Source organism: Manis pentadactyla, chromosome X, assembly GCF_030020395.1.
Source record: "Manis pentadactyla isolate mManPen7 chromosome X, mManPen7.hap1, whole genome shotgun sequence".
Taxonomy (NCBI): domain Eukaryota; kingdom Metazoa; phylum Chordata; class Mammalia; order Pholidota; family Manidae; genus Manis; species Manis pentadactyla.
The window spans coordinates 18493550-18565638 of record NC_080038.1 but is presented as its reverse complement, the minus strand read 5'-3'; the positions used below and the strand labels follow the sequence as shown (position 1 = coordinate 18565638).

The 72089-nt window shown below is 37.2% G+C and overlaps 2 protein-coding genes across 4 annotated transcripts; one reads left to right on the top strand and one right to left on the bottom strand.

Annotated features, from left to right (window-relative positions):
• Positions 1 to 5448: 5448 nt before the first annotated feature.
• Positions 5449 to 19451, bottom strand: EIF2S3 (eukaryotic translation initiation factor 2 subunit gamma). The gene is made up of 12 exons (XM_036912801.2): positions 19312 to 19451; positions 18776 to 18839; positions 17701 to 17828; positions 17495 to 17616; positions 15736 to 15830; positions 14321 to 14479; positions 13167 to 13301; positions 11810 to 11904; positions 11261 to 11405; positions 9845 to 10014; positions 9294 to 9466; positions 5449 to 5884 (listed from the first exon to the last, which is right to left on the bottom strand). Exons 1-12 carry the CDS (start codon positions 19378 to 19380, stop codon positions 5821 to 5823), a joined length of 1419 nt encoding a protein of 472 aa, XP_036768696.1. The 5' UTR covers positions 19381 to 19451; the 3' UTR covers positions 5449 to 5820.
• A 9167-nt stretch (positions 19452 to 28618) lies between these two features.
• Positions 28619 to 69752, top strand: KLHL15 (kelch like family member 15). Of its 3 annotated transcripts, none has more exons than XM_036912806.2 (4): positions 28619 to 29079; positions 42572 to 43280; positions 64486 to 65577; positions 65880 to 69752. In XM_036912806.2, exons 2-4 carry the CDS (start codon positions 42576 to 42578, stop codon positions 65889 to 65891), a joined length of 1809 nt encoding a protein of 602 aa, XP_036768701.1. In that variant the 5' UTR covers positions 28619 to 29079; positions 42572 to 42575; the 3' UTR covers positions 65892 to 69752. The 3 variants fall into 3 exon arrangements, with proteins under 3 accessions (XP_036768701.1, XP_036768699.1, XP_057351249.1); XM_036912804.2 differs by adding an exon at positions 29256 to 29311 and having other exon boundaries at positions 64486 to 69752; XM_057495266.1 differs by having other exon boundaries at positions 28941 to 29079; positions 64486 to 69752.
• The last annotated feature ends 2337 nt before the right edge of the window (positions 69753 to 72089 follow it).

Genomic DNA, 72089 nt, shown 5'->3' with positions numbered 1-72089 from the left:
AATGCTGGAATAGAATAAACAAGCTATATAGATCTTTGTGAACACAAGCAAATATTTCTCTATGATACATTCCCAGATATGGAATTCTGGGTCAAAAGGTAAGATATTTTAAGTCTTAATAGATATAATCAAACTGTCCTCTTTAAATAATGTACTAGTTTATACTTCTCACCAACAGTATATCCTCACCAACAATGACTGCTATAAATCTTTTTAATTTTTGCCTATTTTAGAAGTGAACTAAATCAAATTGTTTGCTTTCATGTTTCATATTATCAGACTTACAAATGTGTATTGGGTACTTGTATTTCTTCTATAAATAGCCTATACATTATTTGTGAGATATACATATTGTGAGATTTTCCCTGCTGCCAAAATGCTGGTCAGACATATTATTCAATAGTGGTGCTTTACCCCCCCAGAATAGTGTGATTTCCCTGATGCTCAGTGTCTGTAAATGTTTCCTTAAATGAAAGCATCAAAGAGAGTATTCGTCTAAGTTCTTCCCGAACAGTGATATGAGCTCTGAGTAAAAGTAGAATGGGCCAGCCAAACTCATTTTCTATGATCCAGCAAGACTGTACCTTACCAGAAAGTCACTGGCAGTAGCACAGTCCCTCCCTGCTGTGATCTGAGGAATAAAAAAACTCCATGCAGGTAAGATGCTACATCTGCTCCTGCCTGTGGTATCACTTCTCTGCCACTAACTTCTCTTTGCCCAAATCAAATCAGTGGCATTCAGGGTGCTCATGAGCCCGAGTTCTCTTTCTGCCAGTCTTTAGCTTACCTACACTGAAGCAATATATATTTTGTCCCATTTCTAGTTTTTATCTTACTACCAATACATTAATCTTTCATGTCATGTAAGTTTCAAGTACTTTCAATCTGTCATCTTTCAAATCTGTCATAACTTTGGCTGTAAGTTTTGAACTTTTATAACTGTCAACTTTTCCTGTATGGCTTTTGGGCTTGTTTTGCCTTCCTCATCTGAATTATTAAAATAACCTATTTTCTGTGTTCATAATTTTGTCTCAGTATAAGATTTTTTACCTGAAATGGCTAGCCACTTGGACTAAAGAAACCTATCCTTCTCACTCACATAAAATGATGCCTATAGCATGTATTACTAAAATTTATATTTGGCTATAAAGTTTGTTCCAGTGATTGATCTATTTCTGCATGAATATCACACTTCCTATATTGTAGTTTTATATGTTCTAAAATGTAAGTCAACTCTCCCATCATAATTCTTTTTCAAAAGTTTACTATTCTTGAGAATTTGCTTTTCCAAATCTTTAATATCAGCTGGACAAGTTCTTTAAAAAGTTTTAGTAAAATTTTTATCTGGATTGCACTGAATTTATAGAAAAAAGACAAGCAGTCATCCGTATTGAGTATTCTCATCCAAGAATACTTTTTCTCATTATTCATTACCTTTTTTGTCCTTCAGCAAATGTTAGTTCTATTCAAATGTATCTTTCATATTCTTGTTAAATTTATACCTGGATAGTTTATACTCATTTCTTTTTCTGATTTGAGTGTGTGTTGTATAAACCAATTAGTAAACTAACTTTAAGTAAACTCATTTTTGCATGTTTATCTTGAAATGTCACCTCACTGAACTCTCTTAGCAGTTCAAGTTTTTCAGTTTCTGGGTTGTATTTTCTAAGTAGACAATTTTATACCTTGTAATGTTCTGTTGCTTCCATTCCTAATATTTCTCATTTGCTAAACCCCAGAGAACAATGCTGTAGACTGAAGTGGCAGCTGACATTCTTGACTTGTTCCAGACCTTAAACAGATAAATCAAACAATAACATTAATTCTGATACAATGCAACTGACTGCTTCCCATCCTCTGAAGTTCACCCTAGTTATTTATTCATTAATCTCACAACCCTACATTTTACCCAACTGAAACTTTTTACTCCAACTATGGCATTATGGAAGTAAGTTACTGTATGCCAATGTTTCATAATTAAAAACGATGATTCTGATAGTTCTCTGCTAAGTACACTACATCAAATTATTTCTTCTTTACATCACCTCAGTCTTAAAAATTATTTTGAATTGTACCAAATATATCCTTAGGGTACGCTTTTTTCTTTCAACCTAGAAAACATGTGTTTATACAAGAATACATTATCCTTTTGTATATTGCTGGACTTAACTTTGTGAAATATCCCCTAGCAGTTTGTTTTTGGTAGTAGTCTCTCCATGCTTGGGCAGCAGGAATATAGTAATTTTCAACAAAGAGTTAGGATGTCTCTTTTTTTGGTCCCCTTTCCATTCTCCATGTTCTAGAACAAATTAAGGGAAATTACCTATTCCTTGAAATTTGGCAGAATGTATATTGCAAGTTTACAGAAACTTTTGCAGAGACAATTTAATAACCTTCTCCATCACTTGATTAAAAATTTTACAAAATTTATGAATTTCCAGAACAGCACCCACTTCATTGGAAGTTTCATGATAGTTTCTAGAAATAGGATTTCAAAAGTTTTACAAGAGTGCAGCTATTTGCACACTTTTACTAGAAACACACACACACCATCTTTGGAGGTTACATACAAAGAGTGAAATAGTGAGGAGAGTTTTCTAGATCAGTTTGGAAATCATTTGGATGACATCCCAGCTAGACTGTCCTCATGCTCCTCACTTCTGTGAGACTAACCTTACAACTTCTCACAGAGTTGTACATAGCACTCTCTTACAAAAAGGGTAACTGGCTGTGTTGAAAACAGACTGCAGTAGGGCAAGAGTGGAAGCAGGGAGGAGTTACAAGGCTATGCTAAGGCAAGAGCCACTGGTAGCTTCAACTAGGATGATAGCAAGGGAAGTGGTGAGAAATGGTTAGATTCTGAAAATATGATGACAGGACAGCCAACAGAATTTACATATGCAATGTACTTCTGTCAGTAACATCACATTACAGGCAGATTCTCAACCAGGTATATTTTTGCTGAGAATCACTGCACTGACTTCGAGTTCTTTGAAAATAAACCCCCCTGTTTTCATATTTGTGTATACCCATTTACACTAAGCACAGTGCTTTGCAAATCTGTTGAAGTCTATGTGGATGTTTGAAACAGACTTTGATTTCAGTTTTGACATAAGATTACCGACGATAAATTAGTCAACTATTGCAAAGCTTTGAGTCTTTTGTTATTCTAGAACTTCTCGTAGAAGGTGCTTACAACACACATGGGGACATGTTAGATGTAAAATTTATGTTTGGATTAGAAACTTCCTTTATTTAAATGTGTTCTTCAGGCTACAACACAATCCTTCAAAGCCAATCAAGCATTTAACATTAATATGCTTCCTAGAAACTTGTAAATTTAAATAACTCACAGCCACACCTTCTCAACTTCTACAAGGCAGCGTCAATGCCCAAAAGAACACCATTATTATAAATGCGGCACCAAGTCTCACATTAAATGCAAACTTAAGAAAAGCAAACTGGAGAGTATCACCAAGACTACCAAAACTCACTGATTCTGTGTTATTTGATACACCTACTTCTCCACTCTCTAAACTTTTTTCTCAATAAAAATATCAACACCTGGGCCCCACCCCAAGCCAATGAAATCTGAATCTCTGCAGGGCATTTTTTTATTTTGGTATCCTTAATCTACAATTACATGAGGAACATTATGTTTACTAAACTCACCCCATCACCAAGTTCCCCCCACATACCCCATTGCAGTCACTGTCCATCAGCGTAGTAAGATGCTGTAGAATCACTACTTGTCTTCTCTGTGTTGTACGGCCCTCCCCGTGCCCCCCCCATTATGCATGCTAATCGTAATGCCCCCTTTCCTCACCCCACCCCCTTATACCCCCCTTCCCACCCATGTTCCCTGGTCCCTTTCCCTTTGGTAACTGTTAGTCCATTCTTGGGTTCTGTGACTCTGCTGCTGTTTTGCTCCTTCAGTTTTTTTTGTTCTTATACTCCACAGATGAGTGAAATAATTTGATACTTGTCTTTCTCTGCCTGGATTATTTCACTGAGCATAATACCCTCTAGCTCCATCCATGTTGTTGCAAATGGTAGGATTTGTTTTCTACTTATGGCTGAATAATATTCCATTGTGTATATGTACCACCTCTTCTTTATCCATTCATCTACTGATAGACATTTAGGTTGCTTCCATTTCTTAGCTATTGTAAATAGTGCTGCGATAAACATAGGGGTGCATATGTCTTTTTGAAACTGGGCTGCTGCATTCTTAGGGTAAATTCCTAGAAGTGGAATTCCTGGGTCAAATGGTAAGTCTATTTTGAGCTTTTTGAGGAACCTCCATACTGCTTTCCACAATGGTTGTATTACATTACATTACCACCAGCAGTGTAGGAGGGTTCCCCTTTCTCCACATCCTCACCAACATTTGTTTTGTCTGTCTTTTGGATGATGGCAATGCTTACTGGTGTGAGGTGATATCTCATTGTGGTTTTAATTTGCATTTCTCTGATGACTAGTGATGTGGAGCATCTTTTCATGTGTCTGTTGGCCATCTGAATTTGTTCTTTGGAGAATTGTCCGTTCAGCTCCTCTGACCATTTTTTGATTGCATTATTTGCTTTTTGTTTGTTGAGGTGTGTGAGCTCTTTATATATTTTGGATGTCAACCCTTTATCGGATCTGTCATTTATGAATATATTCTCCCTTACTGTAGGATGTCTTTTTGTTCTATTGGTGGTGTCCTTTGCTGTACAGAAGCTTTTCAGCTTGATATAGTCCCACTTGTTCATTTTTGCTTTTGTTTCCCTTGCCTGGGGAGATATGTTCATGCAGGGCATTTTTTTTAAGTTTCTCCAGCAATTCTAAGGTCAGCCAGAGTTGGGAATCACTGCTCTAACACTCTTACGAAACAAAAAATATAGGTTAAAATGTGTAACACAAGTAAAGTACAGGAACATGGAGATTAAATTAAAAATCAAAGGGCTCACCCTTTGCTTTCTAATGTCATTTACCTCTTAAAAAGTCCAAAGTTTACTAATATTAGAACTTACAACATTTACTGTATCCATTAAGCAGTTAAGAAAAAACATAATACAAGGCCTACAAAGATCTGTTACTTATCTAGAATCATCTGGTGTAACAGTATTTTCCAATGAGGGAAGCCTGTTGGGTTTCACACATAAACCAATGCAGAAACAATCACAGGACCCCACAGGTAAAGAGTGAGAACTTCTGGGTCTAATTTCCTGCATTCTAGTCCAATAAATGAGAGGAAGGGAAGGGAAAGGTGTGTCCATGGGAATAAGCACTCTTGCTCTAAAGGATAGTGTTTATTAATCTACTTTTCACTCATAATTTCAAAGATAAAGCAATATAAAAATGTGAGGCCAAGGAAAGCTTATTTTTGAGAATTTGTGTCTTCAAATTTTTACTGGTATAACAGTTCTTCAAGCCTGGAGCTACTCAAAGACAATCATGAAAAAAAGGAAGAAAATTTTTATTTCAGACAGGTTCAGTGATATGCATACTATAGCAAAGGCTGGTTATAGCAGTTTCATTTCAAACCTGCTGTACATATTCCATTTCAAAACTGATATATAAATTAGACATTATTTGACAATGTTTAATTTCTGCTAAAATGTAGATTCAACCCAACATTATGACAATTTACATTTATTGTAGATCCTATTTTAATACTAAAGGTTAAATTTAATCACCAAAAAAATGAGAATAACCTTATAGCTACTACTAAGGTAATCAGCTGTGATATTAATTCCTCAATATTGCTATGAAAACATACCCCTAGGTTAAAAGAAATTCCAAATTTATCCAAATGTATTATTTAACAGGAATTCTTCAGTCATCATCTACTGTTGGCTTGATTGTCACTCCTCTTCTTATTTGACCCCAACCAATTAAACTGCAAAATGAAAATAAAAGAAATCATGAATTTTGCATCCTTTTCATTATCATTACCACACAATCATATGACAAAACTAGTTTTACTTGCCTGCTAAATTTGAATGTTTCTAAAACCTGTTCCTCCATAAAGAAAGCTCACACTATCTTCTTAGATTCTTAGACCCAGATGAGCTCTGCCCAGAATGAGTGACAGGAGAAGCAAACAAAAAGTTTCTACTATAAATATGTCTGTCTTCACTCTATCAGAATATACCTATCCCTTCAGAACTGCCAAGGACCCTTCCAGTCCACCTAAGGAACCATGCTGATACACAAACAACCTCAATCTGATTTTTTTTTTAAAATCTCATCCTTTTTCCTTTTCTCCTTGGAAAAATGCTTTTTTACCATTCACAGCACCTCAATAGATGACAACAGATTTAGCATGACCTTAGCAATAAAGGGAATTAAGAGAAGAAGCAGAGGAAGATATAATCTATAAGCAGATTACTCTCAACAGCAGAGGGACCTCTGCTCCCTCTTTCATGTGCTTTTATCAATAACCAGGCCAGATTGCTACCTTAACTGTAACTTTTAGAACAAAACCCTCTTGAGCATGGGTTAAAACCACAATTATAAAGAATGCAAGGATCATTCAGATGCTGTCATTTCTTTTAACAATTTTAACATTATTTGCTAATTTTTAAGCAAAGTCTAAATTTTCATTTGGATAGATTACTCTTTTAATATTAGTGGGCAGGCAGAAAAAGAACTTTTGTTTTAAAATCTGTTCTAATCATTCTAAGTGAGAATAATTCCATGTTGTTGTGAGTTTTTAAGAGTTTATTATTTAAGCTTATTTTATAATACAGTGGAAATCAGTATGTCTATAATATAGTAAATAGTAAACACACAAAAGAGTAAAGTCAAAAAACAAACACCACAAAGCAGGATTATTTACTTAAAAGACAACAGAAAGTTTAACTCTCTCTAAATTAGAGATTAGTATAATTCAGATTAATCTTCTGAGAAATGTGATCAAAGACGATTATGAGGCACAGTATCAGGGAAGCCTTAATAAGGGAAGCAGGTAGTGAGGAAAGAACACAGAACCAAGTGTGATTTGAAAAATTATGAGGACAATCTGGATACAGAATAGTCTAATTTAGAGAGTTTATATGAGACAAAGCAGAAGGAAATCTAAATTGCATTGAAGCAGTCTGACAGAAAGGTCCTGAATATCAGAGTAGTGAGAAGGTACTAGAACTTGAGCAAGGCATGAAAAATAGGTTTTAGGAAGATTAACTTTGAGGTCTTCAGTAACAAAGGAAGAGGCAAACTAGGAATCTTTTGCAATAACTTTTAAGTGGGAAATGATGGTGGTGTGAGCTACGATGAGTACGATGAGGTTACATGGAATAGAAACGTAAAAGGTAGATTCAGTAACTAACCAGGGAATGAGCAGGAGACAAAGACGTGTGTACACTTCCTAGCTCTACCCACTCAAAAAGTCTAGAAGCAATAGTATGCTAGGAGCAATAAGCACACATAGCACCCTGATCTTCATTTCTAAACACTATCTCCTACTAAAAGGAACCAGGGTTTCTTGGAGAAATGGCCAATTCTAAAACTGGAGCAGGGGAGGTACAAGATATGTCTGGAACATCTTGTGCCAGAAGTAAGGAACAACTGGGACATGTCAAAAGGACACAGGAGCCAACTTGAAGGGTCTCTACTGGATGAATCATGAACAATTTGGACATCAAAATAAGGACAGTAATGAACCATAACATACTGAGTAAAATAGGACTCCATGAGGCCATATTATACTAGATAAGTAAACAATGGGGAAGAAAGAATGTCAAATGATAAATGAGGAGTAGTGGAGTTGGGGTGGGGGGCATTCTGCAATCACTATAGTTAAGTTCACTTCAGACAAGACCCATCAGTGGATGCCAAATTGATGAGGGGGGGAAGTGGGGACGGAGTGTGGGGATTTGATGAGCAGAAAGCTACCTGCATAGTCTCAAAGAGTCTCCCCAACAGACTGCTTACTAGTTACGAGGATAAAAAAGAGTAACTATATAGTAGAGAGACTGGACAACACCTAAAGTGCATAATTAAAATTAACCTCAACAAAGAAGAGCAGTCAGATATCATGTGCCTCTGACTGATTTCTTAAGGAGACATTACCACCTATAAAAGTATTCTAGACATAAATACACAACCTGAATCTAATCTTAGGAAACATCAGATAAACTCAAACTGAGGAACCATCTATAAAGTAACTAACTTGTATTCTTCAAAACTGTCAATGTCAATAAGAAAAAGAAAGGCTAAGGAAGTTCTAGATTAGCGATCAAAGAGACATGAAAACTAAATGCAACACATGATCCTAGACTAAGGGATGTAGAGGACATTATTGGGACAAGCTATAAGACTGGAATATAGACTGTAGATTTCAATATTTTACCAATGTTAAACTTCATGAAGTGGCTATATAAGAGAATATCCTTGTTTTTTAGGAAATATACACCAAAGTATTAAGAAATCAAGGAGCACAGGCAGAGAAAGACAAGTACCAAATGATTCCACTCATTTGTAGAGTATAACAACAAAGCAAAACTGAGGGAACAAAACAGGAGCACACAAAACCTGGATAGAAAAAAAAAACAAAACAGGAGCAGACTCACAGACTACAAGAAGGGACTAGCGGTTACCAAAGGGAAAGGATGGGTGGGGAGGGAGGGAAAAGGGGATTATGGGGCATTATGATTAGCATACATAATGTAGGTGGGTCATGGGGAAGGCAATACAGCACAGAGAAGTAGTGACTCTATAGCACTTTACTGTGTTGATGGACAGTGACTGCAATGGGGTGAGTGGGGGGAACTTGATAATATGGGTGAATATAGTAACCATGATGTTGCTCATGTGAAACCTTTAAAAGATTGTATATCAATGATATCTTAATAAAAGAAAAAAGAATCAAGGGGCATGATATATACAACCTATTCCTCAAATAGTTCAGAAAAAAGTTTGTGTATATATATATATGTACACACACACATACAAATATAAGTATACACACAGACACATAAAAATAAATTGTGTATTTGGGAAAAGGGAAAACAGGAGTTTTGTGTGTAATTCTTGTAATTTTCCTGTTAAGTTTAAAATTAGATTTCCAAATAAAGCTTTAAAAAGCCAAAACAAGGAAAATACTAACTTAAATTCATTAGTTTTTGCACAGGCTGTCTCTCTCACAAATGAGGGCTGGAAATACACATTTCAAAGTCATCCAAATAAATACTTGAGATTTAAAGTCTCAATAAGTACTGAATTTAAGGGAAAAAGTGTGTGTGCATGCACACTAAGAACTTAATGAAACTGTGTCTTTTTTTAGTAACAAGGGCTAATAAACTTACCGCCAGTGTTTTTCAACTCTTCGGCTAAGGGCAATTTTTTCTCCCACTTCGGTGCACACAGGATTAGTCAATACGATTTTGCCCAAATCAGCCTTGACTGCACTAACTCTTCCTCCTGTCGACAGGGATCCTATGTTCACCATGAGCACTTCGTTCTTAGACAGCTTTTGCACCTAGGGAAATAAATTAGGGAAAAATAAACTCCAAAATCTAGAAAATGCTTTCCAAAAATGACTGCTTATTTTTCTGCATCCTTGCCAACAACAGAGAGCAGCAATTTTCCATCTCTGCCAACCTAATCTCACTGACACTTTTTTAAAAATCATATGGATTACAGGAATATCATGTCATTGCCCTATGTGACATACTTTTTCCCATTTTGTTTAATACTTTAAACTGATTACCACATAGAAGTTCTCAACTTTCAAGAAGCCAAAATTATCCACCTTTTCTTTTTTCTTAATCCCATGTTAGCTATAAAAGAACAAACCTCAAAACTGGTCTTAGTATCACTATCATTTTCTGGAACAGGAATTATAGAAAGCACTTACCTTTGCTGCTTTCTTATCTCCTTCAGTGCGTACACCTAGAAGGCGTCTAAGTAGGAAATAGGAGATTTCCAACTCAGTGAAGATCTCAGGTAAAGCTCCAACTGCACCAAGTACCTGCCCTACCATTCTGTCAGCCCGGCACAAAGTGGGGTCAATTTTTGTTCCAACTCCTGATATGAAATAAAGATATACAAAATCCAGCATACACTTATACATTTTATTACACATTTATATTCTCATACTTATGTAATAGCTACAAAGGCATGAAAAATACCTGTTTTAATCGAAGAAACAGAATTGTAAATTCATGGGTTAGTTGTGCATTTGAGAAAAGAAGATTCTCTTGATTTAAATTCTAAGCAAAGGGCAAAATGAGATAACAGCCTAACTCAAAAATGAGTGTGAATATGCTTAATGAAGGTTGAAAAGATAGAAAATTCATAATAAGCAGTTTATAGACTATTTGTCTGCCATTTCTCCCCTGAAAAGCTGACCAAAAAGACAGCTTAAAGGCTTTTTATATAATTCCTGGGATCTACTTAAAAATATTTTACCTATGTGACTTTTGGGGAGAGGGAAGAAGATATAAAAATGAAACAAGATTGGTAAAGTACTGCCAGTTGCTGCTGGGTGGTGGCTACATGAGGATTATCATTACACTATTCTTCTATCTTGAAAATTCCAGAAGGTAAATTTTACCAATTTTTCTGGAATTTCCTTGTTTATAAAGAACAAACAACAACAAAAACAGATAAAATCATACATAGTAAACTCTTAATTACAGGCTAGAACAGAAAAATATGTTATATAGCCTAAAACCAGAGAACCAAGAGATAAAACTCCTTCTTTACCAAATATTCTCTTCTTTAATCCAAAGGTACAGCACCTCTAATTTTCAATAAATCCTGCCTTTCTCTGGGTATCTGGTAGACAGTAAAGTGTAAGTGACCAGAAAACCCATAAATTAACTCAGTAATTCCTACAAAACGGAAGTTATCCTTTTATTCTCACCTCAGTGTAAATATGATATGACATGATTCAACTGACATTTATGAGTAACTTTCCATTTGCAAAACACACATAAAATACAAACACTCTCTACCCAAAAACTTGTGGACTTCAAAATAAAAGCATACTTAGGTATTTTAAATGTTAGGTCACAAAACTTATTTTATTATTGCTAAAAAGGAGTTACTTTATATCCTCAACCAAAATGGATTCTTTAAAAGTAATTTTTACAAACACATGAAATCATCTTATGACCTAAAATCAACAGCTTAACCACATAAATGCCCCCAACCCCATTCAATTATTAAAATATCCAATTAAAAATCTACAATATATCTTTTTGAGTAATCAATTTCCCATGAAAAATACGACAAATTAGAAGCATAGTGATGAGAAGAAAATCTTTACCAATAAGACCTCCTGGAGCAGCATACTGGAGATCATTATGCTCAGCAAAAAGGGACACAATTTTGGAAAAGATTGGTTTACACATGAGTTTTCCTTCACTATCTTTGGAAACAATGCCAGGTCTGACTTCAATCTCCTGGCCCACCTGTAAATATAAAAGTTATTAATTACTGCAGGACAACATGATTACCATTTTATACATCAAAAGTCCTAACAAGAAGACCACAAAACTGAAAAGACAACCCTTTCTCTATTTCAAAGATCACTATTAAAAAATGAAAAAAAGATATTGAAGAGAACTTCAAAACCAGAACCATCCAACCATAGCTAACTACCTACCACACAATCCATCACCATAAAAAATGTACTCCATACTCAAAACGAGCCTATAAAGTTAGAGGTCAGACACACTCAAGAAGTCTCTATCAAGTACTAGACACCATGAAAAAAATTTTATTTTTCAATTTGGAGTGTCCATACTATTCTCCTTATGATTGAGACAAGGAAAAAACAAACAAAACAAAAACACAATAACCAAAACCAGCTTACCTTTAAAACTCCTTTTAGAATACTACCACCAGCTACACCACCCTTAAGGTCATCAACTTCACAGCCAGGTTTATTGACATCAAAGGACCGGATAACTAAAAGCAAACAAATTAAAACCAGTTCTGTTTATTTTAACTTGAGAAGACATACTCTTTTCTAAGTTAACTTTTCTAAAATAGTTACCCCAGAAGATTTATACCATGGGGTGCTGTGCTACCTAATATTACCTAAAATCTATAACATAGGGGTGTTATATTACCTACTCTATTATTATTCCAACATTTACTGCAGCCCTGCTTTATAATGGAAAAAGTGGAAATAACTTGAAAGTTCATTTGATAGGTTTAGTATGATACATCCATACTGTGGAATATCATGCAGCTAACAAAAAAGAATGTTAGATCTGTATGTAATGATACATCCATACTATGGAATATCATGCAGCTAACAAAAAAGAACGTTAGATCTATACATAATGATCTGGAAGGATAACCCTCATATACTGTTAAGAAGAAAACTAGTTATGAAAATAACACATATAGTATGATCCCTCTTCCACAAAGAAAAACGAGAACAGGAAACATTATATACGATCATATGAACAAAGAGAAAGGTGTGGGAATAATACACACCAACTATTACGTCTGGATACTTCAGGGCTAAGAGGCTAGAAGTGGAAGGCAGGGAGTGGACTTTTTCTTTATAAACTTCTATATTATGTGACTTCGGAAATAAAAATTTAGTTTTAAAACTACAAAACAACTCTAGGACTATGTGAGCTACACTTATGTCCTAAGAGCTGTGACCCTTAACAAGGGGTATGCATCATAATCACACAAGAGAACACTTCCCACAACACACAGGAAGGTCTCAGGTGGAGGCCCAGAGGGACTCAAATGTGCGTTTTGAAAAGGCACCTACATCTTTGTGCTGAACTACAGGCTTGGAGACTTTACTAATATTGATACTATGAATTTAAATAAAAATAAAGGAACATGACAATCCTCATTAATAGTACAATTAAGTCATTTGCACAGAAGTTTTAATATTCTGTTCCTGACTAAACCTTTAAAATTCCATAGAGAATACTGAATTACTCCATCCTGATTACGTAACATACTGTATACAGAGTACAAGAAGGTTAAAAGTTCCTTCTGTATTCAGAAATTTGTCCCTCATCCAGCAGTGTAATCTAGCACTGCCAATACAATCTCAGAATTAATTTTTTAAAAAGTTTATGGAGATTGTAATTTATTACCACCTCTGCAGAAAAGGAAGTATTAGTAACGCCCTTAAAGGGGAATCACCAATGTGGAAAAACATCAATTAAGGGTTAAAGACAAATCCTATCACTTACCAATAAGTCGGGGCTCTGAAGTAAAGTCCCTTGGGGGTACTGGAATTTTCTTTACTATGTACTCACAGACAACTTCAATGTTGTATTTCAGCTGAGCAGAAATTGGAATGATAGGAGCCCCTTCTGCTACTGTACCTACATGACAATACCAGAAAGATCAAAATTCCTGTTTCATAGAATTTGTTCTATACATGTTACATGAACCAGTTAAGATTACTAAAATATATGCCTAAACATCCCCACACAAATGCCAGCAACAGGTAAAAAGTGATGATTCTGTTTAGAAAGGTAGCAGTATTCTATGTTTATTTTTACTTCTGAAAATGAGTACTACTCCCTTTAAGAAAAAATTTGTTAAACTATATTACCAGATATCTTTGATATATTAAACTGATAAAACTGTTCAAACAAACAGCATGCTAACACTCCTGGGACTTTTACTAGTTCAAAGATTTCTATTAACATGTAATTAACCTCCCAATAAACATCAAGGTAAAATTACAGGTTCTCTGCTACTCAAAGACTGCTGACACATACAATATCTGTTCCTTATTAATTATATGTTAAACAGGCTGGTCAAAGAAATGGACCAAACATAATTAGGTTTTAATCAAAATGACTTATTCTTTTTCATTATAGTAGAACTGGGTTCACAGGAAGTCAACTTTTCTAACAAGAAAAACAAGGCTAAGAAAAAATCAAATGTCAACAATGAGACACATCATGTCTTCCCTGAAATGAGAAACATTATACTCTTAGAGAGAGCAACACTATAAAGATTAAATAAATCACTGTCAGTTCTAATTCACAAAGTAACTACTCAGTAAGAATAGTGTAAGACTTAAGTTAAAAAAAATGCTTTTGTTCACTTTACTATCACTGAGGAGGATTTTTAAAAAATCGAATTTAGTTTTCAGAATATAACTTCAAGTCTAACTTCAGCTTTCAAAAATATACTTTAGTTTATCAAATTCAGAAACACAGATTTTACTAGTTTTATCAGTAGGCTAACAAGTAGTAGGTATAGAGAAATAAGGTTTAAGACCCACAAATTTACCCTGTTTTAGATAATCTATTAGAAATTAACATCTGGTATCTGGATTAAATGCCTCTCAAAATTATTCAAAGGCTTATTAGATATTATGGCTTCTTACCTTGTACAAACGCAAGAATCTGTTCATACTGTTCTTTAGCCTGACTTTCTTTTACCAAATCTATTTTATTTTGTAGAATCAAAATATGCTTCAGTTTCATGATTTCTATAGCAGCCAGGTGTTCAGAAGTCTGAGGCTGAGGACAAGACTCATTACCAGCTAGAAGAGAGAAAAATAAAAAGTGTGTGACAATTAGCTGGAAATGTCCAGAATAGGTAAATCCAGAGACAGAAAGCAGATTAAGGTTGCTAGAGGCTGGGGGAAAGCGGGGATAGAGTGACTGCTTAGTGGGCATGGGGTTTCCTTTTGCAGCAATAAAAATGGCAATGCTAATACAACACTGTGAATGTACTCAATGCTGCTGAATTGTACACTTTAAATGGCTATGATGGTAATTTCTATATTATGTGTATTTTACTACAAAACAAAAAAAATTAGCTGGCATCTAATAAAGGAAACTTTTGAATATCCTAGCCTTACTCAAGGCAAAAGTCCCAAATATCATTGACAAGTATCTGCTTTTTGTCTCTGCCTCACCCTCTGTGCCTGTGTTCACTGGAGCTTCCCAATCTTTTGGCTACCATTCCTGGTCCTAAGCAAGAAGCTTGGTATCAACAAATCTGGCATCTCAGGGTTTTCCCTCAGCTTATCCTCAGGCACAAGGTATAGTCCTCAGGCTCTATCCAGTTTTAGAGATGTTCGGGCTAGTCAAGCTCCTGAGAGGCAGACAGTAATTAAGAGGGGAAGATACTTAATACAGTCCATGTATTTCAACTACTATCAGAAGCTACTCCCTAACAAAGGGGAGGCCACTTAATGTGAAAATAACCAACAGAGCATTATAAAGAAAGAGCCATGTTTTGTTGGGCAGTCCAATGATCATCCTCCCCAAATGGTGATATTCAGGTGTCCTGTACTATTATCTTCTTGGCATGCTTTTAAAAATCATATCCCATAGCAACAGAGTCTCTTAACAGCTCACATAAGGAAGACTGTAGCCTTGAAAACCCCAATTCCAGTCTACATTTCAACACTTATTATGAATGAGACTTGCATTTAAATAAAACCATTATATGTCAGTGTTGCAGTGGATAGCTCAGAGACAAAAAACACATTTATGTTTACACATAAATTTAAAATTTAACAAATCATTTTGTATGATCTAAGTGGAAAAGCGCACTGACTTTTAAAAAATATATACTACCATGAGATTTCTCACATCATCAGCCTCAGGTCAATCTTGTTTGGAGTCTTGTGATAACTAGAGGCAAGCATGACATTCTGGATGACATGTTAGGTTCCATTTGTGTCAACAAATTTGGCATATGACCCTCAAAGGCATTAGTTCCCCATTAAATATTCCATCCTGGATGTGTTTTACATTGGTTTGTCCAAACAAATTCTGATAAATTTACCTATCAACAGAAGAGCTGCGTCCATCACAGCTGCACCGTTCAGCATAGTAGCCATCAAAATATCATGGCCAGGACAGTCAACAAAGGAAACATGTCTAACAATTGAGAAATAACAATCAGTTCTAAGATCAAGCCATACCTCAACATGGAAGTTATAGTTTTCCTAAAATTAAATCACTTTAAATATGGAATATGAATATTACATATGAATGTAGAATAAGAATATGGAAATAATTCTCATTGCCTTAAAGTCAAGTGGTTATAGGACCTGGTGTTTCTGGACCTTGGAAATAAGATTACCTACTGGCTAAGAGTAAAATCACTGCAGATCATTACAAAGCAAATGAAATTAGCTATGTGTAGAAATAACTGAAGAGACAGAAACTCACAAATGCAATCAAAGTGAATATGGTACAGAATATGGCATAGAGTATATATAGGGAATGTCATCGATTTGAAACCTAAGTAACATTGATAGCAGAATGGGCATTGTCATCTGAAAAATTAATCAGCCAAAAATTTCTCTAGACCTTGAAAGGCTGGAACCACCAATCTCAAGTGGAGATGGCAGCACTATCTTAACAAAACTATGCTACTCATTCAGAACCATTATTTTTAAAAAGTGTATGCTCTTACTGTTATGATAGAAAACAGGAGTTAGCAAACTCTCGCCCTTAGGCTAAATCTGGCCCTCTCCCATACCCACTCATGCACATATTGTTTATGTCTGCTTTCATATACAAGAACAAAGATGAGCAGCTACAGAAGAGAACTTATGGCCTGCAAAGCTGAAAATGCTTACTATCTGGTCCTTAGTAGAAAAAGTTTGCTGATTTCTGATCAGGGCCAGAACTAGCATGTGGCAAGTGAGGCACTCACCTCAGGTGCAAAACTGAAGGGGGTGCCAAAAAAACTCAGTAGTCAAGATAAATAATATTTAAATTTAATAGTTTAAAAAACCAAACTGCAAAAAAAAAATCCATGATGAACAAATATCAAAATTTTAAATGAAAACAAGATTAGGAATAATGCCATGCTGAGCCAAAAAGCAAAACACCAGTGATACTAAAAAAAAAAAAATTTGTAACTTTGAGACTGTTTTTATTTTTAAAAGTTGTTTTATTTATCACAATTTCTTTGCATTAATTAAAAAAAAACATTGTCTAAAAATACTAATTATCTTAATTATTGAGTTTCTCTTTTAGCATCCCTCCACCCCTTAAATTTTTGGCCCAAGAGCCTCACTCACCTTTCCCAAGTCCCAGCCCTGCCCAGATCTAAAATTTCCTAGTGGGGTATCCCCAACCCCTATAAACATCATTAGGTAGATGTTGGTATCCTCTGATAAAGAACCAGACTATATAGTCATATTCAGGAAATAACTGGGTAACAAGCTCATGTATTTAAGAGGGGTAATTAAAAATGGCTTTGTTCCTCCCCTAAAAAACAGAAACACTGTTTAAAATTAATTTGGGAAGCCTGGCAAAAAGAATCCCCCAAAGCCAATGAACTGTGTTTCCCCCCATTCCATTCTGCTTACACGATACTTTTCCTATGGAGAAATTGCATGTAAGTATCTAACTTAGGCTTAAATAGTTGACTTTTCAAATTACTGCCGTCATAGACAAATAAATAAATAAATAATGGGAAAATAAAACCATTAATTCATTGTTTAATGTTTGTTAAATATTTCAAAAAACATAAATCAGAAGACAATAGAATATGATGCATAAAGTGTTTTTAGCGTGAATGAAGTCACCTGACTAATTTGAAGTTCCCTTTGGTCCCTGGAATGTCTGTAGGAAACTCATCAGGTGTACTACTTCCACAGGATCTGTAACATTCTGGCCGAGGACAGCTTGGGTCGTCAAGTTTATAAATCTACAAGTTCCAATGAAAAAAAGACTTGGATTTGTTATCTGCACATTCAACAATTAGTTTCTAGTTTCACAGCACATAGCTCACCTTGGCATTAGCATATCCAAGCTTGATTGTAATATTTCTTTCTAGTTCATTTTTGAACCTGACAGTGTGAACTCCAGAAATAGCTTTTACAACTGTGGATTTCCCATGGGCTACATGACCAATTGTACCTATAGACAAAGAACAAAAAATTAATTCATATGCATTCAATTATAGCAAATATTTTTTTCAAATTGAGTAGAAACCCAAAGCTGTAACTCACTACAATATCAATGCAAAACCAACAGTAGCTTCAACAATTTTTCCTCCTATGCTTTCCTTCCTACTAAAAACTAACACAGGACTTAAGAGATCTTCCCATGTACAGACTATCTTGTTAAAAAAAAAATTGTGTACTAAAAGCTATTCATCTTATGTTTTTAACCACAGAAAAGACTGACTTCACTTAAAGTAAGCACTCAATAAAAAGCATATAAACTCTGGTGTATTGAGAAACTTCCCACCATATCCAGAGTGAAGAATATAGGTATGATGAATCCTGACACACCCAAAAGGAATCCCTGAAAACAGGAAAACCAAGGTTTAATTATGGTAATGCTGTCAAGGGTAGCATGTTATTTTACAGCTTTTTAATAGCCTGATAGTAGAGACTTACTTTTAACTAGGCCTTATTGTGCTGTTTGTACAGACTCCTAAATATCCAAAATTTACACTCCAACATAATTTCCCTACAGTTCTAGGTGCCAATTAAGAAAAGTAATATACCCTACTTAACAGTTTATATATCAAAATAAAACTTTCAAAAATTCTGCCCTTGCAATAACCTTGTATGGCAAATACAGCCGCATTTTCACCTCAACTACATGTGACTACATATTGCCTTATGCTATTAAACTTTTCATATATCTCCACCTTTCCTCTTCACCTACTCTATAAGCTACCTATGGACAACATGTGCTTCCCAAAAAACCTAGCAGGTGCTTTGCTCACAAAGGCTCAACGTCTATTTCTTGAATATCTGCATCCTCATATAATTCAGGTAATCACACAAAAGGAGAGATTAAAATTACTTGCTTGAGATCAAAGAGGTCAGGTTTCCAAGTTATTCTTATCTTACCTATATTAATTGTGGCTTGTCTGCTGATAACTTCGTGTGAAAGTGGAGTCAACTTGGTAACATCCTGCAATCAAACATTGTTTTTATTTTAAATCGCTATACATTAAACCACAACTTCGACTTTATATTTGCTACATACAGCTCACCACCATCTGAACAGTTCTCTTCCACTTCTAAAGGGTTTTTCCTGTATAAGCAATCTTAGACTCTGATGACTGGGAAACCCTGAGTCCTTCATCGTTACACAAGACTACATCTCCAACTCACTATGGGAGATATGGAGGCCCGAGGCCCCCTAACATTGACAGCATTAGTGCTGAGGACAGCGTAGACACTCCCTCGCCAGACCTGAAGACACGAAAGCCTTAATGACATTTAACACCATGACTTCCCGCTGCAGGCGGCGGCGCGAGGGGGCTCCCTCCTAACCCATGCTCGTGACAGCCCGGCAGTGCCTCGTCTCAAAGCCCCCCGGGGAGGCTCGGTCATCCTCTCCGGAGCTCACTCTCCCTCCGTCCACCAGAGCGAAACCTTACCAAGGTGGCGAGATCCTGGCGAGAAAGATGCGGCTGCCCCAGAGTCACTCCAGCCTCACCTCCCGCCATCTCGCTCACAGAGTAAGGAAGTGGCCCGGTCACTGCCTGTTCGCACTCAGGTCCCCTCGGGGGCAGGGAAGCGGAGGCGGGAAGGCCGACTAGGGCCTTAGCCCGGGAAAGAAGGATGACTGGTGCAGCAGGGGCCTCACTACTCGGACGGCTCTTCGCTTGGGTTTATTCGATGCTTGCAGGCAGGCTGACTAAAAAACACGAGGCAAACTTTGGGGATCCATTCGTCGCAGACCTATTGGGATACTGGTCAGGCAACGCTGAGGACAGCCCCAGAAAAGGCCCCTCACTAGGTGGGTGATGCAACCGCGGAGCGCGCTGATGAGAGAGAAGCATTTCCGCTTCCTTTGCTGATGGCCCAGAGAGTGTCCTGGAACCTGGGGATCTTTTCTAGTGTGAGGACAGAGTGGGAATGTCCTTTACCGATTGCCATAATTTAATAAGGCGAGATCGGTTCCGGGTCCGGCTCATCTGTGACGGAGCCCTTGACCCCGAGGAGGCTGCGCGCCGAACTAGCCGCACTCACTGCGCGGTGCGTCACCGGGTGCCGGCGGGGAGGGCGCCCTCCCGCGGAGGTTTGGTGAAGTTCTCAGCAGCCCAGGGATGGCAAAAGCGAAATCTACCTAACTTGTTCTAGAAGAGAGGTTTCTAGAGGCAGGAAGGTGGTCCGTGGTGGCGCTAGACTGCATTCACAGTGGATAGACGCGAGGTGTCGTATGAACGCCCAAAGAGCTTTTTCTAAAAAGTCAACCCGAGCAAACCCAATGCTTTAATGTAAAGATTACCACTAAATATAAACATAACTTCCTATTTTAGGTAAACTGTTGTACCTAAAATTTGTGTGATGGAAGACATGTTAATTTTAATCACACGAAACCACGAGTTTTGGTTACCTGTGTTCACTGTGTACTTAAGATTAATATGTTTTCTATCACACAAGTTTTAGGTACAACAGTTTACCTAAAACAAGAAGTTATGTTTCACTAAATGCATTCATTAGTTAAGTGAGAGTAGAAACTGTACAAAATATTGTATTTGGGTGGAGGCGCTAATCCTAAATTTAGGAACTTGTAAATTTGTAAGTTTATGAATTTAGAATTTATCTTTCATTCTAGTTATACCCACCAATTCAGAAAACCCATCGAGATGATAAAAATGTTGAATCGCTGTTGTACACCTAAGACTAATACATTGTCGACTCTACTTAAAAAATATTTAAAATGTGGAATTAGCGGTGATGATTGCACAACTTTGTGAATATACTAAAAACCAGTGAACTACAGTTTAAAAGGGTGATCCTTTGTGAATTATATCAATAAAAAATTCATTGATAACAAATGGAACATAACATGCTTCACTGTCAGAAACTTATTGGAAGTAGAAATGTCACAGGTAATGTTATAAATAATAGTAGTTAATAAATACTAGGACCAACTTAAGTATTAATCCTCACAACAATCTGATGAGGTATATACTTATTATTCCCATTTTACAAGTGATGTAAGTCCTAAAAAGATTAGGTAACATGCCCACAATTCCAGAGCTAGTAAGCAGCAGAGCTGGAATTCATAGACAATTACAAGCATATTTTTTGAAAAAAATCAGCTTCATTGAGGTAAATTTGCATACCATAAATGCATACCCATTTTTAGTATACAATGCAGTAATTTTTCATAAATTTACAGAGTTGTGCAGTCACCACCACAGTCCAAATTTTGAGTATTTCCATCACCCCAAAGAGATCCCTTGTGTCCATTTGTAGTCAAACCCCATTTCCATCTCTGGTCCCAGGCAACCAGTACTGGTCTTACTGTCTCTACAGATTCATCTTTTCTGGACATTTTATATAAATGGAATCATAAAATATGCAGTATTTTACATCTGGCTTCTTTCCCTTAGCATATGGTTTTGAAGTTCATCCATGTTGTAGCATCTATTAATAGGAGTTCATTCCTTTTTATTGCTGAATGTACTTCCATTGTATGGACATACCACATTTTGTTGATCCACTCACCAGTTGATGGATATTTGGATTGTTGCCACTTTTTGGCTCTTGTAAATAATGCTGCTGTGAACATTCATGTACAAGTTTTTATGAAAACATGTTTTCAGTACTCTTGGTAAATACCTAGTTGTACAATTGCTGAGTCCTATGGTAAATCTACATTTAACATTTTGGGGAACAGCCAGACTTTTCCAAAGTGGCTGCACCATTTTACATTCCCACCAGCAATGTATGAGGGCTCCAGTTTCTCCACAGCTTCACCAATTCTTGATATTGTCTCTTCTTTTTATTATAGACATTCTAGTAGATATGGTTTTAATTTGTATTTCTCTAATGGCTATGATATTGCTCATCTTTTCATGCACTTATTAGCCATTCATCTCTCTTCTTTGGTAAAAGAGCTATTCAAACCCATTTTTAAATAGAGTTGTTTATCTTTTTGTGAGTTGCAAAAGTTCTTTATATATTGTGGATACAAGTCTTGATCAGAAACATGATTTGCAGATGTTTTCTCCCAGTCTGTAGCTTGTCTTTTCATTTTCTTAATGGTGTCTTTGAAAAGCAAAAGTTTTAAATTTTGATGAAGTCCAGTTTATTTCTTTTTTATGAATCATGCTTTTGAGAATGCTTTGCCCAACCTAGGGTCACAAAGACTTACTCCTATGTTTTCTTTTTAAAGGTTCATCATTTTAGCTCTTATATTGAGGCTTATGATCTATTTTGAGTTAAGTTTTATGTATAGTAAGAGGTAAGGGTTTAACAACATCATGTTGCATGTGGATATCCAATTGTCCCAGCACTATTTGTTTAAAAAAAATTCTTTCCCTATTGAATTGCCTTGGCATCTTTGTAGAACATAAATTGACCATAAGAGGCTTTACTGCTAGACTCTCAGTTCTGTTTCATTTATCTGTATGTCTATCTTTATGCCAGTACTGTGCTGTCTTAATTTTTTGTTTTATAGTACATTTGGAAATTGAAAAATCTAAGTTCTTTAACTATGTTCTTTTTCAGAACTGTTTTGGATCTTCTAGAGTTTTTCATTTCCATATATTTTAGGATCAGCTAGCTTATGAATTTCTGCCCAAAAAAACCCTGTTTTTTTTAATAAGGATTGTTTTGAATTTGTAGTTCAATTTAGGGACAATCACCACCTTGACAATATTGAGACTTCCAATCCCAGAGGACCATCCTGCCTCAATTATGCTCTGCAGTCTAACGCCCCTCACCAAACAGTGCTGCTCTTCTCCAAGTCACTGGGCAGAGTGAAGCTCTGTCGTCCTTTCAGCCAGGCCTGCAGCCTGGTGTGCAAATGTGCTTCCCCTCCTTCCACTTCAGCTACTCTGCCCCAAGCTGAGGCGGCCAGAACTGACTTACCTACAGACCCTCTTTGCCCTGTATCAACAAAGACATTTTGTCCCGAGAAAGCTATGCGATCACTGTTTTTCTAAGGACTTAGTTTTAGAACTAATAAATAACCTCAGAGCCCAGATTCAATCCCATCTCTATCCTTAACCACAGTCCCCAAACCCTAAGGCTGTGCTTCTGGCAACAGTAATTACTGGAGGCTTTTTTTGACTTCTTTCACAGAGCAAACACCATATAGCAGCTCTTCACTGCTCCCACTCACCTCAGCTCTGGCGCTCACACTTAGTGTGTGTGTTTGCATGCGCATCTACTGAAATGCAGTGCTTATGAATATGTGGCTTGTATCTTGAGGCAACTAAAGTATAGTGTTGCTTTTCATTGGTTCATAAAGAACATAAAAATTACTAACTTTGAAAGGTATTTGCTCTTTATAACATTTTCATTTACAAGAGGGCATTGTCTGCATAGTGTATCAAAGTAAATAAATATATCCCATTAAAATGGTGATCTTAGTTTCATCTTTTGCTGATAGTGGACGTTTAACAACTTACATTAGTTTTCTAACCGGCTTAACCGCGCTCCTGGTTTCACTCTTACCTCACTGGCTGTTCCTCTGTAGCCCCGCAGTTCTCTATCTTCTCCCGGATGACTCCCTAACGTTGGCATGCCCAGGACCCAGTCCTTGCCCTACTTACACTCATCCCCTTGGTAATCTCACAAACACCTAATGAATATGTGGCCTGCATGTTGAGGTTTCTGAAGTATTGTGTTATTTTTTCATTAGTTCATAAGGAGCACAAAAATTATTAACTTAAAACAATTTTTAAACATTTTCATAAGGGCATTGTCTACACTGTATTTTAAGGTAAATATATTCAGTTAAAATGGCAACATTCACTGCCTCTTTCATTGAGGATGGATGTTTAACAGCTTGTAGTGCCTGTCTCTCAAGCTTGTAGCATACCACACTGTGGTCTCCAAGACGAGTTCCCTTTGTTTCCTGGACAACTCACTCCCCTTGGCATGCCCCAGGGCCCAGGCCTTGCATCTTCTCCTTTCTCCCTCACCCTGTTCAAACCTGCTCCTCTTGAAGTCTTCCCAGTCTCAGGAAATGACAATTCCATCCTTCTACTCCCTCAAGCCACAAACCTTGATGACATTGTTGATTGCTTTCTTTCCTTTATCCCTACATCCCAGAAACCCTGTGGGCTCTACCTGCAGAACAGTTGCAGAGCCTGGCCACTTCTCACTGTCTCTACTGTAATCTCCATTCCATTTTACTGTTGGAATGGTCTCCTTACCCATCTCCCATCTTCCACGTTTGTCTGCCTAAATTATTTTTTAACAAACCATTTTGTTACTTACTTTTTTGGTGCGTTTTCTTTCCAGTGTTTTTTTTCCTTCAGTTTTATTGAGGTGTAATTGAAATTGACATACAGCACTGTGTAAGTTAGAGGTGTACAGCATAATGACTGGGCATATATATATATATAATTAAATGATTACCACAGTAAGTTTAATTTACTGTGGTAAACTCCACATACAGATAGAAGGGGAAAAAAAGAAGAGAAAAAGGAAAAATGTTTTTTTCTTTGTGATGAGAATTTTTAGGATTTACTCTCTTAGCAATTTTCAAATATACCATATAGCAGTGTTAGCTATAGTCATCATGTTGTACATCACATTGCCTAAATTCTATTATTTACACAGTAGTCTGACTATTAATCATTTTGCTCCTCTTCAAAAGTTTCCAAGGTTCCCAATTTCTCAAAGGCCAAAGACCTTAAATGGCCTTACACAGTCTTTATCTCCTTCATGTCAAGGCTCTCAAATGACATCTCTCACCCTGATCATACCAGTTAGAACTGGAACACCTCTCCCCCTCACCACTCTGAATCCCTTTGCCCCCCTCTATTATTTCCCACAGTACTCTTCACATTCTAACAGGCCATATAATTTGCTTATTCATTTTTTTCACTACCTGACTTCTTTAATCTGTAAGACAGCAAGGATTTTTACATGTTTTGGTCACTGATAGATCCCCAGTGCTTAGAACAGGATTTGACACATAGTAGGCACTTATAAATATTTATGGCATGGATAACTAAATTATGGAAGATTACAAATGAAAAACTTAATGGAAATTAGTAGGAGTAAAACATTTGATATGTTAACCAGTATAATAATATTGTATAGTTGAAAGAGCTGGAGGTGAGAGAGGCAACACAGAAGGGGAGAAGCCCTGAATACCAAGGTCTATACTTGGTCTATACTCTGCAGCCTTCCTGATTTTTGCTTCTTTTCCCTCTCCCCTCCAGTCTGTGTCCAACACTATAACCCCACGAAATTATCAGCAGTTCTATAAATAAAGATGCCTTGCTGCCTCTCCCAGGCCTATAACGCACTGCCCTGTGGGTGTCCTTTACGCTTCCTTGTCCTCTCTCCTTTTCCCCTTTGGCCTGAACTTAGAGATCACTCCGCTGAGAAGCCTTGCTTGACCCTCCCAAGCCTGGATTACATCCCCCCAACTTTGTGCTCACTCACATAGCATCCCCACGTGGTCTAAACCTATCACAATGTGCTGGGGACTCAGACCAAACCTGAATGTTTCTGAACCCTTTTTGGCTGGCTGAAAGTGCAAAGCAGTTATTCTAACAACTTCCAGCAAGGAATTGCTTACTAAGCATTTTGTTCCAGGAAGAATCACATTTTTTGTTGAGTCCTCTTGGCCATACAGCTATAAGACAGGTTATCAATTCATTTTCCTTGAGGTAGCTCCCAACGTTGGTGAAATAACACAAATGAAAATACTTCTGCCACACTGTTTCATGCGGGGACTGCCCTTTGAAGGCTTTTTGGTTTGTTTGTTGTGCCCACATCCCTTTTGGATGTTCAGGGATTTGGTTAGTGTTTGGGGGCTCATGCAGTGGGGGAAGATGGGATGAAACAATTGATATGCTTAGGAAAGGGTTCCCACCAAATGATTTGACTAAGATCTGATTTAGAGATGACCAGAGAGGACATCCCTGTGTAGGGCTCTTTAGAAACCATGAGATTGAAGTTTCTTTGTGAAAGCTTTAGGGTTTTTGCTTTGCTAGGGAAGTATAGAGGAAGAGTCAAGTTTGTGAGTTGGGAAGTGCAGAGAGAGAGCTGGAGAAATGCAGAGAAGTGGTTAACAGACCAGAAGGCCAAAGGTAGTAGGAGAGAAGCTAAGAGGAGCTACTTCAAGTGACAGGTGACCAGCAATGGCCAAGATGTGAAAACATTAGACAGGAGTCTTCCAACATTCACCAAGACACTTATTTCCTATTAGTCATGCAATATAAAGGCTCAAGTTACTGTATCTGGCTGTTAAAAAACCCGGCTGGAAAATTTAGGGACCCTCAGATTGCATTTTGAAGGTTCCAACCGGGATAGAGACCAGGAAATAATGTTTAGGACAACAGCCACCATCCTGTTGGAATGTGTCAGTGTACTGGTCTTCATGTGGACCTGCATAAGAAGTTGGTACTGATTTAGAGACACTGGTGGACTCTGAGGGACAGATGATCTAGACCCAACAAGATGCCTGTAAGACCTTGAACAGCTAGAGTGCTTGATGAACACTTTTCAAGAGAAAGAGAATGCATATGCAGTTTTATTAGACTTCACTGTAAATAAAACTATTTGATTCCCAGAGATTGGGGTGGGAGGTAGTTACATGAAAAGTGATTACCAAAATAATTACTGTAGACTCTGGATTACTGAAAAGGCTGAACTTCTTTTTTTAAAAGGAGGGGATGGGAAGCATACAGTATCCTAAATCCTCAGATTCCCTGGGTAGGAACTTCCTTCTGACTCCACCACCACTCCCAGTCCCAAGCCTCCAGCACGCCTCCGGGTATCTCCCACTGTAGAGAGCAGATCTGAGGACTCTACTCTCAAGTACTTAAGCTAGAAGGCTAAGAAAAGACAGCTTCCATTTGCCCCGTGGGGCTCTGCCAGTGTGAAAGGATGCCCTTAAATTATTTAGGAGCTCCCATTACTTTCCAGTAATTGGTGGGAAAAGTAACTGAAGACAGGAATTACCTGGAGTAGTAGTTTAAATGACGTAGTTTTACTTGGTCTTGGAGAAGCAGAACACTTTTTACTGTACTAGACCTTTCTATAAAACACTCCTCTTTTAAAAAACGAGAGTGAAAGAGGCTATAAGTCTGACGTAAGTCTCTTTCTAGACAGGTCAGTGCCACACTATGTAATGTATAGCTCAAAATACATGTTAGCTAATGAACAAAAATCAAAATTCAGTGCTTTTAGGTGTTCAGGAATAATGTATGAAAACTCAAATGTTCAAAGTTGAATGTATGCTAGTTTAAAGTTTATTTTATGGCTTACAGTTTTTGAAAGATTGTTTTATAGTTTAAATCGGAAAAGGTAAGCTTATTTAACCTAGTTCCAAAGGGTGATTGTTTTTTCCTATGAAGTAGTTTACTTCAGCAAAACTGTACATACACCATGTGATATTTTGACCTCTTGGGAAACATGGTCAAGTTTGCTAGAAAGAGATAATGATTGCTTTTAGTCACACACCTCACTGTAAGTTCATAGGAATATTGGTCTAGAGAGCAAATGGCGGCAGGGGGTAAAGGTGGGGGTGGGGTAGAAGAAATCCTCAGTTTAGGATCAGAACTGGGCAATGGCTGACTTAATTTAAGGTTAGTTGTGAAACCACTGACTTCCAACTGTGCATTTCTGTCACCTATACTTTTATCACAAAGAGATTTCACAAAAGTAAATTTACAAAAGTCCTACAGTGTAGTTTTATATTCTTAAATCAGGAAAAGGCGATATTTAAAAATCATCAGCTAGAATTGTATAGACGATTTGTTAAAAACGAACCACCACCCCAAAACACTGCCCTCCTGAAAGCTTTTTTCGCATCCTATTTTGACACAAATAGAAACAGAACGGCGTTTTTAGAGCCGACATTTCTCGGTGTGGTACAGACATGCCGTTTTCTATTAATTTTCCCACCTTTGGGAAATGTCTTTCTGAAACCCGTGTAATTGTTGGGCAATAAGCCAAGTGGAACTATGACGCAATAATCCCCTGCAAGTTGCCTCGCAAAAATGATATCATCTGGCGCAGTTGTGGTCACTTTTATAACACAGGTAGAAACGGCAAAGCTTCCACTATGTCGTTCCTAATTCTCCCACCCCCACCGTGAGTAAGATGCAAAGACATTTTCAGGGCTTCCTAACCCTCAACCTCAGCAGCGCAGCGGCTCGAGCCCACCACTTATGCAGACTAAGAGGGACCGCCGGGAGGGGACTAGCACCAGTGAGCGTTTCTAGCCCCGACGGCCGCGCCAGAGGGAAAACCGCGTCGGGCCGAGCTCGCGGCCGCAGCGCCGGGCACCCTATGCCCTCGGTGGGGCCGGGTGGCGTGGCCAGCCGCAACTTCGGGCCCCGCGGGCGTGGGACGGCCCTGCCCCCAACCCACTCCCACACCCGCGGCGCAGGAAGTGACGCGCGCTGACTGAAAGATGGCGGCATTGGCGCTCGACCAGGGGGAAGGTAAACACCCTCAGGGCCGCAGCCCCAGTGCGGGCCCCCTCGAGGCGCCAGTGGGGGCCAAGGCCGCCTCCCGGGCCTGCTGTCCAACTCTTGGCTTCCCACACTTCGACCGCACTACCTGCGTGTCAGGTTTCCGCGTTGCGACGACAGCGCACGGTGCCTTACCGGCGGGCCCCGCCTCCCTGGGCGGGCCCCGGGCGGCTCCCGCGGCCCGCAGGGGGCGCACGGCCCGGAGCGGCCCCTGGCTCGTGGCCCCGCAGACCCCGCCCCTTGCCCGCCCCTTTCCCGCCTTCCTCCACCCCCGGCGTGGGTGATCCTGAGGCTCGGCGGGCTTCGGGGTAGAATCTCCGAGACGCCGTCGTCGACGCCGTCACAATCGGTGCTTCTGCCGTTGCCCGAGGCCCCCCAGCCCCTTCCCCCGCTCGCGGCCCCAGTCGGGCCTCCCGCCGAGCCCCGCCGGGCGCTGTGACGCCCCTGGCGTTGGCAAGGCCGGGCTGGGCCCCGACGCCGCGCCGCCTCGCGCCAAGCCCGACTGTCTCGACTTGCGACTCGGCGCTGTCTTCTTTCCCAGGACTGGTTCTGAGGGGGCCGCAGGCGCGCAGACTCGCCCCCCGCCGGAGCGCCCCGGCCCGGCCCGGGAGCGGCCCCTTGTAGACGTTTCGAGAGCCTGCCGAGTGCCGTCCCGGCGCCCGACCGCCCACTTCTTGGCCCACCGGCCCGTTTCTTCCTGATGCAGACTGCCGTCCACTAGAAGCTGGACAGACCCCCGAGGTGCGTAGCCGCCCCTGGCCCTCTGGCCTGCGGGGCCCGGGCTTCGTCCGCGATCCCGCGCTAGGCACGGATTCGGTAGCCCTTTTTGCACAGCGCCGAGTCAAACATTTGGTAGGCGCTGGGACCTAATTTGTCTTTGAGTTTACTTAAATTGTTTAAAATTTAATTTTTTCAAGGAGGAAAAAAAAGGAAGAAGCATAATTCAGCCATTTTTTGCAGCACACAGCTGCAGGTACCATGATTATTTTCTTCTGAACCCGTCCCTTCCCTTTAAAAATTATATTTATGCCTGAAATAGAACTATGCGAAATGCGAGGCATAAAACGCGGAATCAGGTAGTCTGGGTTAGACTGGGTGACCGAAAAAAATCGCGTACCGAGCCTCGGTTTCTTATCTATCAAATCTAGTCAGTAATAGCCACATCAGAGGGTAGTGAGGACTATATGAGGTCATATATGTGAAAGTCTATAGCTGGAAAGTGTAAAAATACAAGGCGATTTTTTAAGTAACCTTTGCTGGAATGGTTAATGCTGTAGTGGCTAACTGTTGCTGCCTCTTTATTTCTATAATGTAAGTATAAGCAGTAAGTACGAAATAGCGAAGCAGTGCTCTGAATCAACTAGATGTATAATAGTCACGTTGCTTGGCCTTCCTACGAAATGCTAACTGCTTATTTAAATAACGGTATTCTTTAATTCAAATTTAACGTTACAGTAATGGTTTGCTTTTCATTTTTCTAGGCCGCTTATGCCCTTTTTCTTACTTGGAGTTAAATGGTTAACACCTTACGTTTAGTCTTTTATATTTTCCGAATTTATGTTCTCATGTTAATCTGATTAAATTGTAATTTAGGAAATGCTATTAAGACATATACCCTAATTTTAATGCCTATTTTTCATATCTAGGGAACAAAATGCCTGAATATCTCTACTAATTTGAAAATTGTTGATGAGGAGCTTATACATGCATTCAGATTTCTGTAAATCCTCATAGATCTAGAAATGTATAGAAAATTTCAACTTTTTAACTCAATCTAATAATATTTATGTAATTTAATTCTCTTTTATCACAACACTTAGTAGATGCTTGGGACCAGCTTTTCAGTGGTAAAGGATATTAATTTGTTGACTTGGGGGTAATAATAGGATAGTAAATATCTGTGGTTTGAAAATTAATCTGTCAGAATTTATACATATGTGTAACATCAGTATGGAATCATTCTTATTCGGCACATCAAAAAACTAGTGTGGTTTGGCTTAAGAAAAATGGTCCACAAAAAGTGAAATATGCTTTTGTATTTTATAAAAAGGAATAATAATAAAAGGCGGCCAGGATTAAATTAGCAGAAGGAAGAACCTACTTTAATGTGTTCTTGGGTTTATCACTTGTCCTGAAGATGAAATTTTGGCAAATCACTGCTTTATTGGGAATTTCAAGGTTTGACCTTTTCTCTGCTTTGATTTGGGTTGTCTGGGGCTAAAAATCTTGGAACCAGGGCTGATTTGGCATCATGGGTGTTCAAAAGGGCCGGAACTTGGTTTAATAGGTGGTGTGTAAAACTGGCATTGTACATTATAAAGGTGAATGGTAAAATTCATGCTAATTTAAATTTTTAATTTTTCTTTACCTAGAACACATTAAACAGCAAATTGAAAACACTACATGTCTAGAGAAACTTCAGAAGAAAGGAGAAAGCTTTATATTTTAGTGCCTTTAGTGACAATTTTTTCCTGCTTTTGAACAAGGGGTCCCCCATTTTTATTTTGCCCTTGATCCTGAAAATTTTGTAGCTGGCCTGTTGTCAAGCTTGCCCTTTCCCAGTTGGAAATGTTTTGAGAGTGAATAATATTGACTGTGAGGAGAATGAATCTTTAGTTTATGAGGGGTTGGGTTAATTTATTAGCATATATTGGAATGCTGTAGCTCGTGTGGGTGTTTTATTGAGAAATAAGTGAGAGTGTCTCTGGTGAAGCACAGTAGGGTAGTGGTTAAACGTGAAGGCTCTGAAGTCAGACAGACCCCAACTCTATGACTTACTAAGAATCATAGCCTTGAGCAAGTTACTTAACCCGTGTGAGCTTTGATTTTTCTCATGGTTAAATGTGGGATGGTTACAGAACTTGGAGGGTTGTGAAGTTTAAATGGATCTATTTATCCAACAGATTTTTATTAAGCACTTATTATGTGCCAGGTGCTGTTCTTTCTAGGTTCTGGCAATACACCAGGAATAAAATAAAACCAAAAGAAGAAAACAAAAAAAAGTAAACTAAATTAAGGAAAATAGCTCATATCTCCACTTAATAAACTACAGAGAAAAATAAAGCACTAAAGAAAGGGAGGATTTTCTAGTTGATGGCACTGGTGGGGGTTTCGGTTTTAAAGAGGGGGTTTGGGAAAGGTGTCACTGAGATGACACTGGAGTGAAGAACTGAAGGGAACCATATATATATAGGGAGTGAGTGATCCATGCAGAGGGGAAGGCAAGTGATGAGGCCTTACAGTGGGTGTGAGGCTGGTTTTCAAGAAACAGCAAGAGGTTAGTGTATGTGGGGAAGGGTGAACAGCAATGAGAGTCATAGGAGATAATTATTATTGCCGTTTTAGGAATTGGTGGAAGGGCTCTCACAGTATATCTTTGCTGTGGGTTTATGTTGTACCGTTGCTGGTCCAAAAGTGGAAGGCCTTTTGAGAATTAGAAATTTTAATCTTGGAGTAAAATAGAAAAGGCAAGCTATTTCCTCAGATTTTCTGTCTTTAATATAAGACCTTTAAAGCACATCTGGTTGAATCATTGAAGCAAATAAGAACGAATAGGAAATTTATTCTTTGTCTCTGATAAGATCATTGAATTTAGTTAGTGATTGTGATTGTGCATCATTTGAAGATTTGTAGGAAATCTGTATAACATCAACACCTTTCAAAATATTTAGTTGTATAATTCTTGTGGATAACTAAAATGTGAACACTACAGTATCAGTGATTTCATGGTAGGATGTAACTTAGAAGATTTGGGGCTTTATTCCCCAATAGAGGATTTTCCTAGAATTCTCACTGTATCCAATCTCTGAAGGCTAGGGAATCTGCTTTCCATGACATCACTCTTGGACTACTTCTACTTGTAGTGAGAAATAAGCAGAGGAGCATTAAATTAAAATCTTCTGATGAAAAAACAGCATTGAAGCAGGAGTGCTCTTTTTTCTTGTATTATAGGTTGACTAAATGCTAAACATACCTGAAAAGTGAAGTAATTTGGATAATAGGTGCCAACCTGGAGGCTGGAAGACCGGAGCCTTCCTAAAAGCTGTCATTTGCAATTTGGTACTGAGTTATAAAAACTTTTTGATGGACAAGAAAGAATTTCCAGTATTAAACAAATTCAAGTTAACTTACGCAGCCCTTCCTCTAAGGGTAAAATGACTGATTTAGTTTGTTTTCAACATTTCTTTCCTTTTAGATTGAGAAGTTGGCCACCTTGAGATTGTTGAAATTTAAGATTTTTACTTTATAGATTACAGAAATCGTAAGAAATATTATGACTCAGAAATTAATTCTATTTTTATCCATAGTAAGCCTTCCATTTTCTTTCTAGTGTGCAAGTATGGCATTTTTCTGCATATGCATCAACTGGTGGGCTAACAGTTTAAGGATAAAGGTAGTATGAAATAATTTAAAATTTTCGTTGAAGTATGTAAACCTGGGAATCTAGCTTGTCTAGTGAATACCTTAAGTTTTTTTGTATGAATTTTCAAGCAGCTATGGGAAGAATGTGAAAACATTAAATTATTGCTTATGGAATAAACATGGAGGTTAATTTTGAAACATCTTCTATTTAATTGCCTAGAATCTTGCCCTCAAATCATAATAGCAGCCTTCTAACTGAAAAGGAATCATTTAGTTTCTTTTCCTTTAATTTCCTGTCAATTTTATCCCCACCAGACTTTTTTCTTTACTGGTCACTAGAGAGTTTCAACTGTTAGAAATTTCTGTGATATAAATAGCAGTAATAGTTTTCAAAGGCAGAGGTAGGAAGAGGTGTGTGTGTGTGTGTGTGTGAGCACTGATTTCTTATTGTACAGTGGTACCCAAACTTTTTGGTCTCAGGTCCTAAGTTATACTCTTAAAACTTATTGGGATCCTGAATAGCTTTTGTTTATATTTACAATAATAGAAATTAAAACTGGGAAATTTTAAAAATACATTGTAATTCATTTTTAAATGACACATTAAATAACATTTTTTATGAAAAAATTTTACAGAACAGAAAACAAGGTGAGGAGTGGCATTGTTTTACATTTTTGCAGATCTCTTTAATGTCTGGCTTAATGAAAGACAATAGCTTCTTTTCGGCTTTCGCATTTGGTCTGTTCTGATATCACACATGCAGCCTCTGGAAAACACACAGTGAAGAAGGTAAATAACTTGTTAAATTATTATTATGAAAGTAGTTTTATATCAATGATACTTTAATAAAAAGAAAAAAAAGAAAATAGTTTTGACCTTGTGAAGTCCTTTTAGGGGACTAGGACCCCAGTTGTCCTGGACCACACTTTGAGAATGGCTATACTAATTCTTCTGCACAGAAAATATAAGGCTTTCTTTTTTCTTTTCAGTGCCAAGTTTATGAAACAAGACAAATTCTTCAATATTTCTTTCCTAAAAGTATAAGTATGCCTTGTTTCATTTGATTCCCCTTTTGGAAAAACCTACCATTTGAAATTCTGAAGGCCAAGTGTGAAATACATATATGGGTTTATAAACCATGATTTCTCTTAATCTAATGGTCCATTTGAAAAGTGAGGATACAGAATTTCTGTACTTTGAACATTTTGTATGTCGGTAAATAACTTTTCTCTCTAAGTCCCTTAATGGATTTTTTTCATCAGCACCCATTGATTTGTAGAATTCTTACTTCAGTTTAATTTATAATAATTAGTTCTTATAATTATTAATTTATTCCCTAAACTGCCATAATTCCTTATTTAGACAGTTCTTATACCTTGTGTATTTTTCTCTGTATTCTTATACTTTCCTTTTTATGGTTATTATTTTTTATTTGCTTATACATGTGTTTCTGTGTTGTTTTTATTTTAATTTAAGCTTTGCTTTTTTTTCTTTCCTCTGTAGTTTCCAGGGTATGGATTGTGAACAACTTGATTTTGTTTCTCGTGTTCGTTTGTAAGTTTGGTTGTTGGGTGCCTTAAACATGGATGTTGTAGATCCATGCTGTCCAATAGAATACAATGCAAAACAAATAGTGATTTTAAGTTTTCTTAAAGCCACAGTTTAAAAAAGAGTGAAAAAAATGAGATTAATTTTAATATATTCCTTAACCCAATAAATCCAAAATATTTCAACATATAATCAGTATAAAAATTTGTACACAATATTTAAAACTTTTTTTTACATTTTTGTACTTTTTTCAAGTCTTCTTTTTTGAAATTGTACAAGCTTTCAAAATCTGGTGCTCATTTTACATTTATAGCACATCTCAATTTGGACTAGCTGCACTTCAGGTGCTCAGTAGCCCCATAGCTAGTGGCTTCCAAATTGAACAGTGCAGATATAATAGAGAGTAGCTACTCTCGTCAGGGCAGACACACCAAAGGAGTCCAGAAAAGCTAGAAAATTATACTTGGCTGATAAGAATAAAATGGAGAACAATGCCATTGCAAAATGAGGCCCAGTGTTTTGACTACCAGTACATCTCCTGATCTCTTCCAAATTTGCATTGTAACAGACCCAGAGGAGGTGTGGGGTCTTTAGAGGGGAGTTTGAGAGGTGTCAAGTTCCTATGGTTTTATGGGTGATAAAGGAGCATTATGCAAGAGTTGGACAAGAGAAGTCACCATTAATCAACCTCTGGTGGGGAGCCTTGCTCTGGGCATTCCAACTCCATAATAAGGTGATGATGATGATGATTCCTAATATATGGATGCAAACTGAGGTCAGGAAGTTAAATTTCTCCAGGTCCACAGGTGGTAAGTACTAGTAAGCACTCCGATTTCAAAGGTTTTGCTCCTTCTAAACATACTATTTTGTATTTTTTGTAAATCAGATTCTAGTCTTAGCTGTTTAACTAGTTGTATGACCTTGGAGAAAAATTTCATCCATGGCTCTTAGTGTCTTCATTTATCTATCAATTTAGCAGAGTTAGCTTGGGTCCTGAGAGATGTTACTGAGAAGGTGGGCTGGGGTTCCAAGTGCTGTTGCTAGGGAGAAGAATTTCTCCAGAGTTGACTGGACTACTAACGGGTCAGGTTTAGTATATTGGTTCTAATAGCACCAAGTGAAGGGACATAATAATAATCCCTAATATTATGGTGTACTTAAGGGCCAATTACTGTTCTAAGTCTTTACATATATGAACTCATTTAATCTTCACGCAACCTATGAAGTAGGTTCTATTAATATTAGTAACCCCTTTTTGCAGGTAAGGGTAGAGCACAAAGAGGCTAAGTACCTTGCCCCAGGGTCACAGAGTTAATAAGAGGTAAAATCAGGATTCAAATGTAGGCATCTGACTCCAGACCCATACTCTTAACTTACTTTCATTTAGGGACTGTATCATGTTGGTCACTGAGTATTTTGTCATTTTCTTCCCATAAAAGTGTAAAATGCTGCTGCTCTAAACAGTTAAATCTTATTTTTAGATGCGCCAAGCTTTTTCATGTAGAAAAGAAGTTACTATATCAGTAACTATCATAAGTTAGTTTTAGAAGGCAGTTTAGATTAGATAAAAATAGCTACAGTCAGCTTTCCTATACACTAACAATGAGCCAATAGAAAGAGAAATCAGGAAAACAATTCCATTCACAATTGCACCGAAAAGAATAAAATACCTAGGAATAAACCTAACCAAAGAAGTGAAAGACCTATACCCTGAAAACTATAAGACACTCTTAAGAGAAATTAAAGAGGACACTAACAAATGGAAACTCATCCCATGCTCCTGGCTAGGAAGTATTAATATTGTCAAAATGGCCATCCTGCCCAAAGCAATATACAGATTTGATGCAATCCCTATCAAATTGCCAACAACATTCTTCAACGAACTGGAACAAATAGTTCAAAAATTCATATGGAAACACCAAAGACCCTGAATAGCCAAAGCAATCCTGAGAAAGAAGAATAAAGTGGGGGGGATCTCACTTCCCAACTTCAAGCTCTACTACAAAGCCATAGTAATCAAGACAATTTGGTACTGGCACAAGAACAGAGCCACAGACCAGTGGAACAGATTAGAGACTCGAGACATTAACCCAAACATATATGGTCAATTAATATTTGATAAAGGAGCCATGGACATACAATGGGGAAATGAAAGTCTCTTCAACAGATGGTGCTGGCAAACCTGGACAGCTACATGTAAGAGAATGAAACTGGACCATTGTCTAACCCCATATACAAAAGTAAACTCAAAATGGATCAAAGACCTGAATGTAAGTCATGACACCATAAAACTCTTAGAAAAAAACATAGGCAAAAATCTCTTGGACATAAACATTAGCGACTTCTTCATGAACATATCTCCCCAGGCAAGGAAAACAAAGGCAAAAATGAACAAGTGGGACTATATCAAGCTGAAAAGCTTCAGTACAGCAAAGCACACCATCAATAGAACAAAAAGGTACCCTACAGTATGGGAGAATATATTCGTAACTGACAGATCCGATAAAGGCTTGACATCCAAAATATATAAAGAGCTCACGCACCTCAACAAACAAAAAGCAAATAATCCAATTAAAAATGGGCAGAGGAGCTGAACAGACAGTTCTCCAAAGAAGAAATTCAGATGGCCAACAGACACATGAAAAGATGCTCCACATCGCTAGTTATCAGAGAAATGCAAATTAAAACCACAATGAGATATCACCTCACACCAGTAAGGATGGCTACCATCCAAAAGACAAACAACAACAAATATTGGCGAGGTTGTGGAGAAAGGGGAACCCTCCTACACTGCTGGTGGGAATGTAAATTAGTTCAACCATTGTGGAAAGCAATATGGAGGTTCCTCAAAATGCTCAAAATAGACTTACCATTTGACCCAGGAATTCCACTTCTAGGAATTTACCCTAAGGATGCAGCACTCCAGTTTTAAAAAGACAGATGTACCCCTATGTTTATCGCAGCACTATTTATAATAGCCAAGAAATGGAAGCAACCTAAGTGTCCATCAGTAGATGAATGGATAAAGAGGATGTGGTACATATACAGAATGGAATATTCAGCCATAAGAAGAAAACAAATCCTACCATTTGCAACAACATGGATGGAGCTAGAGGGTATTATGCTCAGTGAAATAAGCCAAGCAGAGAAAGACAAATACCAGATGATTTCACTCATCTGTGGAGTATAAGAACAAAAGAAAAACTGAAGGAACAAAACAGCAGCAGAATCACAGAACCCAAGAATGGACTAACAGTTACCAAAGGGAAAAAGACTGGGGAGAATGGGAGGGTAGGGAGGGATAAGGGCGGGGAAGAAGAAAGGGGGTATTATGATTAGCATGTATAATGTGGGGGGTGGGGGAAAGGGGAGGGCTTTGCAACACAGAGAAGACAAGTAGTGATTCTACAGCGTCTTGCTCTGCTGATGGACAGTGACTGTAATGGGGTTTGTGGGGAGGACTTGGGGTAGGGGAGAGCCTAGTAAACAATGTTCTTCATGTAATTGTAGATTAATGATAACAAAATTTTTTAAAAATAAAAAAAAATAGCTACAGTCTATTTACTCAGCATATCTGTATAAGTACATTACATATCTGTAAATGCATATAAAAAGAATAAATGAGAATTTTATTACTAAAATTTTTTAGAAATGTTGAATGGTGTCATTTGACAGATGCAGAGCTTAGACCAAGAAAGTTTGAGAAACTTACAGTTATTTCTGCTCTAATACTGTATTGGGCACCTTGGTTATACATAGGTAAAACCCACTTATGGTAGTGTAGTAAAATTTATCCTAAGCATGTAAAGATTTCTGTTAGAACCCAAGGGCAGGACTAGAGCTGGGCCTAGGAACTGGAGGAAACGAAGGCATTAGGGAGCACTCCCTGTCCTCTTGTCCTGGCTTCCTGCTTCTTTCTCAGTTAACTGGCTTTCTCTGCTGCTCAGCCCACATGGCAGGCAGAAGTTGGTGCCCACAGCTGCCCTTTGACATGTTCTAGTTCCAGTCATACACAGTCAGTGCACATCTCTCTTTTTCCTTTTTCTAAATCCTTGACAAAAGAGTGTTCATGTTGATTCATATTTCCCACCCTTGACCATGTGTGACTGCAGACAGAATCACAGAGTAGAAGGCTGCCTACTAGGAATCTCCCTCAGTGGGCTGGCTGTCCAGAGAGTGGGTACTAGCCTTACATCTTCAGGGTCTTTTGTTGCACACCTTAATAGTCTCCTGTTTTTTCTTGCTTCTTCGCCCTGTGATGTTTCCACCATAGTATCTGGAGCTTAGATTGCTTTTTTGAGAAAAGTGTAGTATCTTCTTTTAAATATTTCCTTCAGCTGGAACTTTTTGCAGAAAGGTGAATATTAGCTATTTGAGACCTTATCAGGTAGTGATAACTATTGAATAGAGAGGGTTACTTTGATAAGAAATGAAATGCATGGTAGTTTAGGCAATGTCAAAATAATAGGTAAATTAAACACAAAGCAGTTTACTCCAAAATATATGAATGCTGATTTGTAGCCTTCTGTTATTAAATCTCCATTAAATGTAACCAGTACATTTGGACAAGTCAGTGATAACTGGTATCCATAATGATTATGAGAATGATAAGTAGATACCAAATTTTTTCTTCCAGTTTAATTTGTTGTGTTTTGTTATTATTTTGAAAACTGATAATTAGTGTGATGATGATAGCCTTCCACTATCCAGAATGTTTGATTATTCAGTCACTACACTGTGTGGTGTTCCTTTTGTTCCCAGTACACATTTGTGTGCATATGCCTTCTGTCACTGGGAAAATTCTAAGCTCATTAATTTACCTTTAAAAATAATTCAAGAGAAAAACCTGATAGCTTAACTTTAATCTTCAAAGTAGTTCAAAGTAGCACTGATTACAGTATCTAAAATATTTTATATCTATTTTCCAAATTATAGACAGACCAAAATGAAAGTATATAGCTTTTGGAATAATGAACTACTAATAAAAAACTTGGTGTTGATTTCATCTTGTGCATACTTTGCTGTCTCATGTAAGTGAACATATGTGGTATAGTCAATAAGACTTAAAGGTTATTTAGGGTAAAGGGGGAGAAAGAATGCCTACAATACCTCTTGATAAGGTGGGGAATACAAAAGAAAGAACTGATTGGGGGGGAGTTAGAATTATTCTGTTTAGACCTGATGATTTTGAGATCCCTGTGGGGCACCCAGAAGAGGTGTCTAGGTGATTTACTGTCTACATACTTCTGTAAGGAGAGATTTGGACAGAGATGGTCGAGGTAGGTATTAGTAGAAACCATGGGTTTAGAAGAAAAGAGAAAGGTACAAGAGTAGAATCCTGGGGAACACTAATGTTTAAGGAGTAGCTCAAGAAAAATGAGCCCAGGAAGGATATTGAGAAATAAGCAGCCCAAGAATAGGAAGAGAATCAGGAAAATAGTGTCACGAAGCTGAGCAGATGGTGAGCCAAGGGAGTAAGTTATGCCGCAGAAGGATCCTGAGCGAAAAGGACTGGATGTAACCACTGGATTTGGCAGTTAGGGGTTTTGGGGGAAGATTTTTAAAATGAAATTTTAAATAACTTATTAATACACCTTCAATGCAGATAGATTAGAAAACATAGATTAACAAAAAGGAAACAAAAAAGCAGAAACTGCCTGATACTCTACCATCCCAAGATGACCGTTTTTAACATTGTGGTATATTATCCTTTCAGACTTTTTTCTTATTTATTTATTTTTTATTTTGGTATCATTAATATACAATTACATGAGCAACATTGTGGTTACTAGATTCCTTCCATTATCAAGTCCCCACCAGATACCCCATTACAGTCACTATCCATCAGCATAAGATGCTATAGAATCACTACTTGTCTTCTCTGTGCTATACTGCCTTCCCCCTACATTATGTGTACTAATTCTAATGCCCTTATTCCCCTTCTCCCTCCCTTCCCATGCCCCCTCAGTCCCTTTCCCTTTGGCAACTGTTAGTCCATTCTTGGGTTCTGAGAGTCTGCTGCTCTTTTGTTCCTTCAGGTTTTGCTTTGTTCTTATGCTCCACAGATGAGTGAAATCATTTGGTACTTGTCTTTCTCTGCTTGGCTTATTTCACTGAGCATAGTACCCTCTAGCTCCATCCGTGTTGTTTTCTTATTTATTAATAAAGGTTTTTTTTTCTTTTTGAGATGATCTAAGACTGAAGTAACTAGGAAGTAAATTATTGAATAATGAGTAAATGACGAATTGGGTAACGCAGTTAAGTATAGAGTGTTATAGACAACATATTGATGAAACAAAGTAGTAAAGTCTAGTGATAGCCTACTCACAAGAGTGGTGGAGTGTAGTACCTTTAGCATGCCCATGGAAGCTGCCTTTTCACTGTCAGCTACTGAGGACTCCACAAAATCCAGGGTGCAGAGGGGATTCCTGAAAGGCACCCCCTGCCCCATAATGCCTGGCACATGGAGGTGCTCTTCCTTTTAGTAAATAAAGGGGGAGGCATTACTAATAATGTGGTAAAATTGGCAGTGACAGCCTCCCTGAAGGAAGAGGTAGAGCAGGTGACAGCAGTGACTGTGGTGCCAGTTGCTTCACTGGAGTGCTCGTGGTCCATCCAAACACCCAACCAGGAAAAGGAAGGGACTTGGGAGACTGGGTCAGATACCAGAAAGTCTAAGCTGGAGAAGGACCGAGGTAAAGTTTGGAGATGATGGACCAAGTGAAAGAGAAGGTTAACCAGAGAGTGGGAAGTTGACAGATTTTGAAGTAGATCATTCTGGATTGTGGTGAGTCCAACAGGTTTGAGAATAAGGTTTTAAAATGGAGTAAGGGAGAAGGCTGTAGGAGCTGAGGTGGTCAAGGAACTTTGGTTTTTGGATGAGTGATTGTATGTGAGTATTGAAGTGGTGGAGAAGATGATTCTTAGCTAGGTGCCAAAGTTGTCAGTGAAAGTGGGTGGGGGAGAGTGATCCAGCTGTGGGTATAGGATAAGTGACAGCAATAGAAAATGGATTTTATCTGAGCAAAAGGCCATGTTTTAGAAAAAAGACAGAAAGCTAAGAGAAGGCTTAGAAGGTAGGCTTGTAAGCTATAGAAGAATATTTTGTTCTAACAAGAATATAGAAGAGTATTTTTTCCTATTTAAATCAGATTTCAGAGGAAACTTTTCTGTGACTAGCATGAGGCTGTAGGGAAATTTATTTACATTGAAGCAAGATTCTGGTACAGTGTAAAAGATTGAGAGGGAATTCAGGGATGGGAGGAAGCTCAGCACCATGGGAATGAGAGTTCAGGAGAGGTTAGAAGGCCTAGGCAGGGTGTGTATGAAAAGGAGAAAGTTAATTTGCTTCATAAATGTCTAATACACTGAATTTAGTTTATTCTGCTTTACCTAAGAGATTTAATTATAATTCCACTATCTTGGCTTCATTCCTCTGATATGCAAAAATGTGGTTTAATTTCTTCTACAAGTTAATATTTTTATTTTAAATATATAAGCAATACATAATCTTTTTTTAAAAGATAAGGTTAATGGGGTAAGTAAAAAGAAAAAAGTAAACCTCAAAATTTCTTGAAATCCCACTACTCAGGGACATCATTTTGATACTTATTCCTCCAGACTTTTTCTCATCTAAACATATACATGTGTATTTAATTTTTGAAAATATACTGAGAATACTGTAGTTGCCTGCTTTTTTTCACAGAACAATACCTAATAAATATCCTTTGTCAGAATAGGTAGATTACTGCCATCATTTTTAGCTATTATAGTAATCCATTATAGGACTGCACCATATTTATTTAATAATCTATTGTTGGGCTTTTGAATGCTTTCCAATTTTCTATTATAAATACGGCTAGAAAGAAAAACCTTGTTTGTACAACTTGACATATTTATCTGATTATTTCCTTTGGGTAAGTTTCTAGAAGTTTTCAGGGTCAACAGTGTGCTCTTGGTTTAATTCCTTTTTTTTGTCTCTCATAATTTAGTATTTGGCTGAGAAATCCATTTTGTGTTGATAATTTGGAGACATAATTAAATATATTTGGTGAAAAACGTAAAATCAGTGGGATAGGCATATTGTTATAAGTTAACAATTTACCATTGATAGATATTTAACATATTTTTTCCCCAGGTGGGGAAGCCAAAACAGAGGTTTATTTGGAATAAACCTTTAGGTTGTCTTCTCCCGAAGGACTTGTACATTTAGGACTTAGGCAGTGGAATTGAGATAATTATAAAATTTAAGCTCTGAGTTAATAACATCTTGAGAATGCATGGAAATGATTAACACAGTTTTCTTTGATTACTTTTTTTCCAGATTCATGGCAGGGGACGTGGAAGGATTCTGTTCCTCCATCCATGACACCAGTGTCTCTGCTGGGTTCAGAGCACTGTATGAGGAAGGATTGCTTCTTGATGTCACTCTGGTTATTGAAGATCATCAGTTCCAGGCCCATAAAGCACTCTTGGCCACCCAGAGTGATTACTTCCGAATTATGTTTACTGCAGACATGAGGGAGCGAGATCAGGACAAAATTCATTTAAAAGGTCTAACTGCTACTGGTTTCAGCCATGTCCTTCAATTTATGTACTATGGAACTATAGAACTGAGTATGAATACTGTTCATGAGATTCTTCAGGCTGCCATGTATGTTCAACTTATAGAAGTGGTGAAGTTCTGCTGCTCTTTCCTATTAGCAAAAATCTGCTTAGAAAATTGTGCAGAAATTATGAGACTTCTAGATGATTTTGGTGTAAACATCGAGGGAGTCAGGGAGAAACTGGATACTTTCCTGCTAGACAATTTTGTTCCACTTATGTCTAGGCCTGACTTCCTATCTTACCTGAGCTTTGAGAAACTTATGTCTTATTTGGATAATGATCATCTGAGCAGGTTCCCAGAGATAGAGCTGTACGAGGCTGTGCAGTCTTGGCTGCGGCATGATAGAAGACGCTGGAGACATACCGATACCATCATTCAGAACGTCAGATTTTGTCTGATGACTTCATCCAGTGTTTTTGAGAAGGTTAGTGCATTTGAAAGCAATACACAGGACTCATCACTTAGTTAAGACAGTATGTCTTGATAGATAATATTCCTAGGCTCAGTTAGGAGCCAAAAAGAGAATGAATAGTTTATAAAAATAGTTCATGTCTAAGAAGTCTTAATTTGTTGTAGCTTGTGCATTTAGGGTCTTTAAAGTAACATTTTGTGGGTGAGAGATGAACCATGTAGGCAGTAGAGTCGTTTTGTTGTAAAAGTACTTTTAAAATTGAAGCATTATTATTTAACCCAAGATATTGAAGTTTGCTTTAAGTTTTTCTTTTCACAAAGTAAATCTGAACTGGGTCAGGCTAGCTCTCTATTTTAGAAATTATTCTTAAATAATACATGCTGGAATTAGAGTTGAGTTCTGTAGCTTTGAATGATGTGTGTTAGTACGGTTTCATATTCCTCTACAATGTAGTAAGGAAACATAAAATAGCTCTTGAAAACCAATAGGCCCTAGTGGTGCTTTTCTTCTTTACTCTTACCTCATTCTGTTTTTCTTCCTGTTACACTGAGAATACTAACTAAATTTAACCACAAAAACATTATGTGTATGTCTAACATTTTGGCATTTCTGAACAAATAGACTGTAAATCCTTTTTCTACATTGATCAAACATCCCTGTGCAGTTGGCCACGTAATAGTTGTGCTATCTTAAAAATAGTCTTTCTCTAAACCAGCCTTGGCCTTTTTGCATGTAAGCATTTTTCATTTTTATATCAGGGTCTCACTTGTGATCCTTTCTTGCCCAGAGGAGAGAAAGCAGTTTCAGTAATTGCTTAACTTAATTGGTTTTCTAATCACATGGTTACCTCTGGGGCTCTGTTTACATCTTGCATCTTCTTTCTAGAAAGCACACTTAAAAGCTTTGGTCAACACCCTTCATGTTAAATAGTTCTCCAGCTTTAGTTACCAGACCTGGTGATAAAAAATATAATATTTGCAAAAGAGGGCTGTTTATACTATTTGAAAAATAAACAAATTTGCACCTTCAAATAACATTCAGCAGCCTGGCATGTTTTTTTTTAATCCCCCCTCTGAAATGCTGTGAACTGTCATTAACTTACTCTTTTAATAGAGAACTCATTTACGGGATTTTTATTTTGTTCTCAGAATGTACTGATATGACAGAAGTAATTGAAGCTAAAGAATACTTTTTAAAATTATTTTTCATTGGGTGATAATCAGGCCCACATCAACTATGTAAATCATTTGTCTCTGATGTTTTTATTGTTTTGATTTTTTTCTTAATATATTTCTATTGTTGTCTTTCCCGGGAGAATCCTGTTTGATTTTTTATACGTTACATGCAAATGCTTTCCCAGTACTAAAACAAAAACCCTCCAACTTCAGTCTAGATGGAAGTACTTACTATAAAATAGAAAATAAAATTTCCTCTCTTGTGGGACAATATGATGGATAATTGATAGCAGTAAATGATTTTTAAGTGCTGAGCTGCAGAGTCTTTTTAATATTCCAATTATCAGTCCATAGTGGTCAATAGTGACAGTGGCTGAAAGTTAATACCATCGGGTAGTTTTGTAAATTTTATAAAACATCACTTGTACCTTCTGATAGATTCTGTTAGTATATAGCATAAGAGGTGGTTATTACCCATTGGTTAGATATTGGGAATATCAACAGAATAAAATGTTCATTCAGGCTTTCTTCTTGAATTAACTTCCAGGGAAAATTTCGTAAGGCCCTGGCTGCAGAGAAATCTTTCAGCTTTCTGTAATACAGTATAGATCTTACAGTTTTATTTTAGTAATATTGGTAAGATAAATGGAAGGTAGTCACTGATTCTTTTCTTAGCAGTGTGTGTGAGTTAATGTTTATGAAAGGAATCTGTGGCTTTCTAAATGTTGAGAAACACCAAGTTAGTTAGATTTGAGACCTTATCTTTAGAAATTAAACTTCAGAAACCAAACTAAAATGGTCAGTTTGGTTGGGAAACAAAAATTTGGACTATTTTACACCATACTATTTTGAGCTCCTTAAAAATAGGGCCCATCTATTTTTCCTGTACTCAGCACACTGCAGGCCTCAAAGGCCATTTTAATATCTATTATATATGCATGGCACCAGAAAGGGCACAGAAAAAAGGCATGTTGTATCTGTGCTTGTCCTTTTTTAGTATGAGAATCTACATGGGGAAAAGTGTGGGCAGTTTTCATTTGTGGTTTTATCCTATTAGCTCAAATGTAGGAAAATGGAATATTGATAGTACTTTTTATTTTTAGCTTTAAATTTTTTAAAACTTTGTCTAAACATGTAGAAAATCTGAAAACATAGTAGGATGATCACCCATAAACATATCTTGTAGGTTAGTAAGTATCATTTTGCCACGTTGGCTTTAGGTAGCAGCTAGATATGTAGAGGATGTGTATATGCCTTTATGTAAAATTTTTGTTTTTTTGCTAAACCATTTCAAAGAAAGATGTAGACATTATGACACTTCATCCCTAGCTACTTCAGCAAGCATCTCATCTCTCAAGAGTAAGGATATTCTCCTATATAATCATTATACCATTGTTAAAATTAACAGTCCTTAATAATCATGTAATATCCACTCCACTTTAGGATTTAATCAAGGTTAGTGCAGCACATTTGGTTATTATGTCTCTTTTAATCTAAAATTGTCCCTACTTTTCCTATTTATGATGAGAATGTTCAAACATACAAAAAGATGAAAGGGTAGCATAATGAATTCCTATAGAGGTATCACCAAGATTCAAGAACTGTTAACATTTTACCATATTTGGTTAATACAAATTTCTTTTTTCTTTGCTGAACCTTAGAAAGTAAGTTGAAAACATCATGACACCTCATCCCTGAATACTTAACATGAATGCTTAACGTGACTCTCCTAAGAATAAGGACTTTTTCCTCCTCAATACCAATTCTACCTAGGAAAATTAACAATAAGACCCAAATGTCATCTTATAGCTGCTAGTCCATTTTCAAATTTTACCTGTTGTCCCACAAACGTCCTAAAATCCAGTCACGAATTATGCATGGTTTTTGGTTGTCATGTCAGTCTAATCTTCCTTAAACTAAGCCCCTCACGTTTTTGTTTTCTTTTTTTGAGAAAGCTCACCAATTGTCTAAGAGTGTCCTACATTATGGATTTATCAGGTCATTTTCTTGTTTTGGTGTTAATTCATTCCTTCTTAAGACACATGTACTTCTTAGCATTGTGTTTTTTCAAGGGACAATTACAGTAAAATATTGTTGTAATGCCAGAGAAAGTCTTAGAAAAGCACTTAGCAACTCTGGTCAAACTTAGAATTTACCATTCGTTTTTTGTATTAAAGACTAAGTAACACTATTTTATGACTAAAATCATCAAGAATTTTATTCATGCTATTCTGTGTTGGCTTTCTTTTAGATTCATAGAATTCCCCTCCCTTTTTTTTAAGTTTAGAGTCCTTCCATTCAATTTATTGGAATTAAAACTAGCTAAGGTGTCAAAATTATTTTCTTTTTAAAAAAGTATATATCTATGACTCAAGAACTGCGTTGTTCAATATCATAGCTTATGGCTATTGAACACTTAAAATGTGACAAGTCTGAATTGAGGTTTCAAAGATTAAAAGACAAAAAGGATATAAATTACCTCATTACTAATTTTTATATTACATGTTGAAATAATATTTTTGGATATACTGGGTTAAATAAAATATATTAAAATAAATTTCACCCTTTTGTTTTTTTAAATGTGGCTACTAGAAAGTGTAAAATTGCATCTTTGGCTTGCATTTGTGGATCCAATGCTCAGATTATATTTCATTGCACAGTGCTGGTCTAGAAGTTGAAGTGAGTTCATTAGAAACTCTCTGAATGTGCATACAATAAACAGCCTTTCTCATATATTTAACTCCTGTCCTGGATTCCCAGGAATGTTCTGTACAGTTTAGTGTTAGATGAACTTACCTAACTATTCTGTGGAGTGGCTGATGAATATAACTTAAACAAAGCTTGAAGGAACCCGTGGAAATTGTAATTCTTGCTTTGGTGGTAACGATCAGATACAAGCAGTGGCTTATAGTGAGGGAAGGGGGTGTTCTGCCTCTCCACAGGGAATAGTCCCTGCTTATTTCAGGGACCTGAATCGTGCTTTCTTGCTGTGCTGAAACCTTTGGGTTTATTCTTCTGCAGTATCTTTTCTCCTAGTCCTCTACTGGATTTTCTCCCCAGCTGAAAACAGACTGCCTTTACTTTTGTGCTGAGTACTCTGTGGGACCATCAGCAAAGAGAGCAAGACTTCCAAATATTCTCAGAGTTCTTAGAGACAGTGATTCCACAAATCTTATATATGCCAGGCCAGGCACCACGTACTCTATGCATAGGTAGAGTGTACAGATTATCTCTATTTTACAGGGAAGAAAACAGGCTCAAAAGAGTTAGGAATCCTATCCCACAACAAGTGGCTCTGTTCAAACTGGAACCCAGGTTTACTCACTTCTTAATCCAATGGCTTCTTATTACAGCTGCTAGAGCAGGGAGAGGACCTTGAATTGCACGAAGCATGCAGTTCACCCTGTGGCCCAGCTTAGGTCGTTCAGAAATTGTTAAGAGTTATGAAAATTCTAACATGTTTGCATGAATGAAATATAGCCTTAGAAATTTAATGTCACCAAAAAAAGTATAAGATGTGGGAAAACTTTAAGATGTGAAAGCATAATTCGGGGGTTTTGACTATGTAATCAAAGAAAGCTGAAAATAAGGATCTTGTCCTTTTGACATAGTTGTTAAAAAGAGTTCTTATGATTCTTTTTATCTATAGTGGGTTCCCAGTTTTAAAACTATACTTCAATTTCAGTTTTTACCTATGCAAATGTCTGTAGAATGTATTTTTACTAGTTCTGATGGTCTTTGCATGTTAACAGAGATAAGGCCTGACATTTGTCATTCTGAATTTCAGTGGTGTGAAGCTTTAAGTAGTTAAAACTTTGCTCTCTGGTCTTGGTTTTTAAAAAATAGTTACTGCTTTATTGAAAACATTTTATGAAGTAAAGGTATATTTGGCAAAATTCATATTATACTTGATTTTCTTGTACAGAAAAGATCTTCTTAGCAAAATTGTTGAATTATTTATTAAAAATACCCCCTGGTTGATTCTTTAGTACAGTGACATTTTAGTATTTTTGAACCTAGGTCATCTTTAGTATCATAAATATGCATAAGGGTAGGATTCAGCATTCCAGTGAACCCCTTAGAAATTTGCATGAATCGTAATCATAAAATCTTTCAGTTTTCAAAAGGAAAGAAAATCTGTTTTAAATCACGTAAAGATAAAAAAAAGTGTATTTAGCATTTGTTTAGCTTGTATTTAGGATTTTCCAGTTGTTTTTCATTGGCTAATTATTAAGGAAGCAGACTATATAGATTTACTCTGCTTTATTACAGATACTTTGTTTTGTAAAGTAGGTCATGATACTCAGACTCCCTAGTAAGAGCAAAGCTAATGTTTTAATAACAATGTTAATTCTCTTTCACTGAGAATATATTTGGATTTAACAAATCATATCTTCATTTCATAAAAGTTTGCTATAAGAATATTTACAACTTTGAGATAATTTTAATTGCTGAAAAAAGATAACTTCATTACTAGTGAACATTAATCCTCAGATCAGAGTTTGAAGAAAGCTTCAGAAGAGCTTTCTAACACTTAAAAAAAAAGTATTTTTACTTTAAGGAACAGAATTTGTGGCTTTAAAAGCTACATTTTAAAATGGGGATAAGGTGTCCTGGACTGCAACTGATAGAATTCAAGGATTACAAATTTAGTATGGATACTTAGAACATAGTAGCTGTCAGAACTGGTCTTCACAAAACACTGATAATTTTCCAAATACTTTCTGTATCAGCGTAGTTGATTTATATAGCATAACAATGGACTGTGACACATCAGGAAATTTAGTGTTCTTAATGTTGTGCTTGGGTGGTATGATATTCTGATTAATAGAGGCACAACCCCCTTCGTAATGAAATTTACTGGGCAAGGATGCATCTATGTCAAGTGTAGGCATTCTACCCTTCAGAATTTATTTCTTCACTTTGGCTGTGTAACATGTTTTGACTGATCCAAAATTACTGTCCAGCAACCAAACCATTAGTTGTAATGTTATCACAGTTTAGCCAAAAACTCGAAGAAGTAATTGTTTCTAATGACTTCAGCTACAGCCAGACAAATCTAGAGGAAAAAAACAGAAATTTCCCTCTAACACTCATTTTAGAAGTCTATGAGAAACATAAGCAGTGCTGTATTTGGCAATCAAAATATTTTTTAAAAAGACAGTAACTTGGATTTCAAATGTGAAATTTGATTAGAATTTCCAATAAGCTTGAGTTTTTTTTAAAGTTTAAAATCTTCTTTATATTAAATAGTACTTAAATAGCTATACACTTGAAATTGCTTAAATTAACAATCAGCTCACTTGCACCTTGGAGTGAAAGCACAGAGATTAGGTTTTCTGTTGGAAACTAGGTCAATAGGTTAAGCATACTTTCTCAGTTAACTTACTGTCTTTTTCTGCATCAGTCTCCTTTTTGCCGACCTCTTCCCACAGCCCCATGGACATGTTTGCAGTTCTTTAAAAGTTACCCAAGGTGTTTTTCCCCTCTTGTGTGTCTTCTGCCTTTATGTATAGGTATACAGTGCTCTTATTTTCTGCCTTTGACTTGCATTCACTCCAGGTTCCGGGAGAGTGCTGGCAGTCCAGATTGTTGACTGCTGTTAGATCTCTTGGGGAAGAAATTATCTTAGAGGGTGTATTAAGCAGACAGGAACCTATTGAAAATGGGAATTAAAAAATTCAATTTTGCTGATTTTCCTTAATAAGAGGAGGTGAAAACAAAAGCATAGAATTAGAAATTAACTGGAGTAAAAGGAAAGGAAGACATGGAATGGGCACAGCTATATTAACTTGTAAAAGGAGAAATCCTCTTTTTTAATAAATTGAAAAAAAAAGGGAGAGACACCAAATGATAAGCAGAAATTGAAAATAATCAGAGAAGTAAAAAACTACAGAAAAGGTTAACAGAAAAGAACAAGGGGAAATATTAAGATTTTAGGCTTTAAAGTTTAAATTCTCAAGTTTACTATTTACCCAGGATGTGCTACATGTGTCATAGGTAAGTCTTGCTCATTGAAAAGTTAAGTTTAGGATTAAACCTTTTATTTGGCTTTCCTTCTGCTCTACCATATTTATAAATGAAAATAGAATGTTTACATAGTTGAGATTATTTCCACATTAAAATATTCCTCCTAAATTGTGAATTCTAGAACTTACTTGTGCCCTCTAAATGGTCTTAAGTCTTTTTTTATTGAAGTATTGATATACAATTTTATGTTGGTCTCAAATATAAGAACACAGTGGTTTAACAGGTACCCATATTATTAAATCCTCACCTCCACTAGTGTGGTTACTATCTGTCAATAGAGAAAGATGTTACAGAATCCTTGACTATATTCTTCATGCTTTACTGCTATCCCCGTGACCAAGTTATATTATGATTGAGAATTTTTGTGCCCCTTTATCCCCCTCCCCGACCCCCATGGTAACCACTAGTCACTTCTTAATGTCTATGAGTCACTGCTGTTTTGTTCCTTCTGTTTAGCTTGGTCTTAAGTCTTTTTAAAAATTACATCATTTTCTACCTTTTAGGCTTGTGTACTGTAATTTCTAATGGTGGCTCTATTACTGATGCACTGAAATTGGAAGGAAATTAGATTTTCTAAGTACATTTATTTTAAGTTAAATATTTTTCACTTTAGAAAAGTTGAAGGAGATAGAGGACCAAATTGTGCAGAAACTGTTATTCTAACATTGTCCTGAGGGGTCCTCTCCCTAACCCCATTTACTCTGGTCACATGACCTCTGAAATTCTAGTCAACACTTTAGACTCTTGGCTTGCTTGGAGAAGAGAGTATGGGTAAATCTTTATTAAAACTTGTCTTTACCACCTGGTATTTGACTGCAATTGTAGTATTACCAAGAGGATTTGTGCTTAGCCGGAACTGATTTTTTTATAGCCTTATCCCTGGTCATTAACTCAGTTTTTCAGGACAAGGGGATTAATTAAAGGCATTTTACCCCTAGATTTTTTGTGATGATTTTGTTTCAAATAATACCAGCTTCAGTTCTGAGCATGACTTTATAAATAGATATCTCATACCAGGGTAGATGCTTACCTATATACCATATGTAACGACTACTCCAGATTTTATTGAACAGCAAAAATATCAAATGGTAGCTGTGGGTCCCAAAGATATAATTTGTTTTAGCCCTAAAGTTCTATGTTAGTAACTGCTTTGTTTCTGGATAATTCTTTTGAGAAGATTGGATCATCGAGAAGGGATGATAACACTGATAGCTAGGACTCTGTCTTTCTCCCACATGACATACCTCACATTCATCATTCTGAAAATTAAGTTAGCGTTTTTAGATGTAGGAGGGGCCACAGAGGTGTCTGTTCATGCAGTTAACTTTTTTATAAAAGGAAAAGATCTAAGCTGGAGGCTGGTCCATGGTCACACAGTGGCTAGGGGTCAGTATCAAAGTCTAAGACCTGGGATTTTTTTTTTTACTAAGGTATCATTGATATACACTCTTATGAAGGTTTCACATGAAGAAACAATGTGGTTATTACATTCCCCCATATTATCGTGTCCCCCCAACACCTCATTGCAGTCACTACTTGCCTTCTCTGTACTACACTGTCTTCCCCATGATCACCCCCACACCATCTCTGCTAATCATAATACCCCTCAATTGCCCTCTCCCTCCGTCCCCACCTGCCCTCCCCTACCCCTCCTTTGGTAACTGCTAGTCCCTTCTTGGAGTGTGTGAGTCTGTTTCTGTTTTGTTCCTTCAGTTTTGCTTCGTTGTTATACTCCACAAATGAGGGAAATCATTCGGTACTTGTCTTTCTCCGCCTGGCTTATTTCACTGAGCATAATATCCTCCAGCTCCATCCATGTTGTTGCAAATTGCAGAATTTGTTTCTTTCTTATGGCTGAGTAGTATTCCATTGTGTATATGGACCACATCTTTATCCATTCATCTACTGATGGACACGTAGGTTGCTTCCATATCTTAGCTATTGTAAATAGTACTGCAATAAACATAGGGGTGCATATGTCTTTTTGAGTCTGAGAAATTATATTTTTTTGGAAAATTCCTAGGAGTGGAATTCCTGGGTCAAATGGTATTTCTATTTTTAGTTTTTTGAGGAACCTCCATACTGCTTTCCACAATGGTTGAACTAACTTACATTCCCACCTGCAGTGTAGGAGGGTTCCCCTTTCTCCACAACCTTGCCAGCATTTGTTGTTGTTTGTCTTTTGGATGTTGGCCATCCTAACTGGTGTGAGGTGATATCTCATTGTGGTTTTTACTTGCATTTCCCTGATAATTAGTGATGTGGAACATCTTTTCATGTGCCTGTTTCCCATCTGAATTTCTTCTTTGGAGAAGGGTCTTTTCAGATCCTCTGCCCATTTTTTAATTGGATTATTTGCATTTTGTTTGTTGAGGTGTGTGAGCTCTTTATATATTTTGGATGTCAACCCCTTATTGGATATGTCATTTATGAATATATTCTCCCATACTGTAAGATGCCTTTTTGTTCTACTGATGGTGTCCTTTGCTGTACAGAAGCTTTTCAGTTTGATATACTCCCACTTGTTCATTTTTGCTTTTGTTTCCCTTGCCCAGGGAGATATGTTCGTGATGAAGTTGCTCATGTTTATATTCAAGAGAGTTTTGCCTGTATTTTTTTCTAAGAGTTTTATGGTTTCATGACTTACATTTAGGTCTTTGATCCATTTTGAATTTACTTTTGTGTATGGGGTTATACAATGATCCAGTTTCATTCTCTTACATGTAGCTGTCCAGTTTGGGCAACACCAGCAGTTGAAGAGGCTGTCATTTCCCTATTGTAAATCCATGGCTCCTTTATCATATATTAATTGACCATATATACTTAGGTTAATATCTGGACTCTCTATTCTGTTCCACTGGTCTGTGGGTCTGTTCTTGTGCCAGTACCAAATTGTCTTGATTACTGTTGCTTTGTCGTAGAGCTTGAAGTTGGGAAGCAAGATCCCCCCTGCTTTATTCTTCCTCCTCAGGATTGCTTTGGCTATTCGGGGCCTTTTGTGATTCTGTATGTATTTTAGAACTATTTGTTCCAGTTCATTGAAGAATGCTGTTGGTATTTTGATAGGGATTACATTGAATCTGTAGATTGCTACAGGCAGAGTGGCCATTTTGACAATATTAATTCTTCCTAGCCAAGAGCATGGGATGAATTTCCATTTATTAGTGTCCTCTTTAATTTCTCTTAAGAGTGTCTTGTAGTTTTCAGGGTATAGGTCGTTCACTTCCTTGGTTAGGTTTATTCCTTGGTATTTTATTCTTTTTGATGCAATTGTGAATGGAATTGTTTTGCTGATTTCTCTTTCTGCAACTTTATCGTTAGTGTATAGGAATGCAACAGATTTCTGTGTATTAATTTTGTATCCTGCAGCTTTGCTGAATTCAGATATTAGTTCTAGTAGTTTTGGAGTGGAGTCTTTAGGGTTTTTTATGTACAATATCATGTCATCTGCAAACAGTGACAGTTTGGCTTCTTCTTTACCAATCTGGATGCTCTTTATTTCTTTGTATTGTCTGATTGCCGTGGCTAGGACATCCAGAACTATGTTGTATAAAAGTGGAGAGAGTGGGCATCCTTGTCTTGTTCCCTGTGTTAAAGGAAAGGCTTTCAGCTTCTCCCTGTTAAGTATGATGTTGGCTGTGGGTATGTCATGTATGGCCTTTGTTATGTTGAGGTACTTGCCCTCTACCCATTTTGTTGAGAGTTTTTGTCATGAATGGATGTTGAATTTTGTGAAATGCTTTCTTGGCATCTATGGAGATGATTGTGTGGTTTTTGTCCTTTTTGTTGATGCAGTGGGTGATGTTGATGAATTTTCTAATATTGTACCATCCTTTCATCCCTGGAATAAATCCTACATGATCATGGTGGATGATCTTTTTGATGTATTTTTGAATTTGGTTTGCTAATATTTTTTTGACTATTATTGTATATATGTTCATCAGGGTTATTGGTCTGTAGTTTTCTTTTTTTCTGGTGTCGTTGCCTTGTTTTTGTATTAGAGTGATGCCGGCTTCATAGAATGAGTTTGGAAATGTTCCCTCTTGTTGTACTTTTTGGAAAACTTTAAGGAGGATGTGTATTAGGTCTTCACTAAATGTTTGATAAAATTCAGCAGTGAAGCCATCTGCCCCAGGGGTTTTGTTCTTAGGTAATGTTTTGATTACCAATTTAATTTTGTCGCTGGTAATTGGTCTGTTCAGATTTTCTGTTTCTTTCTGGGTCAGCCTTGGAAGGTTGTATTTTTCTAAGAAGTCTGTTTCTTCTAGGTTATCCAGTTCATTAGCATATAAGTTTTCATAGTATTCTCTAATTATTCTTTGTATTTTGTGTCTGTAGTGATTTTTCCTTTCTCATTTCTGTTTCTGTTTATGTGTGTAGACTCTCTTTTTTTCTTGATAAGTCTGGCTAGGGGTTTATATATTTTGTTTATTTTCTTGAAGAACCAGCTCTTGCTTTCATTGATTCTTTAAATTGTTTTATTCTTCTTGATTTTATTTATTTCTGCTCTAATCTTTATTATGTCCCTCCTTCTATTTACTTTGGGTCTCATTTGTTTTTCTTTTTCTAGTTTCATTAATTGTGAGTTTAGGCTGTTTATATGGGATTGTTCTTCTTTCCTGAGGTAAGCCTGTATTGCAATTTACTTCTCTCTTAGCATGGCCTTCGCTGCGTCCCACAGATTTTGCAGTGTTGAATTATTGTTGTCATTTGTCTCCATATATTGCTTGATCTCTGTTTTTATTTGGTCATTGATCCATTGTTTATTTAGGAGCATGTTGTGAAGCCTCCATGTGTTTGTGGGATTTTTTGTTTTCTTTGTGTAATTTATTTCTAGTTTCATACCCTTGTGGTCTTAGAAGCTGGTTGGCTCGATTTCAATCTTTTTTAATTTACCAAGGCTCTTTTGGTGGCCTAGTATGTAGTCTGTTCTTGAAAATGTTCCATGTGCACTTGAGAAGAATGTGTATTCTGCTGCATTTGGCTGTAGAGTTCTGTAGATGTCTGATAGATCCATCTGTTCTAATGTGTTGCTCAGTGCCTCTGTCTCCTTACTTATTTTCTGTCTTGTTGGTCTGTCCTTTGGAGTGAGTGGAGTGTTGAAGTCTCCTAGAATGAATGCATTGCATTCTGTTTCCCCTTTAATTCTGTTAGTATTTGTTTCACATATGTAGGTGCTCCTGTGTTGGGTGCATATTTATAATGGTTATATCCTCTTGTTGGATTGACCCCTTTATCATTATGTAATGTCCTTCTTTGTCTCTTGTGACTTTCTTTGTTTTGAAGTCTATTTTGTCTGTTACAAGTGCTGCAACTCCTGCTTTTTCCTCCCTATTAGTTGCATGAAATACCTTTTTCCATCCCTTCACTTTTAGTCTGTATATGTCTTTGGGTTTGAGGTGGGTCTCTTGTAGGCAGCATATAGACAGGTCTTGTTTTTTTTATCCATTCAGTGACTCTATGTCTCTTGATTGGTGCATTCAGATCATTTACATTTAGGGTGATTATCAATAGGTATTTACTTATTGCCATTGCAGGCTTTAGATTCGCAGTTACTAAAGGTTCAAGCATAACTTCCTTACTATCTAAGAATCTAACTTAACTCACTTAATGTGCTATTACAAACAATCTAAAGGTTTTTTTTTCTCCTTTTTCTTCCTCCTCCATTCTTTATATATTAGGTATCATGTTCTGTACTCTTTGTCAATCCCTTGACTGTCTTTGGGGGTAGTTGATATAATTTTGCATTTGCTTAGTAATTGGCTGTTCTACTTTCTTTACTGTGGTTTTATTACCTCTGGTGACAGGCTAGGCTTTTAGCCTTAGGAACACTTCCATCTATAGCAGTCCTTCCAAAATACACTGTAGGGACAGTTTGTGGGAGGTAAATTCTCTCAGCTTTTGCTTATCTGGAAATTGTTTAATCCCTCCTTCAAATTTAAATGATAATCTTGCCAGATAAAGTATTCTTGTTTCAAGGCCCTTCTGCTTCATTGCATTAAATACATCATGCCAGTTCCTTCTGACCTGTAAGGTTTGTGCTGAGAAGTCTGATGATAGCCTGATGGGCTTTCCTTTGTATGTGATCTTATTTCTCTTTCTTGTTGCTTTTAATAGTCTCTCCTTATCCTTGATCTTTGCCATTTTAATTATTATATGTCTTGGTATTGTCTTCCTTGGGTCCCTTGTGTTGGGAGATCTGTGCACCTCCATGGCCTGAGAGACTATCTCCTAACCCCAGATTGGGGAAGTTTTCAGCAATTACCTCCTCATAGACACTTTCTATACTTTATTCTCTGTCTTCTTCTTCTGGTACCCCTATAGTGTGAATATTGTTCCATTTGGATTGGTCACACAGTTCTCTCAATATTCTTTCATTCTTAGAGATCCTTTTTTTCTCTCTGTGCCTCAGCTTCTTTGTATTCCTCTTCTATAATTTCTATTTCATTTATCGTCTCCTCCACCATATCTAATCTGCTTTTAAAATCCTCCATTGTGTTCCTTAACGATTGGATCTCCCCTCTATATTCGTTCCTGAGTTCTTGAATATTTTTGTGTACCTCTGTGAGCATGTTTATGATTTATTTTGAATTCTCTTTCAGGAAGATTGATTAGTTTAGTCTCACTTGACCCTTTTTCTGGTGTTTGTGAGATTTTTGTTTGAACCAGGTTCCTTTGACATTTCATATTTGTGTATGGTGCCCTCTAGTGCCCAGAAGCTCTACTCTCTGGAGCTGCTCAGCCCCTGGAGTGATGTCAGGGTTCTTAGGGGAGCAGTGCTGGTGCCTGGGGGAGGAAGGAGCTGTTTCCTGCTTCCCAGCTGCTATGCCTGTCTCCACTGCCAGAACCAGTGGGCCGAACACACCATATAAGCCTCTATTCTTTGTGCTTGTAGCTGCTGTAGGCAGAGCTTCCCTCTGTCCTGACGTCAGGGCAGTGGTTGCCGGTTTGCTAGCCAGGTGTGGGCTGGCTGGGAGGAGGGCACAGCAGGCTGCGTATTACTGTGGGGGGCATTGGAGCTGCATAGCCAGTCAGGGATTGAGTACCTGAAGATCCTGAAATTTCCCAACCTGCTGGGCAGCATGCGCCCAGACATTTTTGTCAGTTCTTGCCCCTTTAGCAGCCCTCTTGCTGTTAGGAAGTCTCTCACACTGCCTGCCCAGAGCAGCCAGATACAGATCCCTTGTTTTCCACAAGCAGCTGGAATGTCAGTCTCTCCAGGTATTCTGCCTTAGTTTTCCAACCCCACTAATTACCAGAGCACCATGTAATATAGGTTCGTGCTCCCAGAGCAGATCTCTAGGGCTAGGTGTTCAGCAGTCCCAGTCCTCCACTCCCTCCCCACTCCATTTCTCTTCCTCTCGCCAGTGAGCTGGGGTGGGGGAAGGGCTTGGGTCTCGCTGGGTCAGGGCTTTGGCATGTTACCCTGTTCCTTGAGGTCTGTTCTTTTCTCCAGGTGTATGCAATCTGGCACAGCCTTCTTTCCTGTTGTTCTTTCGGGATTAGTTGTTTTATATTTTCATATTATATGTGGTTTTAGGAGGAGGTTTGTGTCTCACCTCTCATGCTGCCATCTTTAATCCATAATCAGACCTGGGATTTTGAGTTCAGGGATCATTCCAACTCCCAGCATGCACCCCCACCCCCACCCCATAAACTAATAAAATGCATTTCGTTTCTTTGGTTTAGTATATTGGGCATTTAAAAAATCATTTTGAAAGGTGAAACAGCTGATAGCTTAAATTGGCTGGCTGAAAGTCTAAAATAACTTTAGACTGTAGCCAGTTTTGGATATTTTTAAATTGCAGATTTTTAATCAAATAAAGGTAATAAGCTCTGTGGAAATGCCTATTTTAATTATATTGCCAGTTCCATTTTAATTTTCAAAATTAGTAGTACATACAAATTACCTGTAAAAGCTAAAATTTTAATAAATGGATTATGTAACATTTTGACAGTGAAGGGAAAAACATGGAATTTTTCCCCAGTGGTAATGGCTAGCTAACTATTATTTATTTGACTTAATATATATTTACAGGAGCCACATTTACAATTAATTTCTCATATTTTGTCCTTTAACTACATGTATATGTGCCACACACAATTAAACTAAAAGAAGGTTAGAAGAGGAAATGGTTAACTTAAAATTTTCAGATCACTGTTTTTAAGAGGTAATACATGCTTTAATTTTGTATTCAGAATAAGACACTTTTCATAATACAATTTTTTAAAGTATCAAAGCAAGAAAAGTGATAATGAATATATTCTTTCCAAATGTTAAAACAAGACAGCTTTTTAATCCTATGAAAGGATAAGGAAAGTAGTTCAGAACATGAAAGAAATGTGTCATTCTGTCCATATCTTTTGAGAGCCCCTGATATACAGATAGTTAACCTGTTATATGAAGAGCTAGTGATGAGAGAAATGCTTTCTTTGAAAAAATGAGCTCTGCTTTTCTTTTTGGATAGCTCCCTTCATTAATGCATTTTCAGTGATTCCATTCACATAGAAGGTTTCAGCCTGACACTTTCTGTTTAAAAGCAATATATTGTAATTACTTAGTCCAGGATTATCAGAGGCATTAAACTAGTTCTGCCTATTGATATTGTGTGGTTTTAGAGGAAAATTGCATCAGTAAGTAGCTCTGGGAAAAGGGCAAGGTAAATCTAGAACTTCCAGCCTTGGCCAAGGGAAGATGGAGTTAAGTTTCTTTGGTTAGTAGATATTTTTATGGCATAATCAGCTATCAAAAAGCACAGCTATCATTATTGGGGGCTTAGAGGTACAGCAAATAAGATAAAGATATATAGCTTTTATTTGGACTTTAAGAGTTGAAGTAACTCTTGTAAACTCTTTGGAACCCAGATTTCAAAGGATCGCAGTCAAATTAATGGAGAAGAGGACAAAGGGACAAGACGATTGGGTATAAAATGAAAGGCAGGAAAATGACTGAGAAGCAGTTAGGCTGGCCCAGTTTGTTGGGGCCTGCAAGAGCCTAGGGTTGGAAGGTGGAAGGCTGTTAGTGCATTCTGCCTAGTCCTTGTGTGATGCTAGGCAGAATGCTCTCTCTCTCCAGTGCTCCTGCTAGGTCGCCACACCTGGACTACGTCAAGTGGCAGGATGCCTCTCCAGTGCTCATGCTAGGAATCCCTCTGCAGTGGTCCTGCTAGGTGGTCACACCTGGACTACATCCCGTGGTGGGATGCTCACTGATTCCAGACATAGATAGTCCCTGACTTGGGGAAAATATGTACCCATACCCTTTTTACTGTAGTCCCTGTAAAAAAGCCAAATACCGAGCTATATAGAACCTAGAAAGAGCAAACCCCCCCTAAAGCTCAATGATAACCATATTTTGTATGTGTATATATATATATATATATATATGTTCTCCCCTGTTTATGCCAACTGTATAAAACAGTCCATTTTTATTTCTTGAGAGTATTATATATACTCTTCTACAGTTTTTATCATTTGACATTTTGAACATCTGCATTGGTACCTATGAATTAACCCCATTCTTTTTTAATGACTGCAAATGGTATATACCAGAGTTTATTCAACCAATGTCTTACTGATAGATATTTGAGTTTACGGTTTTTGTGCTCTTGCAAATAATGCAAAAAACATCCATTATCATTGTCTTGACTGTTCTGATTTCCTTATATTGGCCTAAATCTTCCTCTGAGCTTCCATTTGTCAGTTCTGAAAACAGTTGCTTTCTCCTGAGTCTTCTCTTGCGTTGAAACATTTCTCATCTGTTTGACCATTCTTCCTATGATTAGATCCTTTTGCTGTCTTCTGGTCATGGTCTACTTTGTCTATGTCCAAAGTGTAGTGATGGAACTGAACACTGTCTTAGTCGTGGTTTCATCTGAATGGAGAGGGTAGCATTGACTATTCTTTTAATTCAGGCCATGATGTTATTAGCTTTTCAGCCTGCCATATCACATTGTTAGTTCATATTGAGGATAGTCAGTTAAAGCTTTACATTTGGAGTTCATGGATCTCTGGAGCATCTGATAAGGATTGTGGACTTGCCATCAGCTCACCCTACCTTCCAAATGCATTAACAGTTGTTGCTGCAATTTTAGATGGTCCCCGGGTCCCCAGTGTTTCTCGTTTCTTTATGATTAGACTTTGTTAATTACTTTGTGAAAGTCATAGGTTCTCTCATCCTGTACACATGCTATTACATCGTCAAAAAATTAAACCGGAAATGGTCAACCTTGGCATTATTTGGTGAGACCATGTTGCTTCCTAGTGTGTAGTGATTTCTTATTTGCAAATAGTTACTGTTTTTTAGCAATCTGGGATCAGCCTGAAACTAAAAACAGTCTGTAGTTCAGGAATCTGTCTGGCTTCTTGTCCTTTCCCATTCTTCATGATTCCACACAGGTTACAGAAAGCAGTTAAGCAGACTTACCTGCAAAGCCTCTCAGGATCCTGGAATGTGATTTGTGTGATTGAATGACTTGAACTTGGTGAGAATATCTAGCTATTGTTCTTTATGTTCTCAACCATCTTGGATTTAAGTTTCTTCTTAGTCATTGTATTTGTTCTTCAGATTGGAAAGAATAAAACATTCTTAGCTAAGAAAGGAAAGAAAATAGGAGTAGGGCTGTTTCTTTTTGTCCTTGTTAATATTGCATTAACCACCCCACCCAGGGTGAACTTCACTTCTTCCTTTGCTTCATTTCGCTTTAACCTCTAAAATGCCATTTATTCAGTATCTGGCACTTTGTAAAGTCACAGTTCATCCTGAGGCTTTAGCCTTGGTCACAATATTCTTAGAGCTTCATTTTACTCTTTATAAATAGTTGTTTTACTAGCCTGTCTTTTACCATCTGTTGTAAGTGGGTTTTTAACATCTGAACTCCAGAAAGCTCTCTGTGCAGCACAGCACATCAGATTTTTTAGATACTTTCCCCTTTTCTTCCCCTCATCAGTTATTTTGCAATTAGACAGTCAGCTTTATGCCTTTGAGAGCCCCAAGCCTTCTCACACTTCTTTATTGTTTCTGATCTAGAATTGATCCTGATTTTCCTTTGAAAATCTTGAAATCTGCCTACCCAGTATGTGCAGCAATATCCCCTTCCTTCCTTATCTCAAAACAACATGGCTGCTTTCTCTAAAGCTTCCTCCCACCAATTGTGTTTTATTGGTGAGGATTAAGTCCAAAGTAACAGTTTCTCTCATTTATCCTGTACTTCCTAAATTTTTACACGGACTGAAAGCACATCACCAAATGCATTGGTTTAAGCTGAGTGACACTTCCACAGATGCCTGCTGGTCAGTAATAATAGCTAATAACAGCTAGTATTTTTTGTACACTGCCACATGACAGGCACCATACAAAGTCCTTTTCACGGAGATAATCTTGTTTGTTTCCTACCGTAGGGTTATGAGGTGTAGGTGATATTGTTATCCCAATAATACAAATGAGGAAACAGGCTTAAGGATGTTCAATTACTTGCCCAAGATCACACAGCTTGTGAGAGTCAAAGTTGGGTATTTCCTAAATTGGATTCTTAATTACCATAGTGTGCTATTTGACGTGGTGCTTAATTACTATGCTGGACAAGATCCTATTTCTTCAAAACCTTTGTAGCTCTCAGACCACTGGCTGTGCACAGTAGGCACTTAAATTGTTAACTTGAGGTGTATGTTTCTTGTTGATTTCCAGGGTATTGCCTTTTAGCTCTTACAAAGCAATAAGAAAAAGATGAGAAAAATGGGTAAGGTACACTGTTAGGCAATTAATAGAAAAAAGGAATATGAAAAGATACTAATTTTTACCAAATATATATTTTATTTTCTTGAAAAATGAGTTCCTGCTTTCATTGATTCTATTGTTTTATTCTTCTCAATTTTATTTATTTCTGCTCTAATTTTTATTATGTCCCTCCTACTGACTTTGGGTCTCATTTGTTCTTCTTTTTCTGGTTTTGTTAATTGTGAGTTTAGACTGTTCATATGGGATTGTTCTTTCCTGAGGTAGGCCTGTATTGCAATGTATTTCCCTCTTAGCATGGCCTTTGCTGTGTCCCACAAATTTTTGCAGTGTTAAATTATTGTTGTCATTTGTCTCCATATATTGCTTGATCTCTGTTTTTATTTGGTCATTGATCCATTGATTATTTAGGAGCATGTTATTAAGCCTCCATGTGTTTGTGGGCTTTTTCATTTTCTTTGGGTGATTTATTTCTAGTTTCATACCTTTGTGATCTGAGAAGCTGGTTGGTACAATTTCTTTTTGAATTTACTGAGGCTCTTTTTGTGGCCTAGTATGTGGTCTATTCTGGAAAATGTTCCATGTGCACTTGAGAATAATGTGCATCCTGCTGCTTTTGGATGGAGTGTTCTGTAGATGTCCCTTAGGTCCATCTGTTCTAATCCATTGTTTAATGCCTCTGTATCTTTTCTTATTTTCAAATACCTGATGCAGTTATAGTGTCAGTTTTCTCTCTGAAATAGACAAAGAAGTCTCAACCTTTTTTGTGCCATTTACCCCTTTGCTAGTCTAGTCTAAAATCCCTTGAAAGACCCTTATTCAGAATAATGATTTTAAATGCATAAGATAAAATGCCTGTAATAAATAAAGCAGGTGAACAGGGTCTACAAACAGTATTAAAAAAAAGACAAAATGCCTGGGAATACAAAGGAAACCAATTTTATTGAAATACAGTTATTAAAATACTTAAAAGAAGAATACTTGTGGTGCTTTCTGTTTCAAATAGTTTTTTTGGACTAAGGTGGGGAGTGAATGAGGAAGATAAGGAGGGAAGAAAAGAGATGGAAGGAAGGTCATAAAAAAGGTTATAACATCTATGCCTGGTTTTGACTCCCTCCCAAGCTGTCATTCCAGATTTCCAGCAGGATCCTAGACATTTCCACTTCTGCATCCTACCAGCAATTCTAGTTCATCAGTGAAGTAGAATGCCTCCCAAACCAGCTTGCCTCCCTGTGTCCCTTATTAACACCACTCTCCCTGTGACCTTAGATCTAAATCCTCAAATCACATTTGGGTCTTAACTTTTTCACCCTCTTGCAACTTCAAATCAGTCAAGCAGTTCTGTCAACTTCAAGTCAGTCAAGCAATTCTATCAATTTTATATCTGCAGTATCTGGTTTCTGTCATCTAAATTTAAGACCCTCTTATCTCATCCTTGTCATGATACAGGCTTTTTCTGCTTGGTCTCCAACGTCTTACCTCTTTCACAAAGTGTCCCTTTGAGTGTTTCAGGCCAATTGGTATGTTCTATATCCAAAGTTCTAACAGCACTCAAATACACTGTGTAGCTTCACCCCTGTCAGCTACCTCGTTTACTTATTGGTAAGTGTGTATTTTCATTTCATTTCATTTAAAGTTCTTTAAAGAAACAGACATCTTTTTTTTATATCTCCCCATAGCACTTAGCACAATAATTAAAAGTGCTTCATAAGATCTTAGTAATCATTATATTAGGTAGTTCCAGCTCCAAAAACAAAAAGGAAAAAGTTGACTGAATTATTACTGTGGGAGTTGATGATATTAGACCAAGTCTTTATGTCAAAAATAGTGAATTTTGTGTATATTTGAAGTTTTACTAACTCACTAACTCAATTCCCCAAGTTACTCAGTTAGGGTTCTTACAGTGTTCTTGTGGTTAAGAAAACCTTGGCCATGATTTCCTCTACTGTGAAACCTCTATTTGTGCTCATGGCTACCATTTGTAGCCAAGGACCTGACATATAATAAGTGACAGTACATTTTGTTAGAGGAATTTAGCTTGTGCCTGGAAAATAACTTGTTTACCTTAAAAAGCTAGGGAATGTGCATAGACTATTAGAAATACAAGTTACAAAAGCAAATACGATAAAAGCTCTGTAAAAAAAAGCAAGTATGTGATCTTAACAGGAAAAGCAGTTTTAGTAAAGCAAGCCTACAGTCATAGACTAATCATCTTAGTGAGCTTTGCTATTTGTTTGCCATTGATGTTCTTGTTAAATTCTTTTACTTGTATTCTTAGGTTAAGACATCAGAATTTTATAGATACTCCCGACAGCTGCGCTATGAAGTTGATCAAGCACTGAATTACTTTCAGAACGTTCACCAGCAGCCTTTGTTAGACATGAAATCAAGCCGCATCCGCTCTGCCAAACCCCAAACTACAGTATTCCGAGGAATGATTGGACATAGCATGGTTAACAGTAAAATCCTTCTCTTAAAGAAACCAAGAGTCTGGTGGGAATTGGAGGGCCCACAAGTACCTCTGCGCCCGGACTGCCTTGCTATCGTCAATAACTTTGTGTTCTTGCTGGGCGGGGAAGAACTGGGTCCAGACGGTGAATTCCATGCTTCTTCTAAAGTGTTCAGGTATGACCCGAGACAAAACTCTTGGCTCCGAATGGCAGACATGTCTGTACCACGTTCAGAATTTGCAGTTGGTGTTATCGGGAAGTTTATTTATGCCGTAGCAGGCAGAACCAGAGATGAGACTTTCTATTCAACGGAGAGATATGACATCACCAATGATAAATGGGAATTCGTGGATCCTTATCCAGTTAACAAATATGGACATGAGGGGACAGTGCTCAATAACAAATTGTTTATCACTGGTGGAATCACATCATCTTCCACCTCCAAACAAGTGTGCGTGTTTGACCCCAGTAAAGAAGGGACCATAGAGCAGCGGACCAGGAGAACCCAAGTTGTTACCAACTGTTGGGAGAATAAGAGCAAAATGAATTACGCAAGATGCTTTCACAAGATGATTTCTTACAATGGCAAGCTTTATGTCTTTGGTGGAGTCTGTGTGATCTTGAGGGCCTCTTTTGAATCTCAGGGATGCCCTTCTACAGAAGTGTACAACCCTGAGACTGATCAGTGGACTATCTTGGCATCCATGCCAATTGGTAGAAGTGGCCATGGTGTGACTGTGCTGGACAAACAAATAATGGTTCTTGGAGGCCTTTGCTACAATGGTCATTACAGCGATTCCATTCTTACCTTTGACCCGGAAGAAAACAAATGGAAGGAAGATGAGTACCCGCGGATGCCCTGCAAACTCGATGGTTTGCAAGTATGCAACCTGCATTTTCCGGAGTATATACTGGACGAGGTCAGACGTTGCAACTAATAACATCTTTCTCCCTTAAAAAAAGCCAAACAAAAAATTTATTACAGAGCAGTAAATTAAAAAACATAAAGAGAAACCTCACCAGTTATACTATCAAAGCCATTGGTCTAATGTCATGAAAATTTTTCATTCTGTGCTAGCATCCTTTTTCCTTTTTAGTGGCCTCAAACTCATGCAATAAGTTAATTCTAAGCGCTAGCTCTTGAAACTACTTCCAGAAGCAGTTTAATAAAACCATCCACTTATCTGAGAAGTTGATTTTATGCTTTGAATATTTCTTTCAGATGTCAGCGTAGGAGTCATGCACCTTCTAAGAGAAGACCCAGTAAGTGTCACTGGATGTAATTTCAGTTCCTATCTCTAGCTGAAATCTTTTTGAACATTTATTTCAGTGTATTTCAGTCTGTTAGACCTTTTGGTTTCTGTATTTACGTTTAAAACTTGACCTTTTTGCATGGCTTTTTGCTGAAAATGCAAAAATATAAATTTTCTACAAAGTTAACTTTTTTATATTCAAAACACTATTTCTAAGCTGCCTTCTCTTATCTGCATTGTATTAGTGATAGCATATCCATACTTGCGTACACCTTATGAGTATATAAGGCACATCTCCTTTTATGCGTGGTTACGATTCTGTATTTTTAAGCTAGTGCACTTGCACACACACGGTTTGCCATACTTGTTGAATTTTAGATGTAACATCTTTTCATGTACTAACATTTTTAGGAAGTTAAAATAACTGGAGTCCTCATTTGGTATCAAGTAGTCCGTCTTCAGTCCATACTTGTTCAGTAATATTTGAACTCTTTGTATTCCTGAAACAGGTATGGATTTATGAAAACTAGCATTTTATATTTTACTTTTGAAAGTACACCTTTACTGTTCCTTATCAATGTATGTCTTGTTTTTGAAAGTGTTTTTCTTTGCAGTATGTTTACTGTTACCCTAGTTTTAGTGAGAATTGGAGTGTGTGACAAGCCCTGGCCCTGCAGCATGCAAGCACTTTTAAAGAGAATTTAGGTAATACCAGACTCCTAAATAAAGGCCCCTTAAAAGTAAGTGCAACTCCCATTCTTTACATTCAATAAGGCTGCTGCATCTGTTATTGAATGGGCAGTAGCAACTCGTGGAAAATTTGAGCTCAGTTTTGATTTAGAGGTAAGGAATAGAATTATAATCTTAACTAGTCCTATCTACTTGTTTAGTACAAAATAGTGGCACTGGGGATCTAAGCCCTCAGCTTTTGTTTTATTTACTTAAAGCTACTAGCATGAAGGACAGTAACCTCAAAGTTCAGGATGAATCAAGAGTGACTGTTTAAAAGCATTTATAGTAAGTGTTTGAGAATTAGCTGCACCTTTCAACTCTTCAAACTCGAAGGATAAACATGTAGTTGACAAGAGTTAGAATGACCAGGGGCTGGATCATTCAGATTGATGTCATTTTCTCCTGAATAAAGTTTATATCTGATACAGACTAGATCTACACTGGCAAAATCTGCCAGAGCTTATGATATTGGTGCAATATTGCAATGCCTTCTATATGGCTGTTGTATAAATTTTCTAGTTTCAATTTGTTTGCTGCTGCCACCACTGAACATAAAATGGAAGAGTGAAGTCATAGAGATGTGAAGACTTTTGTTTTTTGCAATTAAATTAGACAACTAATTGAAAAATAAAAACTAATGGGAAAAAAGACCCTGATTTTAAAACTCAAAAACTAGAGTCAATTGAGTTTAAGAATAAGCACACAATTTCTGAAAAAGAAAAACATTGGCATTGATTTTAAAAATCCAGTTAATAATATTCTTTTGTATATGAGACTTAAATTTTTATTAAGTGGCCCTATCAATTACCTTCAGTTTCTAAAAATTAAATTGATACCTTGTTTCCCGTGGTACTATGGATAAAAGTCTTTCTGTACATCCTAAAACCCATTTTTAATCACTTTACTTTTGAAAATTAGGACGTAGGGTAGCCATTTAAATCTTTTTTGTAGTATAGTAGTGGTTTCATGTTTTTTTATGTGTGCTGCCTTACTTTAAAATCACAGTAACATCTTCATTATTGTATTCATTGTTGTCTTGTGCTAAAAAAGACTGAGAACAGGGTACCCCTATCAGGCTTTTACACTCCAGTGGTGGTTCTCTTTAATTGCTTAGATATGATTTCAGAGCCCTAGTTAGGGTAAGGTCTGGGCAAACAATTGAATATTCTTGTTCCTCCTGCTAAAGACACAAGGTCAAGGTCAAAGTTTGTGTTTTGGAAAATTTGTGAAATCTTAACTTGAACTAACTCTGAGTTTAGCTTCACACGTAAATCATATCTGACCTGATGTTAGCTGTAATCAGTTTTGAGCTTTAAGAATAGTTGCTATTGCTTGGGTTCTGAATGTATGAGAAAACTCTTCCGTTTATATGTAGTGCTAATTTAGATTATTTTAAATCCATGATTAACATACATTCCCTTTTAAAATTATGGTTTAATTTCTGAAAGAGATTTATTTTTGTTATACTAAACTATGGAAAAATTTTTCGTAAAATTTTTTTCAAGTTATTTTTGTGTGCTTCCTTTGGAACCATTTTTGTTTATATACATTGTATGTGCTCAAAATAGTAGTTTTTTAAAAATTCAGTAAGAGATTTGAAACTATACAGTGTAATTGTTGTGATCTTAATGTAATTTTCACTTCCCATTTTAAATGCCAGACTTTATAAGAATAGCTAATGTTCATTAATTGCATCTTAATGAGAAACGTTTGTTCTCTTCGATGTCTTTGACCTAAGTTTTGACTTTAGTCTGCTTAAAGAAAATCCTTGCACTACAACCTTTTCATAAAAGTCAAGATTCTCACATTGAAGGTTTTGTATTGAAAGAAATACTACTGGTTTTTAAAAAAGAAAGCTTAATTAGTAGAACTATTAGCTTTTCTTGAGAGAGCTTTCTCTGTGTCCTCGTCACTCTGCTCTGTGTGAGTGTTACTATAATTTGTGAAATACTGACTGAGCCCTTCACGTATCTTTTCTAAAGCAGCACCTTTGGACACCTCATTCTGGGAAGCCTGCTCGAGTCATAGTAAAGGACACACACATTTGTGTGGGGAGAAGTGGTAAAAATAGAGAGTTTTGTCTTAATTACATGAAACTAAGCTTTAAAATATTTTATAACAAATTATTTGAGCTGCATAATCTAATCATGTCAGACGTTCAGTGGGACTATTTTTATATATGTATATGTGGTTGTAGGTCATAACATTTCAGTTTATAATATAAGTTGTTATTTCAGTTTATAAGCTATCTCTCAGAAAAGACTAGCTCTTTTGAGAATACATAATTTAAAGTTTTAGACTGAAGTAAAACACAACATCGATAATAATGTAAATTAGATATAATTGAGGGCTATGTGGCAGTAAAGCTACTAGTGCCATTTTTCTTGTTTATACGTTTTTGATTTTTTTTGTACTCTGAGCATTTTTAGGGATCATATGTTCAATCAGATTAGAGTTGGTTTGGGAATAAATATCTTCTAAAAAGAGATTTATCTTAAAAATGAAAGTCCTGAAAAATTAGTTTATTGAGAGTTTATAAAGTCAAATATTTGGTAGACATAGACTGGAATAGGTAAACTCATGGAAGTCATATCCTTTCAGTATGCCAGTGTAACTTCAATATTACCCAACTGATATTGAAAGAATGCCGTCAGCTCTGTTCCCCCTAAAGCCCTGGATTTTCTTTTTACATCTTTGGGAACAACTACGTTGAAAACCTTATTAATCAGTATCAGTCAGGATTAGGTTTTACTTTCTGAAGGAATGTTCCAGTGAGGTAAATGGAGAGGTTATTTTCTACCTAATTTGTATATGCCCTATACGTCTTGGGCATACTTTGTCTATAGAAAAATATTTTGACCTATAGGTACATTTCGGGCCAGTAGTCAAATAATCCTAGGACCGATTTAAAAATCTTAGAATAATTTAAGGTTTGCCTTTTATACCTGTTTTGAAAGCCTTTACATTTTTGTCAGGTAATTTTTCCCAAGCCGTGAATATAATCTATTCAAACATGTTTATGCTACCCATTCTGTTTTTAAATTGAAAAAAATGTTAAAAGTGTTTATGAAGAAAAGTTTAAATAAAATATTTTTAATCTTTAAAATATACTTCATCTCTTATTGCTTACTAGCTTATGTAATCCACTTTCAAAATCACTCATGACTTGATTAGCAGCATACATTTTGTTTTCTTCCAATGTGCCAAAGAAATACCACAAAAAGGTGATTTCTACTGATGCTTTCAGCCACAGATTCAAATGAGAGCATTAGAGTGAAATTATTTATACTTACATGCAATGGAAATTATATAATGAAGCCAAGTAATTGAAGTTCCACTAACACAGTTTTTTGCAGAATGGAAATACAGAATTGAGGAAAAGCATTGACAAGCCTTGGTTTGGTGATTCTTAGATTTCCTTTAGCATTTTTGATTCATTATTCTTAAAGGCATTTCTGAAATTAGGGAATAGGCAAAAATGAATCTTGGATATACTTAGGAACTTGTGTACCTTTTTAAAAATGAACTCATAAGAAAAACTTCTGCAGGATTCCCTGGATCCTGGCCTCAGGCCACCTTTCCAGCCCTACTCTCCATCACTTCCTACACGCCATTCTGTTGTGATCTTTGTATGTCAACTTCCAGCCTCAAATTACTTTGTTTTCTTTCCCCTTCCCTGCTTGCAAAAGTCCACTTACTTTACAAAGCCCAAGTCAAATGCTCTCTTCCCCTGCTGAAACCTGTGTTCTTTTCTCCATGGAATTAAATGCTGCTTCTACACTCAACACATTTATAGCTCTTTTTTCATCTCATTTTGCTTAATATTTGGGTCTGCTTTTTACTCCACAACTACATCATAGTCTCCTTCGATGAAAAGACCTTCTTACATTCCTCTCTGTACCTCCATATTTAGTGTGATACTTTTTTATACACAATATGCACTGAGCTAAATGTTTATTGTAGTATGTGACAAGTTAGATGCTATAGGCATAAAGAGTGAGATAATACAGTTCCCCAGGGATTTTGTCTCTGCTTTCTTAGCCCACACACTCCCTGCCCAATCTCATCCACACCTGTGCCTTTACCTACAACTTTTCTTCTGATACCTGCCAAATCTGTATATCTCAACCTAGAGTTCCAGCCATCTCATGAACATCTCTTACATGGTTTATCAGAATTTCAAACTGAACAAGTGCAAACCTGAGTACATTATCTCCTCCAAAACACCCTACCCTTTGTTCTTATTCTCTGTATTATGTGGCTCTACCATTCCCTGCTGTGATTGTTCAAGTCAGCAACCTGGGAATTGTCTCCTAGTGCCTCTCACCTCCTCACCTGAGCATCTTAGTTCATCCAGTCCTACCAGGTTAAATGCTCAGCTGCCCTCTCCTGTCTATCCATTCTTCCCTTGTTCAGGCTCTCATCATTCTTGGTGGCCTCCTAGAGCTTGCTTTCTGATCTTCTACCTCCAGAGACTATTTTCTACACTGCTTCCAGAGGGAGCTTTCAAAAGGTAAATCTGATCCTGAGATTCAACAGCCTTTATTCTCCCTTCACCCTGAGAATAAGACCCAAACTCCTGAGCATGTCACACTAGGCCATCGTGTTATGCTCCCTTTGTATCTGTCAGTCTCTTCTTTATTCCATAATCCAGCTATGCAAGCTACTTGGAGTTCTGTGCATATACTATGTTTACTCCAGCCTCTCTGCCTTTGCACATGCTCTTCCCTTTTCCTTTCCTGGCTAAGCCTTTCTTAGCCTTCAAGAACAAACCCGGACATCATGCCTCTGTCAAGTCTTCTTTAGCCCTCAGGCCAGGTAAACTGTGCCCTTGGTCTTAACCATATCACCTTGTGGATACCTAGACTCCACCCCCTTTGACCCTGGTTGCAACTGTCTTCTCCTACCCTTAACTATACTCCTTAAGGACAGATGCTGTATCTTTTAATCTTTATTTTCCAAGTGTCTAACTTAATGTCTGACACATGGTAAGTCCTCCTCAATAAAAATAGAATGCAGAAACTTGGAAGGTCACCAATGAAATTCTCCAGTGTGTAGGGGCAGCTGTATTAGCTTGATTGTCTGCCAAAATTGACCTCCCTGAGGAATTTCCCTCCATGCATTTCCACTACCACTGCTCACATGTCTAGAAGGTGATGCATATAGCTATCAGTTGTCAACAGAAACTTCTTCCGTTAACATCAGGGTATTTCTGATCCAGGCTGAAAATTCCAGTAAAAGAAACCAAAGGGTGTTTTGCAGATCATTAATCCCATGAAATGCTCTGGAGGGGGAAAAAGTGTTCGGTGGTTACAATAATCTTGAGGAACACTACACATCGTTTAGAGAATCTCAACAAAGCAGCATATTAAAGGCTCTGAGAAGTCCGGATGTTAATTTGATTTTGTATAGCTCAGTGTAAACCAAATATTTGACCACTGAGTTCT

What these genes read in the sequence shown, in the direction of transcription:
- EIF2S3 (XM_036912801.2), bottom strand. Translation starts at nt 19,380, where the DNA reads ATGGCGGGAGGTGAGGCTGGAGTGACTCTGGGGCAGCCGCATCTTTCT. An exon ending in GCCAGGATCTCGCCACCTTG is followed by an intron (nt 18,840 to 19,311) that starts GTAAGGTTTCGC and finishes GTTTGATTGCAG; the next exon opens with GATGTTACCAAGTTGACTCC. An exon ending in CGCAGCTCTTCTGTTGATAG is followed by an intron (nt 14,480 to 15,735) that starts GTAAATTTATCA and finishes TCTCTCTTCTAG; the next exon opens with CTGGTAATGAGTCTTGTCCT.
- KLHL15 (XM_036912804.2), top strand. Translation starts at nt 42,576, where the DNA reads ATGGCAGGGGACGTGGAAGGATTCTGTTCCTCCATCCATGACACCAGT. An exon ending in CATCCAGTGTTTTTGAGAAG is followed by an intron (nt 43,281 to 64,485) that starts GTTAGTGCATTT and finishes TTGTATTCTTAG; the next exon opens with GTTAAGACATCAGAATTTTA.